General features: G+C 37.0%; 1 protein-coding gene and 1 pseudogene across 2 annotated transcripts; both read left to right on the forward strand.

Moving 5' to 3' along the window:
* Window positions 1-29,879: 29,879 nt before the first annotated feature.
* LOC127798727 (uncharacterized) lies at window positions 29,880-46,732 on the forward strand. Of its 2 annotated transcripts, none has more exons than XM_052332291.1 (7): window positions 29,880-31,672; window positions 32,219-32,274; window positions 33,120-33,392; window positions 33,482-33,718; window positions 34,192-34,311; window positions 34,549-34,677; window positions 45,677-46,197. In XM_052332291.1, the coding sequence occupies exons 1-7, from the start codon at window positions 29,944-29,946 to the stop codon at window positions 45,686-45,688; spliced, it is 2,556 nt and encodes an 851-aa protein (XP_052188251.1). In that variant the 5' UTR covers window positions 29,880-29,943; the 3' UTR covers window positions 45,689-46,197. The 2 variants fall into 2 exon arrangements, with proteins under 2 accessions (XP_052188251.1, XP_052188250.1); XM_052332290.1 differs by lacking the exon at window positions 45,677-46,197 and adding an exon at window positions 46,338-46,732 and having other exon boundaries at window positions 29,881-31,672.
* LOC127799083 (uncharacterized) lies at window positions 42,190-45,647 on the forward strand (annotated as a pseudogene).
* Window positions 46,733-60,948: the final 14,216 nt, after the last annotated feature.

A 60,948-nucleotide genomic window follows, 5' to 3' on the forward strand; every position in this document is an offset into this window, starting at 1 on the left:
CTTTCTTTGGGAATGATGTTAAATCCATTGGGGCTAGGTTCTTAGAAGAGTTGGGCATGGTTTCATGAGAGTCTTAATGAGAAAAGTGTAGTGATCGGTAAAATGTGTATTGAGACAATTTCTATGTTTGAGAAGAGGTGAGAATGAGAATGGTATCATGATGTCTAGGTGGTTGTGTACAGGAAGAGATGTTATGTAATGTTAAGTCTAAAAGATATGAACTTAATGTTGGCTATATGTGACTCAAGGTATGGGGTACAAAGCCATTGTCTGTCGATCGTGGGTCTTGGCAGTCGATAGCTGGATGTATGGGCACCAGTCATCAACTGCTATGATCAGCGATAGACGGGCCAGAAGGGCTAGTACTGCCAGATTCCCACCTTGACTTGTGCGTACCATGATGTGTGTGCTACATGGGGATTGGGTTGCTTCCATTGGAGAGATATGCATATGTGTGTGTGGGTGTGTTGTGTTAGGTTTGAATAGCAAAGGCACCAATACCAAGAGGGGGGTGAATTGGGTTGTTTTAAAATTTTGATTGAACTTGAAAATCGTTTTGATGAAAAATGAGATTTTGGAGCAAGTGAGGATTATTGAAATGCTTGGAATAATAAATGAAAGAAAGAGTACAAGCAAAGTAGATACACAACGATATATAGTGGTTCGGCTTAAACCAAGCCTAATCCACTACTTTAGCTCCTTACTAAGGATTTTTCAATCAATCCACTAAAAACCTCCTATCTCTTTAGATAAGCCCTCTAGCAACAAATTAGGAAAGTACAACCTTTTACTTAGACAAGCAAGCCCTCTAGCAACAAGCTAGGTATTTCAAGCCCTTACTTCAATAAGTAAGTCCTCCAGCACAACAAGCTAAAAATCAAAATCCTCCTACAAGCAATGTAGGCCCTCTAGTAAAACAAGATAGAAAAAATACAAAGAGATACAAGATAAGAGATGATCTAAAAAACAATATTCTCGGTTACAAATTCTCTAAAAAATAAAGACAAGGCTTGATAATGAATTTAACAAAATAAATACAAAGCCTTGGAGAGAAACTAAATATACCAATGAAGTACAATAATGAATTTAGCACTTGGAAGCTTGTAATGTAATCTCTTGGTTAGTTTGAATCATCCATTTGACTTGTATTTATAGTCTCTTGAAAGCCCATTCAAGAATCTTGTCGTTGGTAGTGAAAAAACCACTTTGAGAGAGTGGAAAAAACTAGCCATTACATGCTGTCTGTAAAGAACCGGTCGACAGGTGGATCAAGGCGGTCGACAACTTCTTAACATCGATCGACAGGTCGTGATGCAGAGGCGGTCGACAGCAAACTATAGAGAACATATCAAGAAACCAGTCGACAGCAAGATTAGAACTGTTCGACAGGTTCATATAACTAGTCAACAGGTTAGAACAAACGAATCGACAGTTTTGCTAATGAAAATATTAGTTTGTTTGATGATTCAATCCATAGCATGTATACATCATAACATATTTACAATGTCTACATTTTCTTTTATTTATATTTTACCTTCCATTTACTTTAATGTATAAATGTAAATAAGAAAGTACCCCCCATTTGGATTCAATAAAAATATCCAAACAATCAAAATCCATAATAATAAAAAAGTAGAATTTTGGTTTTAGTATAAACTCGGTATTTGACAATTTTACCACCTCTAAAATACATACCTTCTATTTCTTGAAAAATTCATTAAAAATTATTTTAACAACAATGGATATTAGATATCAAAATATCGGGAGATAGTTTTTCAAAATGAAAATATTTTCAAAAATATGTTTTAGTTAGTCTTTTGCCTTAGAATAATTTTAACTCTATGTTGACCAAGGATTTCAAAACTAATTTTGAAAAACACTTTAGGAGATTCTTTTAAATTTTAATACTTGTTTTTGCAAATCTCCATATGTATAGGAATGAAATTAATTTAGTTTTCATTTGAACAAAATAATACTTGATATTGAAATTGATATATGTTGAAAACCATAAACTTGACTCATGACTTGGGGATCAAAACCAAATGTTATTTTTCATCATCAAAATTAATCACAAGTGTAAAACATCATGTTGCATGGACAAAGTATGGTCTGATGCCTGGCTTATGGGGGTCTTGTATCCCGTTTATGCTTACTACACCCATTTTCTTCTATGTGTATTGCATGGGTCTATTGCGCGCAGCGGATGTGGTCTGCGGGAATATATCCTACCAAGCTCGAGTGGGCCAGGGGTCGAACTCATGGTATATGGTTCAAGCTTGAGTGGTCTTTATACCAGATTCATGGTATATGTTTCAAGCTCGAGTAGGCTTCGTGTCGGACTCATGGTATGTCATGATGATGTATTATGTTATGATGAGTGATAGGAAAAGGCATGGTATGACAGGAAAAGTCAACGGATGAATGACAGGGTAATAACAGGTTATGATTGATGTTATGGCAGCCTATAGCAGGCTACTAACAGGTTTATATGTGGGACTTGGGGCGCCAATATGTGTATTCTATGTGAGCCCTAAGGATCTTTTATGTGCAGTTTACTTTATGTGGGTGTTAGAATTGAGTCATGTGCTGAGAATGACATGATGTGTCGTTGCATTGGCTTAAATTGCAAGGGATATTGGGGAAGAGTACTATCTTTAACTTATAGCCTTTCTTTCTTGAGTTTGTTGAGTCTTGTGATTCACATTTGCTTTCCATCATTCTAGGTAAGAGGATCACCTAAGATATCAGGTACGTTCGACGGAGTTGGGTCCAGATCGTCAAGTCATGATAGCAAGTGTAGAGTGTTCCCGAAACTAAATCCTGGATGTTGTATGATTGATCGGAATAATGTTTTATGTTCTCGAGGTAGGTGTATGTTACGTAAGCCCAGGTGGGCTCATGGTGTGAATGGTTATGTAAGGATGGTTATTAAATGTTATGTGATAAAAAGGTTATGGTTTCAATAAGGATTGTGTATGGGTTCCAGCTCGAGTTATTATTCTATATCATCCAAGTAATGACTCTCTCACGGATTCTCTTTGTGCATAGGGGCTTCGAGAGGTGGGCCGTTACAAAAAGGAATGTAAGGATTTCTCCCGTACAGGCCCTCCGATGCTTAAGTCAATAGATGTCATGGAGAACTAAAGGTGTAATAAGATGTAGTATCGTCAGATGTGTTGCGCGGATGACATCCTCGAGTGCGCTGTGAAGAGTTCTATGGGTAAGTAGTATGAGTGGGATGTGTAAGTAGAGCCTTTGGGTGAATGACACGGAAGGGTGAAGAGAGAAGTTCTGTGGTTGAAATGGCTTGTTTGAAGTTGAGGGGTCTATAGGTATTTATAGAGGTCAGTTGTGACAAGGACACATGATTGACACGTGACACGTAGATGCATGGAACGCATGGCTCCCGTTGCATCTGGTGGTCCTAAGGTTAGGCATGCATGGAGGAACCTAAGTGAGAACCCCCCCCCCCCCCTCCCCTTCAGGGAAAGGTTCCGAGAGGAAGGAAAGCCTTCGGAGGCTGGCCTTATCTCCATGAGGCAACAAGGGGAGAGATCTTGGGGGTCTTTGTTAGATCTTAATTTTATATATATTTTTATCTAATTTTGCGCTTAAATTTGTGCTATTTTTTCTATTTAAGGTGTGAGTTTTTATAGATTTTACATAAATTTAAATATTATTTTGTAGTAATTAAGCAAAGAAAATTAATTCGAAGAATTTGGTATAAAAAGATATTATAAGTTAATTTATAATGTTAATTTTAAATTTAATATTATAATAATATAATTAAAGAGTTAATTTTAATTAAGGAGGAGGAATTATGCCAATCAAAGAATTCAAACTAAAGGAGGAGATCAAGCTGAAGAGAAGAAATCCAAATGAATTTGAGGAGGACTAGGGCGGCATGCGCATATATATTACTATGAAGGTGTAATGGGAATTGGAGGAGTCGCACAACAAGGCCGCACAGAGATGCAATCAGCCGCAACAGCCCCGTGCACGCATAGCAAGCCGCAAGGCGTGGCCCATGGAAGCAGCAGCAAGGCGCGTACGCAAGGCAGGCGCAAGTGGCTAAAGTAGCTGTTGGAACGTGGGCGCAGACTTGGTGCACCCAGATCTATTCCAGATCTGGGCAGGGAGCTTCCTTTTTGTCAGTCAATTTTTATTTTTATTCTTATTTGAGTTATGTCTACCTAAATTCTTTTAACTAGAGTTTAGATAGATTTTAATTTTGTGACTATGTTATTATTTTTTTAATTCGATTCAAAACCTGATTATTATTTGAATGGGAAATTTATATTGTTATATTTAATATTTTAAAAGATTAACCATCTTTTAATGATTTAATGTTTATGCATACCTGACTAAATGATTGTTATAAATTAAATTCATAGGCAATATAAATCACATGTCGGACTATGATATCGAAAGATGATTAACTCATGTGTGGGAATCAAAGAAGCTTAGTGAGTCAAATCTCTTTCCAAAATTAGAGATTTTCAAAGTACTTAATACTTATTTATTCTTTTGACATTCACTTAGAAATTTGACGATAAAATTGAATTAATAAAAGATTAATACAACTTGAAAAAACTTATTAATCAAATTAGGGAAATCCACAATGACATGCAAATAATTTTAAAATATTGTAAAATTATTTTTGTTTTTGAATTAGATTGAATAGATAATTATATGATCTAGATTAAATGAGGCTTCAAGTGACATAGGAGGTCACTAAAGACTTGATCGGATGTTTACGTGGATGCTTGGGAAGGTCATCCACGGGTGCTCGCGAAAAAGGAGCTCGTGGCACAATACGTGCCGTGAGGAGGCACTCTAGTGCGTCGACCAAACGACGTGTAGGCGACATGCACCAGGTGTGTGGCAAGTGGAGCCCATGACGCACAAAAGGCAAGCATGAGGCGCATGGGGTTAAGGCATGTAGGTGGCGCCAAAAATCCCCCACAACAAGGCCGCCTACGCCTATTTATAGGGGAATGCACTCTCTTGCTGCGCTTTGCCCTTCTTTTCCTTTTTCTTTTCTATGTTTCTTTTGGTTTTGACTTTACCTTTGTTGTTAGTTAATTATAATAATTAAATTTATTTATTTTAGGGAATAATTAAATTTATTTGAGGACGGCCAGGCCAGCAGGTGGCCGGTGCTATGTACGGGTAGTGGACGTGCATTATAGGAAGAAGAAGCGGGAGAAAGAAGAAGAAGCGGGAGAAAGAAGATGAAGGGAGGAAGAGGAAAAAAATTAAAAGATAAGAAATTATGAAAAAATAGGAAAAGGTGATAAACTTAATTTCAAATACTTAATTTTATTTAAAAAAATTTAAATAAAAAACACCAAAGTGTAATTTTTTTATACCAAGGTCGGGAACTTTTTTCAATTTTTTTTAATTTTTATTTTTTTTAAATTTAATTTTTAAAGCATTTAATACTTAATTTTTAAGTATTATAAATATCAACAGTATAAGTTTTTAAAATTTTTTAAAATATCATGTAAGTTTTAATATTTAATTTTTATAATTTTTTAAATAGAAAAATACCAACAGTGTAAATTTTAATGTATAAGAATTTGACACTTAGAATTTGACATGGATGGTTCCATTTCAAAAAAAATAAAAATCTCTTTTTTAAATCATTAATGATCAAATGTTATTTTTAGTATAAAATTTTATTCAAATAATGATATCAAAGTAGGAAACTTAATTCAAAATTTAATATTTTTATCTTTAGGTGTTGAATCTTTGATACTTGAAGAAATGTGAAATTGGTTAGTCTATCTTATTGAGTTACTTAAAGATGCAAATATTTAAAAAAAAATTATTTATTTTTTAATTTTATTAATTCTATTTTTTTATTTTAGGCATAATAATTTTTAAAAATTAAAATAATATAAAAATCAAAAAGTTCCCGACCACGCATGGTCGAGGAACCCAAGGTTCAGGAACACAATAGTAATCAACCACTCATGGTCGGGAACCCAAGGTTCTCCAACCCTGACCTGGGGTCCCCCAGTGGTTGATGGCCGTGGCCATGACGGTTGGTATGTATTATTTGATATTTAATTTTTAATTTAATTTGTTCAGATTGTAGAGTATTTATTGATGTGTTTTATTATATAGATTTAGTAATTTTTTTTATTTTTATTATAAAACGTTAACAAATATACAATAACTTTAATTTCTATTTTTTGTTCAATGTTTATAATTTCTTTTTACTTGCTCTTATAATTTAATTTGCTATATTAGTGAACATTATAAATCTTATATGTTTGTTTTTTATTTGAATTTTGTAGAGCATTTAATACAAGTAAAATTATAACAATATAATATGTATAAATTATAATTGTATTTTAATATTAATATTATTTATACCGTGTCTTTAGGCATGGGTATACGCTAGTATATATATACCTCAAAAAGCAAAGATATATGAAAATATATATATATATATATATATATAATAAATGAAGAGGTAGGCTTTTAAATGATTAAATTAATATATATAATAATTCAAAGTTTGATAATATTAAATTAAATAATATATTAATATATTTATAAACGAGATTATTCACGAACTATTTGTGAATTTTTAATCAAAAATATTTAAGAGCTTTTAATTGAGACTATAATTAATATTAATGAATTTCTAATCGAATATATTCAAAAATTTTAACGAGTCGAGTTTTATTAAATTAAATCTTAATAAAATCTCGACTCTTTTACAAATTAAGTTTTAAAATTAGGCTCGAACTCAAGCCAATTCATCGTCCTAAAAAATGATGAAGAGAAAAATTATATATACTCAGTTGTGTTTTTCTTTAATTTTGTATAAAAAAATTATATATATATATATTTGTGTATACATTTTCATATGAAAATTATTCTTCAATACAAAATATTTTATAATAAATTAAAACATAGGCTAAAATGATTCAAAGTATAAATATCTTGGACTTCAACCTATTTTCCAGTTCGTAACGTCGAACTAAGTTTATATTATTTAAAATTTATAATTGAAAATATTCACGTTTTATGCACAATTATTGTTAAAGTGGGCTTGCACAGAGAAAGGCATTGAAAGTTATTGCAAAGAGAAAGGCAATTATTCACGTTTCATGCAATTATTGTTAAAGAAAAAAGAAATTATTATTGTATTATTTTCTATAGAATAATATTATTTTAATAAAAAGTTATTAGAACAGTATTTATTATATTCTTCAAATTATTTATGGGTCCAAGCATCCAGGAAGTGACTGAAGATGTCACCACTCACCCCAAAAATTTCTACGTGGCCATGATGAATTCATAGCCTTAACACCCTATGATTCTTATTTTTCTTCAAATTGATTTTTAATTTTTTTTTAAATGGGAAAACAATTCTTAAATAAGAAATAACATAACATAAATTAAATTAAAAATATTTCTAATATCTATTAAATTAAGTTAAATTTAATATAAATTAAAAATAAAATATAAATCAACTATGATTCTTTTTGAATCCATTGCCAATGGCTAGTGTCCCCTTTTAACTTTGTTGGAACGTATTTTACCAAGTGAAAATAACAATTGGTTGGCTTTATTTTATAATAGTGGGAAAAAGAAGAAAAACAGATGAGTGGACCCCATTTACTGCCTTTATGTCTTAAAGTCTTAAAAGAATGAAGAGGAAAATGTCCCAAAAGAAAAGGGCCATGTCCACCTGTAAAGAGAGAGGGGTTTGTGTTCTACTTCTTTTATCTCATTTTCTTTATAATTTAATAATTTTTGTACAATAATTACTGAAATAGTGACATCTAAGTGAATTTAAAGAAGTTGACGAATTTTTCCAACTTTATCCAGACATCAACATGGAACCATTTTTTTTTTTTTTTTTTTTTAGAGTTAGAGTCGGCTCAAGAATATGAGGGCCCTAAGTAAAAATTAATTTAGGAGCGACGGCCCCTAGCCAATATCAAGAAGGAAGGAAATGGCATGGCAATTTAGCGATCAGAGGCAAGCGAGAGGTAGGTGAGGCGACCCTCCTCTCTCTATCTCTCCGGCTGCCATCTGCGTTAGGGGTGTGCACGGTGCGGTTTGGGCGGTTTGGGAAGGATTTAATAAGCCAAACCGCATGTGCGGTTTGGCATTAAACCAGACCACGCGGTCTGGTTTGGTGTGCACAAACCGCACCAGACCACACCGCATTTGCGGTGCGGTTTGGTGCGGTTTCCGCGGTTTGATGCTTCTTTATTGTTTCATTTGGTGTTTCCTTCACTAACTTATAAATTTTTAATTAAAACATAGAAATCAATGCATAAAATCATAATTTTTAAATTTTTATAGTATCTTGGAGTTTAAAACTAAAATAAGTTACTATCTAATAAAAAATGCAAATTTAAAAGTTTTAAATCTACAACATAACCACATGCTCATAATATAAAAATAACATAAAAATCCACAATATAATTCATGGTCAAGAAAATATATATTTTTAATTTATTTTTTTAATTTTTAAATTATTAGATATTTTTAATTTTTTTATTAATATACTACTTGGCCGGTTTGGTTTTAACCAAACCAAAAAAACCACAAACCGCAAACCGCACGGTTTGAGAATTTCTCAAACCGTGCCAAACCGCACCCCCAAAAAACCGCACGGTTTGGTGCGGTGTGGTTTGGTGCGGGCGGTTTCCGCGGTTTGACGATTTTTTTGCACACCCCTAATCTGCGTCTACATGAACAGTGAATCGACCAGCAATTGTCGTCGTCTCCTTCGTCCCGCCATCTCCTTCAGTCTCTGTCGCCTCCTCCTCCTGAGTGGTTGGCCGCTGGCAGTCACCCGATTCCTAAACCTAGGTTCGAAATGTTTTTGGGGCCCCCATAATTGGTCATGTCTCTGTTGCCGCCGCCGCCTCCTAGGTGGTTGGTCGCCGACAGCCACCTAAACCTAAAATTGGCCAAAAAATTTTGGGGACTCTAGGCATAGATATAGTGGTCTTTGTCTTAAGCCGACCCTGATTGGAGTGACCTCTTAATGTAATTTTTTTTTTCTGTAAGTAACCTCTTAATATTTGTAGAGCAATTAATAAAGAAAATAAAAAAAATCATGTCACTAAATATGTTGAGAAATAGAATCGGATAGAGATTCAGATTTAAATCTTCTATACGTGCTAGATAAGTTAATATAAAAAGAAAAAAAATCATATTAATAGGTAAATATAAAAGAAAAATATTCTAACAATTTTTTTTTATGTACTTAAACCTATGAACACGTCTTGTCTTGATTGTGTAGGATTAAAAGTTGTTTAACCAAAGTTGAGTCAAATTTAAAGAATCACCAATAATTTTCCAACCAGGGTCGAGGTGAGCGTATCTCAGACTGTGCCTATGCCTTAAGTTTCAAAAGGTGAAATTCATCACCTTAAAAGGCCACCGTAAGTCAGTTTCAAAATTTTTACGAGAGTAGTTAATTATGGAATCTAGGGCCAATGATCAAACAGCATATTTACCATTCTCATACTATGCTTGTGCCTTAGGTTCCAAAAGGTGAAATCTCTTACCTTAAGGGGCTCCGCAGCTCAAGATTAAGATTTCTACAGGAAGAGTTAATCATGGAATCCAGGGTCAATGATCAAACACAGGACCACCACTAGCTATATAACAGGTACAGTCTAAGGGATCCTTAGGTTCCAACTCATATTCATCCTCAACCGTTGAGTTATGCCCGTAGGGGCCTTGTGTCTGTGCCTTGCCTGGCCCAATACACTATTTTCGTCTATATGTATGAAAAAAAATTAAATGTTGTTATTTGAAATTTATAATTTAAAATATTCACATTTCATGTACACTTATTTGAAAGAGTATTTGATGGGGTAGCTGGTGATGCATGGGTCTTTGTTCGGGGTTTCATTTTAAGTGCTAGTCGTTAGACTTTTGCTATGGAAGTGGTGTTTTTCCATAGAAGGATATTATTTTAATAAAAAATAATTGGAACAATAGAAAACTTATTGTTCAAATTATTTATTGGTTCATTCCTTTATTATAATTTAAACAATAGAATACTTCCCCCACCCATTTACTCCCCCCAGTTCAAATTAGAATTATAATCGAATTGAGTTAAGGTAAATTTCGTTGAGCTCAGACTCAAGCTTGAGGTCGAGTTCGACTTGAGCCTTTAAAGCTTGGCTCATCTAAGAGCTTGAGCGCCTAGGCTCGGGCAATGAGAAAAATTGTAATAACTTAGAGAGATTAGGAGTTCTGTTATCGGAGAAGTCTGTCGGGAACACTTGCGGACTCAGTTGCCGAAAAAGTTGTCAACGCTGCTTCTCTGGACGCATGCTGCGACCTTTACAGGATGTTGCTGCTTTTCTCACCGATAAAATTGCAGGCCACTTACTCGCTGTCATTTTTGGAGACCTGTTTGCTACTATTTCCTACAAACGAAGAGGAAGATCAAGAAGAAGGATGACAAGCTTCCTTGGGGAAGCTTTCCCTTTTTCTCTTTTGTCAAAGCTTCTTTGAGAAGTTTCCGTCAAAATATATATATATATATATATATTATCAAGTGAAGCAAAGATGTGTAATTATATATATATATATGTGTGTGTGATAAATGAAAAGGTAGGCTTTTAAATAATTAAATAATATATATAATAATTTTAAATATATTTAATTTAATTATATTATTATAATAATTTAAAATTTGATAATATTATGTTAAATAATATATTAATATATTTATAAACAAAAATATTCACGAACTATTTGTGAATTTTTAATTAAAAATGTTTACGATCTTTTAATCAAGTCTATTAGTATTCGAGAGTTTTTAATCGAATATGTTTTAAAATTTTAACAAGCCAAGCTTTATTAAGTTAAAGATCAACCCGTTTATCTTAATAAATGAATTTAAACAAATTTTTATTAAGCCGAACATCGATTCACTTGCAAATCGCTCAACTCATTTGCGACCCTAGCTTGAACCAATTCATGGTCCTAGAGAATAATGAAGAGGAAAATTATATATACTTAGTTCTCTTTTTTCTTAATTTTGTATAAAGTAAAAAAAAAATATACATATATTTTTGTGTGTGCATTTTCATATGAAAATTATTCTTCAATGTAAAATATTTTATTATGAATCAAAACAGAGGCTAAAATGATTTAAAATAACTTCAACCCATTTTCTAGTTCATAAGGTCAAACTAAGTTTTTATGGATGAAGATATTTTAAATGTTGATATTTAAAATTTATAATTTAAAATATTCATATTTCATGCGTTATTATAATTTATATAATGAAAATGAATGTGATGGCCAGAGGTTTTCATTCTTCTTGGCGCAGATATTTTAAATGTTGATATTTAAGTCGATTATGGTATTAGTGGTCATATCGTGATCCAATAGAGGTGATAAATTGGGGAGTTGTGTTGGTGTAGTAAGTCAAGTTGGATACGTAGTAGATTCAGATTTGTGGGAACTGGAAAATGATAATATGGAATATCCTGGAGGTGATGTTGGGTAATATCACGAGAGGTGTGAGCGTATTTTGAGGGCATGAACTGAGCGCGAATTTCGAGGACGAAATTATATTAAGGAGGAGAGAATTGTAATATCCCAAAATTTGAAAATAAATAATAATTAGTCAAATTGGTGTTTGAGGACATTATTAAATATTTGAGAATTTAAGAGGAAGTATGTATTTATGTGGTTTTGAGGAAAATAAGGAATTCATGGTTGATAATTATTAATTATTGTATTTGTGGGTTTAAAGAAAATATTAATTTATTCGTGTATTTGGAGATTTAAGAAAAATGTTTATTTATGTTATTTTGAGAGAAAAAAATTATTTAATTGGGAGTATTTATGGAAATAAGAAAATAAATTAATTTAGTGGATTTTTGGAAATGTCTGGGTGTAAGTGAAAGAAGAAAGAAAAGGAAGTGGGCGAGTGTGCAATTTTCGAAAATGGTGGGGTTTAAATGAGAATTTCAGAAGTGGCAGGCGATCACGTTAAAAATAATTTGGTGAGGCTATATGTTCAAGGTGGCTGCCAGCCCAGCTGGTCGCTTGCGCAAGGGACCAGCCTGGCGAATGCGGGTTCGAGCCTTGGGGGAAGGGAGCTGTGCGCGGTTTTGGAAATGGCAGATTTTTTAATCAGCCTCAGGCGCCAAACGGCGCCGTTTTGTTAAGGAGGTGGGGGCAGCGTGGCAGTCTCAGGCTGCGACACGTGGCGGCCTCTGGGCCGCCCATTTCACCTTGCGTTGAAGCAGCATTTTTGCTGCGATTTTAAGGCCGATTTCGGCCAAATTTGAAGCAGGAACGGAGGAAGAAAAGTGGAAGAAGAAAAGCAGCACGCAGGGCCAATTTTTGGAAAAAATTTGAAGATTAATTGTGGTTTAAATGTGGTTTAATTAATCAGGTAAGTAAATAATTATGTATTAAATATTCTCTACGGTTGGAATTTAATTTTGGGCCCAATTTTATTAATTTTGGGAGTTTAATCTAATTTACAGCGTATATTAATTTAGTGATATTTAAGCATGAAAACGCTGTAATCAGCTTAAGCGAGGCAAGTTCTCCTCTACCCTTACAATCTATTTTCATTTGGTGAACCCCTTGTCATCCCTTAATTCGATTTGATTTTGCGTATTAATTATACGAATTAGGGATGTTTTGGGCATGATTTAATTTAAAAGAAATATAAGATTATTGGGATTTTATTTACGAGGTGCCTATGTGGGATTTAGATGGCTAAATTAATTATATTATACGGTTAAATTTAATTAATGTGAGCCTCGGGTTTTATTAATCGCTATCAAACGTTATTAAACGTTTTACTTCGCAGTGGGAATGCAAGAAATAAAGGAAACGGTCGTGTAAAGGCAAGCTCTTAACCCTCTCTTCCTAATCTTTAATTCCCGTGAAAGACCCCGTGATTTCCTGTATATTATCACCTCCCTTACTTTAATTCAGCACCTAGCCTTATTTGTTGAATTATTATTCATTGGATTTAATTTAAATTAAATCCAAAACTTCTAGAGTTTTATTTGTTGTGAGTTTACGGGGGTTTGTATCGCCCCCATTCCTTAAGGAATGATGCTGAACTAGTTGGGAATTAGGTTTCTAGACGTGCGGGTTTATGTACGATTTTATCGGGTTTATTTACAGTTTTCTAGGATTTATTTATGGTACGGTTAGAGCTATCGAGCAGTAGGGCAGGGGTTGGTTGTTGGTGATGTTGGGGTAGACTATTGTATAGCCCTGAAGTAGACCGTCGGGTGGACACTCCTTATCACTGGCCGTTGACCGATGCTGGGCACTGTTGATTAGCTCTGCCAGTATGTGATTTACTGCACGTTTAGATTTATTATATTGTTGTCCATGATTTGATATGCACATGGGTACGGGTTGCATATTGGGATATTCATTTATTGAGTATGCTTGGACACGGACATTCTAGCTTGGTCAGGTTGCATCTAGCACGGGCATATGCATCGCGTGTGGTTTACTATATGGGCGGAGCATGGCCTGATGCCTGGATGTATGGGCGCCTTGTATCATGTTGATGCTCATTACGCCTTGCATTTCATATGCATTACATGGTTACTGGTAGTTATTAGTTCTCGGACGGGAGTACCGTTCCGAGGGAGCCTATGGCTCGGCTGTTGGGAGTACCGGCAGGGATACGGGTGACGGGAGTACTGCCCCGGGACAGTGCGCACAGGATGCTGGAGGTATTTGTTACCGTCCAGGGCAGCGACAGGTTGGTATGGGACTTGGGTGCCAGGTGTCTTATATGGGCCCCAAGGACCGGTATGTGCTTTTATTATGCTATACTATTGTGTTGTAGCGTCTTATGGCTTGTATGTGCCTGGGGGTTTATTCTGGGGAGAGATTTCTGGCTTTGTGCAGCCTTCAGCCTCTCTTTTCTTATGCTTGCTGAGTCTCTCGACTCACCTTGTTTTTCCATCATTCCAGGTAATGACAGCGTGGGCCATGGCAAGGGAGTCATCTTTTAGCGACAGAGTCGGTGTGGTGTACAGGCAGTCCCGTCAATCCTTGTCAACTCTGATGATTGAGTAGGGTTTACTCTATCATTTTGTACTGTGCCAGGTTTTTTCTCGAATCTCGTGTATGTCAGCACAGGAGTTTGTGTTTATTTATTTATCTTATGACCGCTGTGTTAGCGGGGTACCCGTAGTGCATGCATGTGTTTAACTTCGCTTCCGTTGTTCCTATTTTGAGTATGCATGTCAGGGTGGTTCTTGTCTCGTGGTTCATTCTTTCTCCTCCCGTAGGCGCTCCCGTTCGGGTAGTCCGGGTGGTTGGGGATATCCGGGCGGGAGTGCTTACAGATAAATTATTAATTTTTAAAAAACTCAATTCACCGCCTCTTGGATATTTTTCTGTGTAACAATTACAATTTATTATATTTCATTTGAATACTATTTTGCCAAGGATGACACATAGATCTCATCCAAATAGTGTAGAAAAATGAATTTTCTGCTAATGATACATAACAAAATCCATATCAATGCTGAAACGTTCAGCCCCAACAGTTAATGATTTATTTTGAAAGCCTACAGAATATGGGTTAGAAGTGAGGTCTCAAGAGACGGGGATGTCTACAGCTTTGGGATCTTGCCATTAGAGATGATGACAGGTAAGAGGCCAACTGATGAGTTGATGTTTGAGATAGGTCTCAATCTCCACACCTTTGCCAGTATGGCCATACCCGACCATGTGATGGATATTGTGGATCCAAAACTCATGTGCAATGATGAAGAAGAAGTGGCTGCCTCGACCAGCAACGAGAGGAGGAGGGCAACCACCCGCTCAAGAAATGGCAGTAACAAAAATGATTGCTTGATTCGTATGATCAAGATTGGAGTGACATGTTCCATGGAGTCACCCCAAGATAGGTTGGATGTAAGCAATGTTATTTTTACTAGGAGCGGTTGCATTTGAAATGCAAGTCAAGTGAGATAAACTATGAGCGGTTGATGGAATTAGCAGCCACTGCGGCGCAACAGATAACAATGTTGCAGGTTCAGACAAGAAACACAACTGTAAAGAGACTTTGTAATGCTTGAGAACTTTACTTTGTAATAGTTCTCATTAACTGTAAAGAGAGAGGGGCTTGCCTGCTATTATTTATTACATTCTCTCTTGGATACATACATTGGCATCTTTTACTTATTCACATGACTAGCTATAAATCAAAGTACCATTCCACTTCCAACACAACCCGAATTGTCATTATTTTCTCACTGGATGGACCTTTTGATTAGTTCAAACAAAACAAAAGATGCCAATAACCAATGTCATCTCAAATACATGAAACTCATAGCAAAGAAGATTTAAAAGGTAAATAGCACAAAACAAATAAGAAAAAAAGACTCTTGTATTCATTTAATCTATAATAGATATTTGATGGATGTATTATTAAAATCATATCAGGTTAGCCGCAAGTACTTCTGTTATCAAATGTTATTTTGTCCAAATATAAGACTAGGCAATTGATAGATTAAATATCTATTATTTAATCTATAATAGATATTTGCAGTAGTCCAAACAAGTTAACTACCTCAAAGCAATTGATAGAAAATTGTAAGAATCAACTCAATAACACGCTGAGAATTAGAGTCGAATGAACAATATCACCAATGGAGACCAGGATCAGAATCTTCGAACAACGTAGAAAATGACTTCCCAAATTGAAGAGCTATGAATTCAGATTTGATATTCACCAGTATGACCGAAGACGATAAGGAACCACGGCGCCAAGCCAGCGAAAACGACGTTGCCGCAGAGACAAACAAGCCTGGAGAGCTTAGGCACTGGAGTTCTCTTCCTGACAAAGAAGGGGATAGAAAGAAAGCTTATTTATCTCAATCCCAATCCTTCTAAATTCACTATATTTATTTGAGAGTAAATTACAAACACTAGTTCTAATGTTTGATAAAATTATAAATAAAAAAAAAATCTTCTAAATTCACTCTATTTATTTTAGAGTAAATTACCAACACTAGTCCTAATGTTTGGTAAAATTATAAAAATATTTCTAATATTTGAAAACGAGAAGTAACTTTGAGAAGTGAGAGAAATTATAACAAAAATGAGAAAAAAGTTTTTAAATATAAAAATATTTTGATCAATTTTAAATTTTTAATGGGTTAACAAATGAGAATGAAAATTACAACACAAAAATAAACTTCAAGAGTACTTACTATATCTTTTAAAATACTAAGAGTAATTTTTATAATTATCTTAAACTTAAGATATTATGTGTAATTTTTTCCTTTCTTTATCTATACTTTTATATTATTATAATTAGTTTCTGAAACAATTTTATCTTATTTTGTTTAAAATTTTATTTAAAAAATTAAAATGTAAACTGTTATTGTCAATCCTACTCAGTGAACTTTATTTAAAATTTAATTTTTGTATATGCTTATAGCACGAATTATCCTTCTAATTTTAAATTAGAGGGGAAATCGGGAATTACTAATGTAACATTAGACAAAGAGTTGATAACATAATTGGATGTAATTGAATGGATAAAGTGGTCATTATGTTTATATTTAAATTTAAGAGATAAAAGTTTATGATGATATTATATAAATTTAATAGGGTTATTTGGTAACTCTCGAAATTAAAAAAAATGTAAATATTTTGTCCAAATAATATGAGATATGTGATGTAAAATATATACTTTTTAAAAAAAAATAGAATAGAAGGATATTAATAATTATTTATCAATTATTAATAATTTATCTTTCTTTTATCTATTCTATCATTTAAGGGATCGAAAACCTTAACCTTTTAAGTTTTTTTTTTTGTTTAATGTAAGAAACAGTAGGGGTTCTCGATCAACGCACAATCCTTGGCAATGATCGTCCCATTCTCTTAAAAATCTACAACTGGTAAGACAACTAGGTGAGTCACAAGTTGAAACCCGAACCCTAGCCCCATGGCCATAGATGTACGCAAATTATCAACAGTCGTATGTAGGCAGAATCGATCTCTTGACATTGTGATAACCGAGGCTTGGAGCATGTGCAATGCACTATTTACGCTACTCCAATAGATTAATTTTTAAAGTTGTTCTCTTTTTAATTTTTTTATTTAAAAAATATCTCTATCGATTATTTTATTTATATATAATAACTGTTACAAAATTGGATGAAAAACAAACTACAATCAAACCATCAATCACACACATGAACACAAAATTTTACGTGAAAATCCTAAATGGGGAAAAATCACTGGCAAAAAGAATAAAATATTACTAAACAAATATTGATACAACAAAAGTGATTGCCACACAAATTCTAGTGATTTGAGAACCTATTTATAGATATAAAATCATTTATGGATGTACACATAAAATCATATTCTGATAAGAAAATGATTCATTTGAATATTTTTTCAAATAAGATAAATTTAAGTCAAAATCGAATTTGACAACATCCTAATCATAGTCAAATTCGAAATTATAATTATGGTCAAATTAGAAAATCCAATCACAGATGAATTAGGATTTTGGAGTCATAATTATCATAAAATCTTCAAAGTCGAAATTATAATCATGATCAAATTAAGAAACTCAATCACAGATGAATTAGGATTTTGGAGTCATAATTATCACAAATCTCCACCTTAACTCTAAATCCACGTATGAAATTATCTAGAATTCGTTCTTTTAACAAAATCACGGAGAATTAATCTCTCTGATGAATACCAACTAAATCCACGCAATACTCGAACTTTGCAATAAGCAAGGACTTGGTCAACATATTTGCTGGATTATCATGAGTGCTGATTTTTCTCATAGTAACTTCACCACGAGCAATAATATCTCAAATAAAATGATATCGCACATCAATGTGCTTCGTTCTCTCATGAAACATTTAATCTTTAGTGAGGAAAATAGCACTTTGACTATCACAATAGACTACTATTTTGAAGATTCTCAGTGATTTCACCAATCAACTTTTTTAGCCAAATAACTTCTTTAATGGCCTTAGTAATCATCATATATTCAGTTTCAGTAGTAGATAGGGCAACAGTGGACTGTAAGATAGCCTTCCAACTAATAACACAACCATTAATGGTGAATACATATCCAGTAAGATATTTTCTCTTGTCAAGATCTTTTGTAAAATCTGAATCAATAAAACCTATAGCTCCATCTCTAGAGTTTTCGAACTGTAAACAGGCATTAGCGGTACCACGCAAATATAAAAAAAAAAAAAAAAAAATCCATTGGATTGCCTTCCAATGTTCTTTCTAGGGTTAGCCATATATCTACTAACCATGCTCACAGCATGAGCCAAATCAGAGTGTGTACAAACCATAACATACATGAGACAACCCACTACACTAGAGTATGAAATTCTTGATATCTTGTCAATTTTAGCATCTAATTGAGGAAATGAGCTAGATGAAAGTTTAAAATATGCAGCTAATGGAGTACTTACAGGTTTAGCAACATTCAAAGCATATGCAATGAGATCAACTTCAACTATCTTTGAGGAGGTATAATATTTCTTTTGGGTCTATCCTTAATTTGCAATATAATAATCTAATGGACCGACACTTACTTTCGGACTTGACTTGGGCTTTGACTTAATCTGAGATGACAACGGCTCGGATGTTTGACTCTTGTCGATTTCAAGCTCCATTCGAATATTATAACTCTGGTGACCCGTAGGGTTAGATTCTTTTGTAAACGAACCATGAAACATAGCAATTTAATCAAAAACATCTTTGTTAATTACAACTTTAAATGCTTTTGGATTCCATAACTTATAACTCTTAACACCAAATTTAAAACCAAGGAAGAAACATCATTTAGACCTTGGTTTTAAATTTCTATGATCAACATGAACAAATGTAAGACATCCAAAAATTTTCAAATCAAAATAATTTGCAAAAGTAGCTGACCATAACTCTTCTGGAGTTTTCTTATCAATAGCGAACGAAGGAGACCGATTAACCGAGAAACATTCTAGATAAGCAGTCTCAGCCCAAAAAGACTTAGATATATTGAAATTAAATAACATATATTGTACCTTTTCCATCAAGATTCTATTCATCCACCTGGTTACACCATTTTGTTACAGTGTACCTAGAATTGTTAGATGCCTTAGAATTCCTTCTTTCTTACATAAATTATTAAATTCATATGAACAAAATTCTAAACCATTATTAGTGCGGAGTCATTTAATCTTTCTATCGATTTGTTTCTCAATCATAGTCTTCCACTACTTGAAAGTAGCAAAAATATTAGTATTTTATTTTAAGAAGAATACGCAGACTTTCTTAGAAAAATCATCGATGAATGTCAACATATATCTAACACCACCTTTAGAGGGTACTATAGACGGACTCCAAAGATCGGAATAGACATAGTCTAGTATACTTTTCGTATTGTGAATTTCTTTATTAAATCTAACCTATTTTTGTTTACCGAAGATGCAATGCTCACAAAACTCCAATTTTTTAGTACTCGGCCTTTCAAGAATTCATCTTTTCCTCAATTTAGCCATACCTATTCATTCATATGTCCAAGACGCATATGCCATAACTGAGTGACATTGATATTAGATAAAGAAGAAGTAGAAACAAAAGCATCACCTGTAACGGTAGAACCCTACAGAACGTACTATTGACCATACTCTATTTTACCTTTCATTACAACAAGAGCACCTTTACTGACCTTAATAACTTCGTCTTCACCAATGAACTTGTACCCATTCAAATCAAAAGTACTCAATGAAATAAAATTTCTTTTAAGATCGGGAACATGTCTGACATTAATTAAAATTCGAACGAAACCATCAAACATCTTACTTTTAACTATTTTAATGTCATCAATTTTACAAGAAGATTTATTACCCACCAACACATCACCAGAAGTCAAAGTTTTATATGACGAAAACCAATCCTTATTAGGAGACATACGAAATGTTCATGTTGTGTCGATGATTCAATCTTCACTAGGTTTAGTAATCTCATTAGTAACCACCATAAGTTCCCCATCATTATTGTTATCTTCAATAACTGACAATATTTTTTTTTCTTGTTTACTTTGTTTTAATGGAAGCCCTTGAGTATCAAAAGGTGATGGATCATAAGTTAAGTGTTAATTGACATTTGATTGATGAATTTGTTGATGGGGTTAGAGAGTTTATAGACTTTGCATGCTCTTAAAATCAGTTTCAGAAGTTAGGAAAGTTGAGATGTCCTTGTTTAAAATGCAAATGCAAGAAATATAAATTCATTGATGAGGTGATGAAAGATTTATATAGGAAGGGGTTTATGAAAAATTATTATTATTGAACTAATTGTGGAGAACCAATGCCCCCAATTTAGCCAGTAATAATAGAAAATTCATACTATGGCCATAATGGACAAAGAAAAAAATTCAATGCTTATGAGTAGATGGTTATGAATACTGCAAGACCAAGCATCGATCAATATATTGAGCAATAGGGTTTTGGGTATAACATAATGTGACAAAAGATCCCAATCTGGATGCACAAAAATTTGTTAAAATGTTATTAGTTGCACAAGCTCTATTATGGGATGGATTTGAAAATTATTCAAAGTTACCTATTACAATTGATAGTTTAGTCTCAAGAGTGATTATAATATGCTTATGCATCACACAAGTCACGACTTAGTTATTATATAAGATAAATTTCACAGACCATCCTTGAAGTTTTTCTAAATTCCACTTGTAACAGCCTGCCTCCCAAAACCTTTGCTAGTATAGAGGATCTGTGAGGGTCATTAATAGGATGACATAGAACAATTCTCACCAATCATCTAGCAAAAGAAATTATAGCATACGACATTTCATTGCCTACCTCACGGTTACACAAATTAGGTTCCCATGCAACTACATACATCATATGACATCCTGAGACTATATAACACGTATCGTCCTCAAAAACAAAAGGGTATTAACCTTACAAAACCAAAAACTACACCTAGAACCCTATCTTCAAGTGTGCACATGATACTATGATATGAAGATTAAGTCCCACCACCACTGAGTAAGCTCGCCAACTTAGTCATTGCCCTTACCTGGAATGATGGAAAGTAAGGGTAAGTCACATGACTCAGTAAGTATGTACGAGAAACAAAGGCTTGCAAGGGTTTAGTAGAATAACCCAATACAACCCATGCTAAACCTCCACCTTCTCACCATATAGGTAATGTCTCCAAATTTTCAGTGTAAACACCACAACAACCAATTCCAAATCATGTGTTGGGTAGTTCATTTCGTGTTTTTTCAATTGCCATGAGGCATAGGCATTTACGCAACCATTCTGCATCAACACACATCCCAACCCTGTATGAGAAGCATCACTATATATGGTAAATTTCTCTCCGCTCCTAGGGATAGCTAACACCAGGGTGGTAGTCAGTCTTCATTTTAATTCCTGGAAGCAAGTTTCACACGCCTCATCCCACTCGAACTTCACCCCCTTTCGCGTCAATTTAGTTATAGGAGCAAATAAACGGGCGAAACCCTCTATAAATCTTCGATAATAGCCAGCAAAACCAAGGAAACTACGAATCCCAATCATTATCATAGGCCTCAACCAATCAACCACAACCTTGACCTTCTCGAGGTTGATTAAAATACCCTCTCTAGAGACTACATGACCTAGAAATCCCACTCATGGCTGCAAAAAATCACACTTATTGAGTTTGGCATATAATTGATTTTCCCTAAGTTTTTGCAAGACTAGTCTGAGATGGACCTCATGCTTCTCTAGACTTGGTGAGTAAATCAAAATGTTATTGATGAAAAGAATTACGAAGAAGTCTAGATACTCCTTAAAGACCCAATTTATTAAATCCATGAAAACTGTATGGGCATTAATTAATCTGAATGGCATAACCACGAACTCATAATGCCTGTAGCGGGTTCAAAAAGCTATTTTTTGCACATCTTCCTCTCTAACGCGCACTTGATGATAACTAGACTTCAAATCAATTTTTGAAAATACTGATGCCCCCCGAAGTTGATCTAGTAAATCATCCACACGCGGCAATGGGTATTTATTTTTTACTGTTATTTGATTCAATTGATGGCAATCGATACACAACCTCATCGATCCATCATTTTTTTCGTACAAACAATATCGAAACACCCTATGGTGACGTACTAGGACAAATGAACCCCTTATCAATCAACTCTTGTAGCTGAGTCTTTAACTCTTTCAATTCATTTAAGGAGTTTTCGAAATGGGTTGGGTGCCTGGCATTAAATCAATAGAAAATTCAACCTCTCTTTGAGGTGGCAACCCTGGCAATTCATCTGGGCACACATCAGGGAACTCACAAACTACCAGAAGCTCTGATAATTTTACCTTACTGTCCTCATCAGTAGTCACAAAGGCAAGGTACGCCTCACAACCATGCCGTACCAACATCTCTGCCTTCATTATTGAGATAATTGGAATTGAGCTCATCGACCTTGTGTTACCCAAGAACTTTGGGTTATTATTTTAAAAGAAAAATAGAAATTTGGGAAAAATAGGTATCTGAAAAGCCCAAAAAATTTATCAAATCAGCCGAAGGGAGAACCCTGAAGCTTAAATTCCCAAGGAAATAAGAACTCCTTTAACAAGTATATCGACGCATGATTTTTAAGACCAAAAGAAATCGATCAGAAACCATTTTCGATATAGCTATGGATCGGGCTGAAAAATTGAATTGTCGTAGAAGACTCCCGAGAGGGAAACAGAAGCCTTGGGAAGCTCCGGTTCATCGAGTAGGATAACCCTTCAAAAGTTTCGAGAAGAAACCAAGAGGTTTAAAGCCAAAACGAAAATTCGGGCCTAAGTGTAATTTTTCAAAATTACTGGAATGGGTCAAATGACATTTTTTGAAAGTTTCAAGGGAGAAATGGAAAGATTAGGACTTGAGGGACCTAATGGAAATATTCAAAGTTGAGGGGCTTTAGTGGAAGAGGGCCAAATCAGAAAAAATAAATAAATAAAAATAATAGTGGGGCAAAAGTACAAAAATTAAAAATCTTGGCCATGGAATCCGACCAAGCCATGAGAGGTCACCGAAAGCTGTTGGGTTCACATGGGGGGGTGGTTAGGGATGGCCAAGGAGTGATGATGAGCCGACAATGGCCACCGGAGTGACCGGATTTTCGAAAATTTTGGCCAAGAAAACTGGCCGAAATGTCGAGCCCTGCAACTAGCTTTTTCAGTCAAATATTGATGCTTTTAGGTCAATCTAGGGGCAGTGAAGATGCTTAAGGAAATGGACAAGGCGACCAAGGCCATTTGGAGCTTCAACATTGCCTATAAATAGAGCACATAATGGTCGAAAATTTCAGAGATTGGAAGCTCAAATCGAAGGCATTTTTGAACGAATTGAGAGGTAAGGATAGAGGGATTTTGTTGCCCATAGGTTGGAGAGCATTTCTGGAGTATTTGGTGAGCAACGGAGCAGAAACGAAGGGGATTCGAAGCCTCGCTAGAAACCTAGGCGATCTGCTTGGCCGATACTTCGAGCTTCAAGTTGGCCGGCTTTCGGACCTCCTTTCGAGCCAATTAAGGTACCATCGTGATCGATATAGCATGCAGTTTCATGAGATGCAAAAATCCAAATTTTCTAGTAAGCCGTCGCCGAAGAAGATGACCGGCGCGTGGGCTTCACGTGTTAGTCTCACACGCCTTACCACGCGCTGGTGCGCGCGAGCTTGGTTTTTTCTGCATTTTTTTAAAAAATGCTTAGAAAAATATTTTATGATTTATCATGTAAAAATATTTTGAAAAAAAGTGATATAGGTATTTATTTTAGATTGTTAGAGAAATTAATTAGAGAAAAATAGAGAAAAAGGCAAGAAAATGAGAAAAAATAGTGTTTATTGATTATTTAAATAAATATCTTACCTAGGGTGGTTTTGGACTTGAGGTGAAACAATTGGTGCAATTTTCGAGGTTGGCACGAAAAATGAGGCAAGTAGCACGCTTTTCGAGGTATCTCAATTTTTGTGAAAGGTGAGTGGTTTTATCCCTATAACCTGCAAAAGACATGAATACCTTTTTGTGCATGATATTTATGTATATTATGGTCATCTTCGTTATATTTGTTCATAGTTTATTGCATGAAAAGTTATGATTTTCATATGACACGATATTATTGTCATATTGAAAATCGTGCATGGGATTGGGATGTCGCCCTAAGATTGTAGCCGTAATTTCCCAAGGAAAATTGATAGAACAACTTTAGGATTATCCTACAGAGGTTCGAGATTCTGCCTAGGGTTCCGTATCGGGCTGGTGGGCTAGGGAAGTTACACTAGGGCATCTGTTTATAAATGTACATGCATCATTCATTCATTCATGCTTATCTAACCCTTACTTAGAAGATTTCGTCTTCTAATATTGGACTATATCTCTGGAATATTCCACATTCTAGGCGAGACAAGCGGCCAGAAGGGCAAAAAGGTGATCGAGGCTTGATCGCGACGAAAATTTTGTGGGCCCATGTAAGGCCAGGATCATCTATTACATTCAGTTGTATTGTTTAGATTTTACCAATAATTGTAATATCATGTTGGGTGGATAATATGTATGTACCCAAGTAATATTTTCGAGGTTTCATACAGGTTCTAATCTTGCTTCCGCTTATGTTAAAAATGCATAATTCTTTCATTATGTTTTGGAGTGTTATATATAAAGGTTATGTTGAGGATTTATTATTAATTTATGTTTAAATGGGAAAAAAAAATCCTAGCATATATTTTAATGCCCTGGAAGGTGGGGTGTTACAAGCCTAATACCCCTATACACAATAACTGGTTGCTGGGATAACTCAAAATGAATCACTTTTCTCCGACAATCAACCTTCGCATAGTGTCAAGGTAACCAACCCATACCTAGGATAAAATCAAAGTCCCTGATACCCAACACCACCAAGTCGTCTGGACATTCCTTGTCATACACCTTAATTTCACAATTCTGGAGTATGTCACTACCCATTAACACCATATCCCCAGGTGTAGACATAACTAGGTAATACAACAATATGATTCTAGGAATGGGAACATGACATATAACATGCGGTGCAATAAAGTAATGAGTAGAACCGGTATTAAAAACACACGCACATTGACACCATATAAAGAAAGAATACCTTAAATAATCTCGTTCCCTTCCTCTGCATCTATTGTCATCAAAGCGAACACCTTTCCCTGCACACGGGGTCTATCTATAATAGCAGGGCGTTGCGGCAACGTCATCTGTGGGACTACTCCTTGTGCCCTAGGTGCTGCTAGCCTCTGGTCAGGTTGGGGTCCTTGTTCTCTGAATCTCTGCCCTTCATACTGAGATTGGGCCAGTTGTGGACAATTATTTGCTTGGTGCCCATTCTGACCACATCGAAAGCACTTCACCTTTTCGTTTGTCATTGCCTTATCTTGACTACAAAGACATTCCCTTTGCACATGCCCCGCCTGTCTGCATAAATAAAAAACTCCACTACCAAAATGACAGGGTTCCTTATGTCTCCTACCACAATTACCACATAGCGGAATTCTCTTCTCTTGGTATACCTATTTCTTACTGCACCCTTATCCATTTCTCAATTCAGTCTTGTCTTGCTCAACGGCGTAAGTTCTCTATACCACAGTCGAGTAATCCAGAATCCTTGCTCTGGCTAATGTGTGTCAGATGTCAACTCGTAGACCCTCTGAAATTTTGCTGCTTTTTCTGCTTCAATCGTTACCAATTCTAGAGCAAATCTAGCTAAAGAAATGAACTCAGCTTCATATTGGGCCACTAACTTACTTCCTTGAACCAGTTCTATAAACTCATATGTCTTCTTCTCTTGAATCCAGTTAAAAGAATTCCTCATTGAATGCTTCTTGAAATTCTGTCCATAATATTATGGATCCATGTCAATGTACCTATGTCAGGCTGTTTCCCACCATCTTTTGGCATCCCCTCTTAAAAGGAATGTGGTAAATTGCACTTTCTATGCATCAATGCATCCCATAGTTCGAAGATGTTTTTCCACATATGACATCCAATTTTCCATAGCCAAAACATCTATACCTTCATAGTATTCGGGGGGTCAAAGCGCCATAAAATTCTTTAACAATTGACCTCCTACATTGCCCTCCATCCCTTGAACCACTAGGTTGGAGACTTGACCATTATTATTCTTGTCCTCCTACTATACTTGTTCCTGCCCCTAATCATGCCTCAACTAGTTGGTAGCAAGCATATCAACCTTCCTCCGTATCCCTGCTAAAGCTTCTTACACCTTACTCATCTCTTGTCGTAACCCTCTACTAGACTCCCCTAAAGTCTCAGGCATAGGTGCAAGTGTGGGTGCAGGTTGGCCATGGCCTTGGCTCCGAGTCGGTGGCCTTTCTCGACGAGTACTCATTTTCCTTCACAACTAACATACACATTTATTTGCTAAAAATACCCTTAACTCTACCCAACATTCTTATGTGTACCAAAACTCATCCCAATCTGGCTCTAATACCACAAATGTAATACCCCTAAATTTCCCTCAATTTCTCATTTAAACAAGCCCTGATAATTATAACGTCCCCACCACCGGAGACCCCACATTCGAGGAATCTGAGAAGGGTTTATATGGCACATACGCAAAATCCAAATAGAAGCATCATACATATTCATTGATATTAACAATGGAAGCCATACACATATGTCATTACTCATAGACATATACATATTAAGGCCAACATACCCACCATATCCTATTAGGGGTACAACCTATAACATAAACAAAATGTAACTTAGTATTACAGAAATCAAAACACCCCCCAAGGACATTTTGGTTGAGACAGTTCTGTACATACTTCTACCCCATGGCTCCAACTTCACTTGACTGGCCCACCTTTTTACCCTTACCCTTACCTAGAATGATGCAAACAAATATGAGCCACAAGCCCCAACAAGTATTGAGTTAATATACCATCATGGGTGAGTAGTAGTAGGGAAATCTTTTGTGCGTATGGTTATTTTTGTATGGAAATGTATGTGTTTTAAAGCCTTAGGTTGAGCTATTGAATGGGCCCCAAGAACCGTGTTGGTCTTGGGTTAGGCTAATCTTGAATGGGCCCCAAGAATCTCATGGTGAGTATATGAGTGCATAGCCTTGGGTTGAGCTATTGCATGGGCCCCAAGGACTATGCTAGTCTTGGGTTGAGCTAATCTTGAATGGGCCCCAAGGAGCTCATGGTAAGTATATGAGTGTATAGCCTTGGGTTGAACTATTGAATGGGCCTTAAGGACTGTGCTAGTCTTAGGTTGAGCTAATCTTGAATGGGCTCCAAGGATCTTATGGTAAATATATGAGTGCATAACCGTGGGTTAAGCTATTTAATGAGCCCCAAGGACTGTGTTGGTCTTGGGTTGAGCTAGAAGTAGAATGGACCCAAGTACCATAAGGAGTTTTGTTGAGTGCATAAGCCTTGGGTGGAGCTAAGTTTGATTGGGCCTTAAGGATCGTATGGTTTGTGTGCACCTATGTATGTGTTAATACTCGTTAATGTTCAAAAATGTGATTGTATGCTCATAATTACATGTGTGTGTTGCAATATGAAAGAGTAAGGCATGATATAGTTTATGAAATGTTATAAGTGGTTACTTCCTACTCATTTCTTATTATTCATGCCTTGAGTCATAATGCTTTGATTGCTTTATATTAGACTTGTTGAGCCTTGTGGTTCACATTTGCTTTTGCGTCATTCCAGATAAGGGCAAGGCCATAGTTGAGGGTGAGGTAGGTGGCACCTGAGTCAGGGTTTAGTATGTGTATAGAGACATTCCAGCCAAAAGATACTTGAGGGTCCGAGTTTAGTATGTGTACAGAGACATCCCAGCCAAACAATCCTTCAGGGTTCGTTTTAAGGGCATAAGAAAAAGGGATTTATTTTTTGATTAGATAGTTTTGTTGCCTTTTCATTTTAAAATATATGGGCGATTGAACCCTAAATAGATTAGTTAATGCAATATGGTGCATTTATTTATTTTGCTCTTGTTGTTAATGAGCAAGACTGGAATTATAATCATTTTAAGTCATATCTATATTGATTTTATGGGGACCTCCTTTCAGATTCCTATGCTAGCGGGATATCCAGGAATGGGCCCTTACAATTAATGTCAAACCTAACGACCTAAGATCAACGATCAGTTAAAGAGGGAGAGAGAGAGAGAGTCACTTGAAAAGAATTGTCACCGTAAAGTAGAACCACTGTCATATTCCCTTTTTTGTCATCGTAATGTAGAACCACCTTATTACAAATGGGGTTTAGTTCTAGATATCTTAGTGAGTCTAAGTGTGTGTTAGAGAGAGAGAGAGAGAGGGGGGGGGGGAGGGGAAGAAGAAAAGAAAAAAGAAAAAAAGACAATGGACACTATGGCCAAGTTTATTAGAAAAAAAAGGAAGATAAAGAAAAATGAGAGAAAAATAAAGAGGTATTTTTGTCATATTAATGATTTTAACAATTATAGAAAAAATATAACTAGAATTGTAAAGTAGGAAAAAATCACTATTATTTCTTAAATGTCAAAATTATCTTTTATCTTTGGATAAATTGTAAAGAACACCCTTGAGGTTTGGCAAAATTATAAAAGACCCCCTAATGTTTTTGAAATAACAATAATCACCATAATTGCCCATGTTATTAAATAAAAGGGTTAAATAACCAATTTATCCTTTATTCTCTCTCATTTTTCCTCAAATTGAAAAATAAAAAATAAAATTAAAATTAAAAAATTAATTGACTAGACAAAACCCATTAGGTTCATCATTGGCATCAATAATGAATCCAATAGGTTTCATACAACATGTGATAAACCCATCTAGGTTCATCACAACAAATTGAGATTGCGATGAACCTAGATGGGTCCACCACATGCCATTTGATTGCTAATGTTTGATGAACAAATAGAGAAGGAAAGAGGAAGAATAAAGGTTTGATGGAACCTATATTTAGGTTTTGTTAGACTCAAAACATAGAGAAATGAATAAGTTAAAAAAAAAGGAAATGAAGGTTTGACGGAACCCAAATTTAGCTTCCATCAAACCCAAAACACAAAGAAAAAGAACCCAAGAAGAAAATGAAGAATAACCTAGAAAGAGAAGAAGAATTGCTTGCTCTTTACTCATGTGAGGCTATTAAGGATTTTCCCACCTTATAAGAAAAAGGGTTGTGGCTGCGAGCTTAATTATCTCTTTGGAAAATAACTTAAGAAGGAGATGAAGATGAAGATGAACCTAGAAAAAATAACTTAAAGAAGGAGATGAAGATGAAGATGAACCTAGAAAAAGAAGAAAGAAAGGTTTTGACAAAACACAATCTTGATTGGGTTTTATTTGAACCTAATAAGATGTAAAAGAAGTTGAATATAGAAAAAGAAGAAAAAAATCCAATTTGGGTTCAAAGCAAGATTAGGTTCCGTCCAAACCTAAGAAAAGAAAAAGAGAAAGAGAGAGCATTAGAAGTTAGAAAATGAGAGAGAAAGTTATCCCCTCAAGTTGTTGCTATTACCATTGCCATTATAGTTGACTATTTGAAAAAAAAAGGGAGAGAGAAATATAAAAAAAAATATCGAGAAAAGTGTTCAAATGTAAAAGTATTTTATTTTTTTTTAATATCTAACAAGATTAATTAACAATAAGAGAGAAATTATAATATTAAATTAAATCTAAAAAATATTCTTTATATTTTCTCAAATCTCAAAAATATTTTTACAATTACTCCAAACCTCACATTTACCATATAAAAATTTGCCTTCATTTTTTATCCGACCTCGTGGTACATATTATAATTTAACCCCTTTTTATAAAAAAAAATCAGTAAAATGGGGTTACCGAGTAAACAGCGGCCCCGGAGGCTGTAGAGATAGAAAGCAGAAGGCGGACATGGAATTGCCGGAGCCGCCGGAGTGTCCGGTGTGCCTCCAACCCTACGACGGCACGTCCACAACCCCTCGCGTCCTTTCATGCGGCCATTCGGCGTGCGACAACTGTCTCCTCCGCCTCCCCCAACCCTTCCCTCACACCGTTCGCTGCCCCGCCTGTACCCAACTCGTTAAGTTCCAAGGACCCTCTTCTCTTCCCAAGAACATCGACCTCCTCCGCCTCGCCTATTCCTTCCTGAAACCAGATGGTAAAGATCGCCCAAAACCTGCGTATTTGGACGCAAAGCCATCAACTCCGGTCACTGATCGTCATTTAATACCGAATTTATGGCCTCATGAGTTTTATCTGGCATGGAAGAACTGGGTTGTTCCGGAGGAGGCTGTGCTGGTTGAATTTAGACATGAAGATGGTTTATGTTCTATGTTCCGTGGGAAGATTTTAGATTCTTCGGATTCATGGGAGTTGCCTACCAGGTGTTTGATGAAAGGGCATGAATCGGTGAGTCTTGTTAGAGCCGGTGGTTCTTTATGTGATGATGATTCTAAGTTAAAGTACAGCTATGTTGCGAAAGTTCTGAAAATTTTGTACGGGATGGCAGATGAGGAAAGAGCCGAATTGGGTTTGATTTTGAGGGCATCTTCTCTAAAAGAGAGTCAAATTTGTAAGTGCTACGGTCTTTGGTATAATACGGCTGATCATAATCTATACATGGTCCGTGACAGGTATTCTGGGAGTTTTTCTGAAAAGTTCAGCGATTGGAGAAGTGGTTTTATTAGTGAAAATGGAAATGGTGGTTTGTTTAGTGCCACAAATTTTGCCATGATCGGTATGGAGTTATGTGAAGCAGTGAGTGCTCTACATTCTGAAGGGTTATTCATTGGTTATTTGTCTATAACATGCTTTGATATCGACCATTTTGGCCACATTCATATTGACTTGAATGAAGCCTTGGTGATGAGTCGGAGAGCTCGAAAAATGATTTTGGAGGCTATTCAGGATGTAGGAAAAGTTAAAGACATGGAAGTGAGTTTAAGCGATTCTGCTCTAGAAACCCTTGCATTTATTAATCCAGAGCTATTGTTTGAGTTACTGCGGAGGGAAAACATCAACTTGAAATTTGGACCAAAATTTGAGGTTGGCTATTCATCAGATGTCTGGTCCTTAGCTTGTACACTACTTTGGCTTCTTATCGGAGAACCATTCACTGACTTGATCTGCAATTTATTACAATGTCTTGTACCTCTATCTAGTGATGTGAAGGGTTCTGATTATACAGGGTTTTATATGAGTTGGATGGAAAAAGTTAGGAATTTGTTAGAAACCAATTTGGTTTCAGAATTTGTTCCTCTGCAGGAGATTCTATATGAAGGTTTAAATATTGATCCAGCAAGCCGACCATCTGTGTTTGACATGTGGAAAAGCATTAGGCAAATGATTATTAAACCAAAGTTTGATGTTATGGCCAATTTACCTCAACCAGTTGAAAAGACCATAGGCCGTTGTTTGTTTCTTGGAAAACTGTGCCATTTACAAACGGATAGTGATAAAATATTGGAAATACAGTTAGTAAATGGCCTGCAGGAGAAAGGCGATAATGGTGCAGCAGATGGTGATCAAATTGAGGCGGTGATGGTTGACAGGGATCTTGTTGAAGGCCTCACAGGGGGTCATATCAAATGTGTTGATTTGAAGGGCCATCTGGATTGTGTTACAGGATTAACTGTTGGAGGTATAAATTTGAGATGGTGCTTTCTTATGCCATTTTTGGTGGCCTGTTAACGAGCCTTCACTTTTGCATGATTGTCTGGTGCTAGCCATATGAGCCAAATATAATATGGTTCACATTGTTTTGGTTTTCAATGCATCATGTGCTAACCCAGTATGGAGTGGCTCTCTTTCATTTGGTCTGAAAAATGCAGGGGAAGCATATGTCACAAACAGTTATTTTGGTGGAAACAGTCTTAGTAGGTTGTTCAAGTGAAAAGAATTGTAACTAGCCCGCAGTTAGATTCTTAAAGGATTACAAATTCAGATTCTATTCCAGTCAGCTTCCATAAAATCTGATTTTGAATTGTTAAGTTGCAACATTAGTCCGTTTTCATTCTCTTATTTTGTGTCACCTCTCAGCTTTTGTAGATTAAACATCTTTGCTTTTTTCCATGGAAACTTAAAACTTCTCATCATCACTATTATGTACTTTAGCAACATTCAAGTTCTAATTTCCTGCCACTGAGACCATGCAGTTTGAGCACATTCTGTCTCTCTCTTCTTGTAGGTGGCTTCCTTTTCAGCTCCTCATTTGATAAAACAGTCCAAGTATGGTCTCTGCAGGTACATGCCTTAAAGTGAAAACTCTTTGAGGTTTGTCGGGTCATCCAATTAATTTGAAATTATTGGTTATCTTTAGTACTTTCTAGCAATTAGCTTGCATTGCAATGGTGATTGATGGAGACTGAAGTATGCTGTGTATGGTCCAGTCCTGGTGAAATAATTTACCATGCAGAAAGATTAATAGTTGAGAGACATATCTATGGGAATGTGCTGCAATCTACTAACAAGTACTAAATATTCAGAGAACATTGCTGCTCATTTGCTAGTTAACCCTTTTTGAGGTGTTCCATTTCCATCAATGGGAATAAGAAAATTTCTGGAAGAATGGAGCAAAAGCTTCCTTGAAGCTCCTTAATTGTATGAGACTGATTGATAAGTGATAAGCAAACGAAGAGCATTGGGTCTCCCTTTGCTCATGGTAGTGCCCTTATTTATGCTTATGAGCTCAACATCTATTGTCCTGTTACAGGTCTCCCATTGCGAGCATTTGTATAGGCTTACTTTATGTATAAGATAGGTTAATTAGTTTCAAGCACCTCAGATAAGGTCCAGAATGTTGAATGCATGCATGGAGGTTCTCTTACAAAATATTTGGAAGAGTTCGATGTCTAAGTTAAAAACAAAAATAAAATAAGATCCTGCTTAGGTTGGTAGGTAGATAGTGAGAAGCTTAATTATAAACATGACTAAGTCTCTTAATATAAATAGTTCTGGGTTCCTCTTTCATGAGTGAACTCTTGCAATCATTATTAAAATATGAATTTTAATGGAATTAGTAGATTATTTGTGATCTTTTAATTTCCTAATAATATGCCTTTGAGATTTACCAAATCTACCCTTTGCAGGATTTTACTCTTGTACATACATTTAGGGGTCATGAATACAAGGTAATGGCTGTAGTTTTTGTAGATGAAGCACAGCCATTATGCATAAGTGGTGATAGTGGAGGTGGCATTTACATTTGGGGTATTAGCAATCCATTTGGTCAAGAACCAATAAAGAAACTATTTGAACAAAAGGATTGGCGCTATAGTGGTATTCATGCCCTTGCTATTTCTGGAACTGGATACCTGTATACTGGGAGTGGAGATAAGTTGATAAAGGCATGGTCTTTGAAGGTAATGACTTTATCTATAATCACTTCTGCGATGGTAACTTCAACTTTATTGCTATAAACCTGAAAGGTCATGATCTGTTTTGTCCTCAGGATTATTCTGTGTCACATGTTATGAATGGTCATAAATCAGTTGTCTCTACATTAGCGGTTTGTAATGGGGTTCTATACAGTGGAAGTTGGGATGGAACTGTGCGGTTATGGAGTCTTAGTGATCACAGTCCTTTGGCTGTGCTGGGGGAAGATGCACCTGGAAATGTGACATCTGTTTTGTCTCTTGCCGCATGTGGGGATGCTCTTGTTGTGGCTCATGAGAATGGGTGTATGAAGGTAATTTATTTTCCTAAATCCTAATGACTTAAGTGAGATTGTCTATGGTGGTTATTATATGCACTTGGAAACTCCAATTGAATATAATGATGCAACTTCAGTGTCCATGTTAGATAGTCTGCACAAACAACCAATAGCAATTATGTCATGAAGCATCTAACATAGACAGTCTAAGAATGTATTCTGCTTGCAATATAGCGTAGAATTTTTCAGTCTTGAAATGGCTTCTTTGCAAAAAAGTAAGTAAAGGATACGCGCAAATACAACCTTCCCCGAACCTTGCAACGGGAGGAGCCTTGTGCATTGAGACATAAAGTGAAGATTTTGGGACCAAACTCTAATAAATTGGTTAACTAAGCCCATCAATGGGTTGGCAATATGCCAATGTGAGAAAAAATAGCAAATAAAATTATATGAATCACAAAATAAGTTTAGTTCCAAGCAATCATTTGTTTTCTTTTTGCTCCTTTCAGATTTGGAGGAATGATGTGCTTCAGAAATCAATCCAAGTTCACAATAGAGCCATTCTTTCGGTTGGCATGGAGGGGAAATGGGTTTTTACTGGGGGTTGGGACAAGGTTATTAATGTGCAGGTAAGTACTGTGGTATATTGTATGTATTCTATGTCAACCATTCCTGCATTGCCCTGATCTTTGAGCTGATTGGTTTGCTGATATTAAACTAATGCATAAAATTTTATATTGAATTTGAAATGATTTAATGAACTGGTACAAGATTCTCTGGATTTTCCAATGTTTAATTTAGATTATTCAGAATTTAACTCCAGTCTATTTCATTAGAGATTCATGAACTTGTCTACTGATTTTCAGGAACTAGCAGGAGATGAGTTTCAAATAGATCCCATACCACTTGGATCTATTACCTGTGATTCTGTTGTAACAGCTCTTCTGTACTGGGAAGGAAAGCTTTTTGTTGGACAAGCTGATAGATTAACCAAGGTAAGACAAACTCTATTCATTTTGATTTTTCTTCCTGGCAGCATCTCCTTATGCTTACTTGGCCAGTACAGTAGAAATTCTGTTGCCTTCAGTGATCAAAAGAACACTGGAAATTGCATTGAGTGATTAAAGGGCCCATAGTTTTTTTTTTTTTTTTTTTCTCTCAAGGGCCTATAGGTTTTTGTGTATTTTGATTGAAGCTTCTGAAGGAGGCATCAATTTTGTCTCAAATATTCATCCTGATAACTTGTTAATAGTTTGACATGCTGTTCTTCTTTGTGAAAGCCTAAACCACAAACTTAGCAAAAAAGAAAAAAGCCTAAACCACAAAATTTACTTTCCTCTCTTTATGCCTGTAATTTGGTTTCATGAAATGTAGTCCAGGTCTTGCAATATTTACATAACAAGGTCCCATCCCCTTCTAACAAGTTAGTGTTAGACTGTCAGTTAGAAGTTTTGGCAATCTCTGGTACAATTTTGTATGTTTCTTATGCTCATTATTATATCAGTTTGTTGGACAGTAGAGGGCAAGTAGACTGTAGTGATGCTTAGGGAGTAAATTTATGGGAATGAATCACACTTAAAGATGAGTGTGGCAAACTCTTCTTTTATTTTGGAAGAGGAGACTATCTAGTCACCTTTGTGTCACAACCCAAGGAGAATTAGAGGGTCAATACTGTAATTAGTTACCATTGTTTGTTAGGAGATACTATTAGTTCTGTTGTAACGCACATGGGTGTTGTTTCTAAATTTTTCTTTCAGTTGAATAGCCTATTATCAAATCTTAAGAGATCTGATCGGTTTATCCCTAGAATTCTTCAGAAGTCTAGAGAGTGAGAGAAACACAGAGAAAGAAAGGGAAGAATAGGGAACGCGGAAGTGATTCAAAGAGAGAGAGAGAATTGAGAAGGAGTTGTAAGAAGAAATTTCAATTCAATATTCTAGATGCTTTCAAATGTGGGCGGGGCGTAAATTTATACCCTCACTCCCGCTTACAGTAGTTCCTGCTCAACAGAGCACATGCCTAACTAATTTCTGTTTTATTCCCTTCCTAACACTTCTCCACTTGCATTCTACATTTACGCAATCACCCTTCTAAGTATTGTTGGTACATAACAATACTCTCCCCTTGAGATATTTCTTATCCTCAAGAAATGGTTAAGAGGCTGGCTACTCTTGGAAACTGCGTTAGAAGGTCCGAAAGATACTCCCAAGTGCTATCATCCTTATGTTTGTTGGATCACTACACCAGAACTTGTGGGATAGGTGCTCCATGCCGGTAGATCACTTGTTTTTCTAAAATGGCAGCTGGTTCAGGTGCTGCATTGGGCTCTCCTACGTCCAGAGGTAGTTGAGGGTTCACCTGCTGCCCCTTTATAGCTTTCTTCAAGAGTGAAACATGGAAAACCAGGTGTATCTGTGTATCCTCAAGTAGCTGGAGTTTGTAGGCCACTGCCAATCTTGTTGAGAATAGGAAAGGGGCCGAAATACCTTGGGCTCAGTTTGGAGATGGGTCCTTTAACTAGGGATTTTAAATGGGGGCCTTTCAATTTCAAGTAGACTTCGTCTCCTACTTCAAATTCCCTGTCACTCCTTCCTCAGTCGACCAGCTGCTTCACGCGGTTTTGGGCCATGGCGAGGTCTTTTTTTATCTGTTATAGGACCTGCTGTCTCTGTTATACATGTTCATCCACTGCTGTTATGTTGGTAGAGTCCGGTAGTGCTGGTAATAAGGGTGGCCGATAGCCAAAAAGAGCCTCAAAAGGGGACATTTTGATGGTGCTGTAGTGGTTGGAGTTATACCACCATTATGCCATCGAAAGCCATTTGTGCCAGCTTCTTGGATTCACAGAACACAAACATCTAAGATAGGTCTCCAAACATTGGTTGACCCTTTCCGTTTGCCCATCTGTTTGAGGATGATAGGCAATGGAGAGGTTCAACTTGGCCCCTAAGGATTTCCACAAGGTCTGGCATAGAAGGCTAGTAAATATCTTATCCCGACCAGAGATTATAGTCTTTGGAACTCCATACAATTTCACCACCCGGTCTAATAAGATTTGGGCCACTTCTTGGGCAGTGTAGGGATGAGTGAGACTGAGGAAGTGGCCAAATTTTGTGAACCTGTCCACCACCACAAGGATGCAGTCTTTACCTTCCGACTTGGGCAACCCTTCTATAAAATCCATTGATATACTCTCCCAAGCTTGGTTGGGTATGGGAAGTGGTTGTAATAATCTTGGATAGGCTACCGTCTCATGTTTGCATTTCTTACACACATCATATGCCAAAACAAACTTCATTACTTCCTCTTTGAGTTTAGGCCAACAAAATAATTGTTTTACCTTGTGATAGGTATTCTGTACTCCCGAGTGTCCCCCCATGGGAGATTCATGCAAAGCCTGGAATATCCTCTTCTTCAACACGTCATTGTCCCCTATTATAAGTCGGCCTTTATACCTGATCACCCCATTCTCGTAGGTATCAGTTGCTCTAGGAGGCCCCTGAGCCGAGCATCCCCTTTATAACTCCTCGTGATTTCCTCACACCAATTAGGTATTACCGCAGTAATAGAGGTTGCCCAACCCTCCTCCATGCATCGGGACAACGCATCTGCTGCGATATTTTCCTTGCCCTTTCGATATTGAATGACATAGTCTAGCCCCATAAGCTTGGTCATCCCTTTCTTTTGTAGATGGGTGTGAAGTTTTTGCTGTAATAGAAATTTCAAGCTTTCGTGGTCTATTTTAATGATGGACCTCTTCCCTTCCAGGTAATGCCTCCACTTATCCATCGCGAATAGCACTGCCAGCAACTCCTTTTCGTAAATGCTGAGGCCTACATGCCTGGGGGCCAGGGACTGACTTATAAAAGCAATAGGCCTCCCTTCCTGCATAAGGACAGCCCCTATTCCCACTCCACTCGTGTCAGTTTCCACCACGAAGGTTTTGTCAAAATTAGGGCCTCCCTTCCAGCATAAGGTGCTTCACTCATTAACTTCTTCAGCATCTCAAACGCCTCCTCAGCCTCCTGACTCCATACAAAACTGTCTTTTTTAAGTAAATCTGTCAAAGGTTTGTTGATTCCTCCATACCCTTTTACAAATCTTCGGTAGTAGCCCGTTAGACCTAGAAATCCCCTCAAGGCCTTAAGGGAAGTAGGTCTGGGCCAATTATTCATTGCTGCCACTTTGTTAGGGTCGGTACTCACCCCCTACCCGGATATGATATAACCCAGATATTCCACCTGATTTTGGGCAAAGGCACACTTTGACCTCTTAATATACAACTCATTGAATTTGAGAATCCCAAGGTAATCCTTAGGTGTTTTAGGTGAAGGTCAAAGGTGGGGCTATACACCAAAATGTCATAAAAGAAAACGAGTATAAAATTCCTTAGGTGGGGTTCAAAAATTTGGTTCATAAGTGATTGGAAGGTGGCTGGGGCATTTGTTAGTCCGAATGGCATTACAAGAAATTTGTAGTGGCCATGGTAGGTTCGAAAGGCGGTCTTATGTATATCAAGGGGGTTCATTCGGATTTGATGGTAGCCGGATCTTAGGTCAAGCTTAGTGAAGATGGTGGCATGCTTTAATTCATCTAGCAAGTCTTCAATGAGGGGAATTGGGAACTTGTCTTTGATGGTAGCTTCAATTAATTGGCAGTAGTCAATGCCAAACCGCCAGGTACCATCCTTTTTTTTTACAAGTAATACGGGTGAAGCAAATGGGCTATGGCTCGATCTTATGAAGGATTTTTGAAGCATTTCTCTAACCAGATCTTCTATTACTGTTTTTTAGTTAGGGGGATATCGGTAGGCACGTATATTAATTGGTTCGGTGTGGGGTTTTAGGTGGATGGTGTGGTCTATAGGTCGAGTTGGAGGTAGGCATTTCGGTTCTACAAATAGATTCTCAAACTCAGTGAGTAGTATATTAAGAAGGTTAATTTGGTGTACCTTTAGCTTAGTTTGAGGAAAGGTACTAACCGTCAGCATGAACTCTCCCTCTGCCTCCAGTCCTTCAGTCGTCTTGTCAGTAGCTTGGATTGAAAATAGCTGGGCTACTTGATTCATCTTTTGTTTTAACATCTTCTATAGTCTTCCTGTTATCATTTTGCAAACTCCCCATTCTTTGCTGCTCGTGAGTGTCATTGGTTTCCCTTCCCTCTCAAACTTCGCCTCCATCTTGTTGAAATCGAAGCAAATTGGGTTAACCTGCTTCATCCAATCCATCCCTAATACTACATCGCAACCTCCCAGTTTAAGAAGCCTCAAATTAGCTTCAAACTCTTCTCCTTGCATCTCCCAACAGAATCCAGCACATGCTGATTTGCTGATGACCTTACTGCCATTCGCTACAGTCACTGATAATGGTTAAGTCTGGATCGAGGGGCACTTCAGCTTTTTGGCTGTTCCTTCATCCAAGAAACTATGGGTGGTCCCACTGTCGATGAGGATCATCAACCCACTGTCTTCTACTGTTCCCTCCACCTTTATAATTTTGCTATTTGTCAGCCCCTTCAGGGTATGCAGGGAGATCTCTTCGCTCCCCTCCTCCTCTTCTCCTTGTGGTTGAGGTTCTTCCTCCTTTACTTCTGCCATTTCCCTTTCTTCCCCTTCCAGTAGCAGGAGCTGCTTTCGACATTGGTGACTTGGGAAATATCTCTCTCCACACTTGAAATAGAGGTTGGCATGTCTCCTCTGCTCCATAGTCTTTTCATATTGGTTAGTAGGAGCAGGTAGAGCCACATTCTTTCCCCCTAGTGATCCTCTCCCGACCTTCCTGCCATAGTTCCTTCCGGAAGGTTGGTTTCCCTGAGCCACTCCTCTTGCCACACTCCGTTGTTTCCTCATTAGCGCCTCCACTGTCTACTCCTGGAGCCTAGCGCTATCAGCTGCATGTTTCAGGGTTCTGGGGCGAAGCACCTTCACCATTGGCCTTAGCTCCTCATTCAAGCCGCTTAAGAAGCTTGAAACGAAGTAAGCTTCCGTCAGGTAGGGGTTGTGGTTGAGCATTAAGGCCTTGAGTTCCTCAAACCGTAGTTGGTAGTCCAGCACCGTCCCTAGCTGTCTAAGTTTGTTGAATTCCTCTACCACATTAGATAAGCCTCGATCCCCAAATCTCTCGCACAACTCCTCTGCGAATTCCTCCCACCGACACTCTTCTTTGACTTTAAAACATCCTTGGTACCATGCGTCTCCAGCATCATTATGATACGCTGTCGCCACCGTTACCTTCTGCCTCTCAGCCACCCCATACCACTCAAACGCTCGTTCACATCTTCTGATCCACCAATGCGGACTGAGCCCATCGAACAACAGAATTTCCAACCGAGGCAGGGGCATACTTGTTTGGTTATGACTAGCCTGATTCTCAAGTCGCCTTCTCCACCCAAATTTTGTACTACCCTCATCTCCTTCAGAGATTTCTAGTGGCTTATGATTCGTGCCCCGTCCCTACGCCATCGGCTCTACTCGCCCGGGCAGTATGGGCTCCATTCTCTCTCTTGGAGGGAACTCAGGTGAGAGATTCATCTGGTTCTGCCTCGCGAACATCACCACAAACGTCTGCATTTGTTCCCTTAGCTGGACTCCCAAGTCATCACGGATCTATGCGACTGCTGCCTCTAATTTCCGATCAACCGCTAGAGTGGCCTCATGATTTCGGTTAGATCCCAATTCCAGTTGATCCACTTGGCCCTGGAGATCGTTTATTGTGGATCCAAACTGTTGTACTTGCGTTTCCAGACTCTTCATTCTGGTACCATCCGCCATTACCACCGTAGCCCAAGAGGTGCTCTAATACCAATTTGTCAGATCTTAAGAGATTTGATCGGTTTATCCCTAGAATTCTAGAATTCTAGAGAATGAGAAAAACACAGAGAAAGAAAGGGAAGAATAGGGAACGCGAAAGTGATTTCGAGAGAGAGAGAAAAAGAGAGAATTGAGAGGGAGTTGTAAGAAGAAATTTCAATTCAATATTCTAGATGCTTTCAAATGTGGGCGGGGCGTAAATTTATACCCTCACTCCCGCTTATAGTAGTTCCTGCTCAACAGAGCACATGCTTAACTAATTTTTGTTTTATTCCCTTCCTAACACTTATCCACTTGCATTCTACATTTACGCAATCACCCTTCTAAGTATTGCCGGTAGGTAACACCTATAAATAGGCTCTAGTATGTAGAGAAGAGTAGGTTGGAATGATATAGTGAATTCATATTTCCCTCATTTCTCTCTCGTTCTCCCTTGTTTTCCCTCCTTTCTCTTGATTTTTACTCTATCTCTCCCTCCAATTCTTCTATGTTCTCTCTCGAATTCTTCCAATTTCCTTCCTAGACCCTAGTTAAACCCTAGGGTCATGACATTTGGTATCAAAGCCATCGTTCCTCGACGGCTCTCTCTGTTAAGCAATTTCAACGGCTCTCGGTTGTGATCCGGAAGCTTTAGCAATTAGTCAAGGCAAATTCCGAGTGATCAAGATCAAGCAATCGGCTCGGAATTGAGGTTTGTCGAACCCTAGCAGGTGATGAATTGTAGGCGAAGCAGAATCGTATTCGACCAGGCAATTTCCAGAATCGGTGGATTCGTAGTTGAGCGATCTTGTCCAAAGTGATTTCTGCAAGCAATGATTAAGTTCATAACAACAGATTGTTAGCATTTGCAGCGAAGCTTGACGTGAATCTATCAATGGTGAATCTATCAATTCCGACTGGATAGAGGCTAGTGGAATTTCGGTGAATTGCAGCCAGGCAGATTAGGTTTTGTAATCTGATCCGACTTGAATTTGGAGGCGACGTTCCTCAGAGAGGAATCTAACGCACCCGACCTTGATCCTAGTTGTAATTTGGATGCGGAGTTCTACGATTTTGAGCCAAGGCAGAGATAAGGAATTCTAGTGGTTACAGAGCTTTGGTTGATGATTGGGTAAGCAGGGACGCAGGCCTAGGGGCGAATTGAAGCAAAGCTGATCAGTATGTGGCTGTCGTGATTTTGAAGGTGAAATAGACGAGCAATTTCAATTGTGTGATTCCAGGTCTAATTGTTGCATGTGCAATGGGTTTGACGGAGGAAGGCGAATCAAATCTTGGGGAATTTCGAGCCACTAGATTAGGCGATTATTGGAGGCGATGTTTGAGTGACTCTCGACTGATAAAATTTGACGAAGAGTACAAGAAACGATTGCAGCAAGTAACTCGAGAAGTGCTATTCAAGTCAATTCCTCAAGGGACTACAAAGGAGCAGCTCCATGACTTTCGACCTCTCTTGTCCCAATCGTACAAGGTTTTGAATTGAAGGAGAAGGCCAGGTCTATCACCTAACAATTCATTTCGATCATAAATTGTAGGCAGGTGGCTGGCTAGTGTGGTGAGTTTTGGCAGTAATCAAGGCTGAGCTATTCAAGCGATCCAAGGAGATGACTTAGATTAGAGGCGCTGAGATTCAGATTTAGGTGCGCTGCTATGGCTGTTGCTTCTTAGAGGTGAACCTAATTGGGCAACCTGGTAATTAGCCATGGCAAATGAAATGGGGATGAAACGATTGGAAACTAGGACAAACAATCGGGTAATTGGTGGCAAGCAACTCCAAGTGGAGGCAAGTTGCTGTTGAGCAGAGTATGAGGCCAAGTTGGATCGAGCTGTTAGCGGGCTCCAGGAGCAATTTGCTAGATTAAGCTAGCAAATCAGCCAGCAGTTGAATGTTGCCTTGAGCACATTTGCTCGGCAACCTAATGCTAGCCTTCTGACGAATTTCCCTCCCAGGGGGTCATCGGCGCCAAGATATAGGCAATGGCCTAATGATCCGATGGCAGTAAGGGAGAGGATAGAGGTAGAGGAAGATAATTAGACCCAAGGCATGGGCGGTAATCACTCCATTCTTCCAAGGCCACGATTGGACATTCCCTCATTCAAAAGAGATAGACCTCAATGGTGGATCCGACGATGTGAACAGGTGTTCTACCAATACCGAGTAGCTTAAAGGGAGAAAGTGAACATGGTTGTAGCTCATTTGGATGGCGTTGCAGACTCTTGGTTTCAAAATTGGAGCCGAGGAATGGTGGAATGGAATTGGCCGAAGTTCGTAAATGATCTCTGCAACTGGTTTAGGGAGAAGACAAGGATAGATGTCATTAAGGGATTCAATAAGCTGAAACAGAAGGGAACAGTGGAGGAATATTAGGGGAAACGAGGCATTAAGAAACAGCCTTTTCAACTTCCCAATTTCGTGGCAGCTATAGGGATTGAGAAAATCAAATAGGCTTATATTGAAAAAGATGATAGATGGATATTGATTATCAGGTTCCCCATAATGCATTTTTCAAATATCAAACTAAGCCTAAGCTGACAACACACGGTGATCTGTGTTTTGAAGGAAAAGAGTTGAAGGAAAAGTTAAGGGAGATGAAGCCTAGGATGCTGTCACATGAACTAAAAGAAGCTCTTTGGATGCCTAAAGGTGCTCCTTCCCCATGTCTCATCAACATTCAGAGATATGGTCCACCCCTTTCTTATCCGCATTTGAAAATTCCGGGGTTGAATGCTCCTATTTCTCTTGGAGCTAGTTTTGGTGATCATCTTGGTGGTTGGGGCAAACCTCTTGTTGATGAATATGACCGTCTGCTCTATGGTGATGTTTTTGGGGTCTTGCAACAAGATCAACCCAACTATGAGGAAGAACTAGTTAATAAAACCAAACATTGGGGTGGTCTGGAGGAAGAAGAGGAGGTGGAAGAAGAGATCGAGGAAGAGGAATAGGAGGATGGCATTCAAACAGTTGACAGCCTCTCAAGCACACTCCCACTGGTGTTCAGACTCCTGATGCTATTGATCTCCGGAAGCAGCAAAGAAAATAGCCTAAAAAGCCTCTTTATCAAGTACTTGAGGAGAAGGAAGAAATGATTGCACGGAGCACCTTGCTTGGGACATCTCATACCTATGTCATGGGCACGGGCACACAAGACAAGACAACAGCTGTCAAAAGGGTTGATTTGCTTAAAGGTCAGAAATCAGATAGAGTTGATGTGACATTGCAGCCAAAAGAGTTGGAAGTAATGGACAATGTTTGGCCTGCAGAGAAGTTTGAATTTCTTTCTATGATTGAAAATGATATGGTTACAAAAATGACAACTTAATTGGAACCATTTTCAATGGCAATAGAGAAGAGGTGGATGGCTAGACTTGGTGCCGTAGCAAATCATAATACTGTTACAGTTGAGGAAAAAGAAAGGAGAAAGCAAAAGAAAAGGGAAATACGAGAAAAGAACAAGAAAAGGTAAAGCAGAAATCAGATTGTGAAGACTGGAATCAGATGAAGAACAAGGTTAGCAGCTGTAAGTTTCTTAGGGACAAGAAACCTTTCAATGAGGGGGGATTATCATGACCCAAGGAGAATTAGAGGGTCAATACTGTAATTAGTTACCATTGTTTGTTAGGAGATGTTGTTAGTTCTGTTGTAGTGCACATGGGTGTCGTTACTAGATTTTTCTTTCAGTTGAATAGCCTATAAATAGGCTCTAGTATGTAGAGAAAAGTAGGTTGGAATGATATAGTGAATTTATATTTCCCTCCCTACTTTCTCTCTCTTATTCTCCCTTGTTTTCCCTCTTTTCTCTTGATTTTTGCTGTCTCCCTCCAATTCTTCTCTGTTCTCTCCCAAATTCTTCCAATTTTCTTCCTAGACCCTAGCTAAACCGTAGGGCACGACACTGCCAAAAGGAATCTGCAAGTGCAGGATTAGGTAGTGTTTTAAAAAGTGCACTTTAAGTGCAAAGCACAAAGTGCAGCATGCTTAGGCCTTTTTTTTGTGTGAAGCTCAACGACTTTAGTTGAGCGCAATTAAAGCACGCTTCAAAAATACACTTGTTTTTTTTTTTATTTTTTATATCAAACCATGAATGGTTGGATTTGTTTAAATTTTTGCAATGATGTGGCTGCTTGAATGGAAACCTTACCCATAAAAAGCTGTTTAAGAGCTGATAAAATTATATATTCATTTAAACAAAAAAAAGTAGACTATATTTACCAAGGAAGCAATTATTGATGGAAACATTTAAGTAGGTGTAAATTAGGGAGTTGATGATTAATTCCTAATTGCTATAAATTATGTTGATTAATTGTAAATTAGGGTTTGATTGTTTGGGAGTTGCTGTAAATTACAGGTTGATTGATTGGGGATAGGTGTAAATTAGGGATGAATTTTTTTTCCCTTGCGCATTTTTTGACTGTAGGAGCTTGTAAACATGTATAAAATATAAATAAAAAATGGTATTTCATCATTTGTTAAATTTGCAGCCTTCATTCTTAGTTTTTTTTATAGTTTATATTTTTTATGCTTATAAAAGTTTGTACTCTTTATTTATGTACACTTCACTTCACTTAAGTGTGCGCTTCGCTTTGTGTTTAAGCTCTGTAAGCCTTCTGCACTTAAGTGCACTTATCGCTTTTGAAAACACTAGGATTAGGTAGTTGACTCTATGTTTACCTTCATCTGATTGTTTCTATGACTGTCCCATTAATGGTGAGCAACGAACTGGCTGGCTTGGAATCCTTCCAGGGTTGAAACTTTTGCTGTTTGGTTTCTCTTTTGAGTTTTGTTGCATGAGCTGGATAAGTCTTTCCCTTGGAAAAGGAATTTTGAAGACTAAAGCCCGTCTGGTAGTGTCTTTCTTTTTCTGGATATCATCCTAGGAGCTTATGCTCACATTAGACAGACTAAGGATAACTTTGGATGAGTCTTATACAGTAAATTTCTCCTTTCCCTGAAAAGGGATTCAGAAGACTGAAGCCCCTTCAATGGTGTCTTCTGTTGTCTGGGTAACATCTTTGGAACTTATTCTCATGGCAAATAACCAAAGAAAAATAAGGAAGATAATTTTCGATTGATGTTACATACACAATATAAGTTCATAACTAGTCTTATCTCCTTTTGACATTTCTGGTGGTTAGGGAAATTGGGTCTGTTATATTCTCTTTGAATGATTGGAATTGGAATCCTTTTTCAGTTGCAGACTTGAGGCCTTGTTGGGGATTTACTGTATAAGACTCATCCAAAGTTATCCTTGTTGGGGATGCATCTTCCCTTGCAAAGAGATGGCCGGGGCTGGTGGTAGTTCCTATGTGTTTGATGGTGCATTGGAAAGAAAAAGATTTATGGCTGTTGGAGGTGTAGAGCCCCCATACGCTTTGAAGGGCATTGGAAAGAAAAAGATTTATGCCTGTTGGAGGTGTAGAGCCCCCATACGCTTTGAAGGGAAATATTCTCGTTCATGTTTTCTATTCTTTTTTTTTTTTTCCTTCAGGAACTATGTGGGTGCTGTAATAAAATGTGCCATTCTAATCCTTGCTGTACATGGCTCGTTCACTTCAGTTTTGGTTTTTAGTTATACAAGTTTGTTCAATCATCCATAAGCCAAAAATGATTGCATAGACGTCGCTTTATGCAAGTTTCGTGCCTGAAAGGAAGTGTGTAAAACTTGAATTTATTGATCAAAGAATGAAGTTTAACTCTTTACAGTTGATGGTATTTGAATCATGGACTCCAACTTGTTTTTCTTTGCCTCGTCCATAGGAGGGAAAGTGATTTACTGGGTATAATATAACTCCATGGAACAAGATATTGGATAGAAGCTGATTGATTGATAGTTTTATGTTTGTGCTCTCCAGGTATACTATTATGGATCAAATTGAAGGCTGCTTGTTGACACATGCAACTGGACTGGATAAGAAGAATTCTGTCTGGTATCCATCCATGGAACAATGCTCAAAACTGAATATGACATGGCTGGACAAGTCATCACACGTTTGTTTCTTCATATGACAATGAAATATATTGTAAATAGCCGTCGGTGTTTGTGTCTGTAACATAGTGTGGTACTTGATCAAAATAAACTTGGAAAGGGTAGGGTAAGGTAAAGGTAAAGGTAAAGGATGGGTGATGCTTGGGAAGTCTTCCTATTGCACCAAACTTACAGAAAAAAGATAAAGGTAAGGGAAAATGTAAGGGTAATTTGTATGTATGGCTTTCACCGTGAAATATATTTTTACTGTTCTTTTCTTTCCTTATCCTGTCTTTGTGCTTGGATGGAGGGATTTCAAATAAACTTGGGTTTTTGTTAAATAACTTTGGGGGTTTTTTTTTTTTTTTAATCTATAACTTATAATATATAATATTATATCAAAGGTATGGTACCCGTATTTTTTGATGTCTAAACCTTTCTCATTAAAGAGAATTTTGACAAATGCCCATATCTAGTTGGAGATGATTATCTTTTAGATCTTCTATAATACCTTGGCTAGCTTATATCCATTCCAATTAGAGATATTTATCATTTGGTGAAACCATTACCTTTTGAGATATTTAAGTATTGCTTGTTTGAAAGGATTGTTATATTTTTTAGGGTAAATTGGAAAGAACACTCTTGAGATTTGATGAAATTACAATAAATTTCTTGATGTTTGAGAAATGGCAATGACCACCTCTTGGTGTTAAATAAAAGGATAAAATAACTAATTTATTCTTTCTCTTATTTTTTTTTTCAAACTAAAAAATTAAAAAAAATAACCTAGTTGGAATGTATTGGGTTTATTGTCAACATGTGGTGATAGAACTTAGATTTTGGTTGAAGAAAAAGAAAAATAAGTTGGTAATGAACCTAGATCTAGGTTCATCACTATTAAGTTCAAGAGAGAAGAAAAAGATGATGACAACAATAATGTTGATGATGTTGGTGATAAACTTAAATTTAATTTCATCACTACTAGATTCGAGAAGAGAGAGAAGATGAACAGAAAAATAAGAAAAAGAGGTTGGCGATGGATTTGGATTAATAGCCATCGTGTGGCAATGAGCCCAAATTTGGGTTGAAGAAGAAAAAAGAAAAAGGAAGAGAGAAAAAGAAGGAAAAGCCCACAATGAATTTGGATTCATCGTTATCATATGGCGATGAACCTAGATTTGGGTTGAATAAGAATAACCCAAATTTGGGTTCGAGAAAGAGAGAGAAGATAATAGAAGAAGAAGACAGAAATAAACCTTGATCTGGGTTCATTGTCGCCATATGGCAATGAACACTGCTCAGGTTAACCTGCTTAATTGAATAGAAAGTAACAGCTCTTAAGATACTCAATGTATCTTAAGAAGCCTAAAACACCTCTTTATATAATTCCAAGCACTCCAATTTATCTTATTAAAACATTCTTTAGTTGTTTTTGGTTGGTTGATATAGTAGTATAGCAATGGCACCACGATCCAAGAGGGAGTGAATTGAGTTATTTTAAAAAAATTGATTAAACTTGAAAACCTTTTGCTGAAAACTAAGATTTTAATACAAATGAAGATGAATGAGGGATTGCTTAGCACAATAAATGTAACAAGGAATAAAAGCAACAGAGGGACACAAACAATTTATAGTGGTTCAACTAAATCCAGCGTAATCCACTCCCGTAGCTTCCCACTAAGAATCTTAAACAATTCACTAAAACTTCCTACTTCACAAAATAGGACCTCTAGCATTAATCGCTAGAAAATACAAACCTCTTGCTTAGACAAGTAAGCCTTCTAGCTACACAAACTAGGCAATTACAAGAGAAGACCTGAGAGTAGAAACTCTCAATTATAATGATCTCTCAAATATAAACACCAAGGTTTGAACAAATGATTTACAAATCCTTTTGAGAGAAAATGTTAAAGCACAAAATGTGAATACAAATATAAGCTCGTTAACCTTCTCAAGAGCATCATTTTGTTATATTTATAGGCATCCCAAAAGCTTTGAAACCAACTGGCAGTTTGTGACCATTAGACCCTGCAAAACTAGTTGTTAGAGAGACATGAGACAAAAATGGTCATCAAGTTCAAAAGTTGGCCGGTTAGATTAGTGTTGTTGCCAAAAATAAAACAATTAGATTTTATGACGTGGGACCAATTGTTGTAAGTACTTGATCTTGGTGTCTAGTGAAATAGGGTTGCCACGAGAGTGAGATTGTCTTAAGGATGTTGCTGCAAGGATGTTCCCCCAAGAAGAGTTGTTGTGAGAGAAGTTGCCTCAAGGATGTTCGCCACAAGGGATGTTCTCGCAAGGATGTTCACCACAAGAGATGTTACCTCAAAGATCTTATAGCAAGGATCTTCGCCACAAGGGACCTTGCTACAAGAGAAGTTGCCTCAAGGATGTTTTCCACAAGATAAGTTGCCTCAAGGATGTTCGCAAGGATGTTGCCATAAGGATCTTGCCGTAAGGATGTTCGCCTCAAGGATCTTGCCGTAAGGATCTTCGCCTCAAGGATTTTCGCCACAAGGATGTTCACCTTGAGGATTTTTCCAAAAGGATGTTTGCCACAAAGATCTTGCCATAAGGATATTCGTGTGACACCCCGCCCCACTCATAGGTGTCACCGTAACCCAAGGTTACACCAAAGGTCTTCGTCGTAGGACGACTATGCCCTCTCAACAAGGAAATGAAAATAATGTGAGTGCCCTGGGTGGGGTCTAGGCTTCGCCGCCTCCAGCCATTGAGAACTCGAGGTCTGAGACACACAAGCAACGAAAGGACACTCAAGTCTCGCATCTGGTTAGGTCTTATGGGTGAAACCAATGAGCTACTATTTAAATGTATTTATCGGCCAACATGCAAAACTTTAATTACCATAAATAGTCCTAACTGACAACACAAATTTAACATAAACATTGGTTGACCCCATCTAATTAGCTCACAACAGGATGTCATAATAATTACAAGTCCACTCAACCCACACTCTATGATGTGTTGTCACCCATTTTAACTAGATGGTCGTCGACACACACCGCATTCCCCTTACCGGACCTCGCGCCATCTATGTTATTAGTGGGGATAAAAGGGTGAGTTATAAGACTCAGTAAAGGTAATATGAAATGCAGTAAATTAATAAACATGACAAACACAGATAATGTAAAATGAATCATGCATGCAGGCCCGTCCATCACACCTTCCAGGGTCTTGGTGGCCCCTAGTGGTTCCTTCTAAGACCCCATCTTGAGACTCACACAGTAAAAAATTAGTCAATGTATCAAAATTTTATCGAATCAAGAAGTTCTTTTTAGTGTCTTATAGCTAGGTATTTATAACACACAATTCCCAAGGATGCTAGGTGTTGACACGTGTTAGTTGTTAAGTGGGGATCTTGGTCTCGCCAAGACGAGGCTCTTGCAGCTAGGTCAATGGCATTGCAAGGATAACTGGCCAGGACAAGGCCCTTGCCGTGAGGACTGCCATGTCGCAAGGCGCTTGGCTGCAAGGCTATGTTGCCACAAGCCACCATGCAATGCCTCAGCCCTTGCGGCAAGCCCCTTTGCTACGAGCCACCTTACAACCCCTCAACCCTTGCTGCAAGCCCCTCAACCTTAAGCCATAGGGCCTTCTTTTGGTGTGCATTAGAGCACACTACAGCAAGCCTTCTTTGCTGGGGAATTAATATTCTTAAAGGACACTACCGTAAACTTCAATATCATTATTACTTTAAAAAATCCTCCCTTTTCTTTGTATAATTTTCTTACGGTACAACAATTGCCCCCCACTCTTCTTTTTTCCCTTTAGGTAAAATGGAAGAGTAGGAAAATTTCAAAATTTACTGCCGAATGGTGTTAAGGCACACTGTCGCAAGGTCGGCTATTACCCTTAGGTTAATTTTTTTGTTGTCCATTGGCCTTTTGACATACTCTTATAAATTCCACTTACCTCAGTTATTTCCTGTGCTTTTATCTTAGACATACAATCTCTCTACCGCAAGGAAACTTCTAAGTAATTTTCTTTGGAGTAGTCCTTCTACCACAAGACTTTACTTTTCGTGTTGCCAGAAGGCTTTTACTCCTTGTTCTTGCCGCGAGAGTTCCCTTTCTTTCTTCTTGTCATTAGGATATTTCTTAACATCGACATCTTGCTGCGAGGATCCTAGCTTTTGCCACAAGAATCCTAGAGTTCACCGTAAGGATCCATATCTTGTCACAAGGACTTTCTCGTTTTTGGCCTTAGATCGATATCTTGCAAGGATCCAGATTCGTATCCTTTCGTTGGTGACTTTTCCTCTGTGAGGGTATTGCCACAAGCCTCCTTACTGTGAGCTTGCTTGCCGCAAGCTTCCTTGCCTCGAGCTCTTTGTCACGAGCCTCCTTGCCTCGAGCTTTCTTACCATGTGCCTCCATGCCGCAAGCCTCCTTGCCACGGTCTTCTATCGCTAGCATCTACATTTTTTCTATCCCCCTACTTCCAAGAGGTTTTCTATCCTCTTTCTTTTTTGTCTTTCTTCTTTAGGGAAATGTGTCCCTTTGGTGCCAAACTCTTGCGATTATCTTTTCTTCTTCTAAGCCTTATACCTTCTGATTTTGGGTTTCTTCTTGCCTTCCGGTAGCATGGCATCTAGAGGTGTATATTTTTGTACTCAGGATCTCGAGGGACGCACTTGCTAATTCCTTATAGGCAGGCATTCTTTCCTGATAGTCAATGAGGTTGCTCAATTGGTGGACAACTATTGTATTCCCCCTTTTATCATGCCAGATTATGATGCAAAAATAGACAACAAATAACCAAGAGCTTGCATAAAAACAATCGACATGCTTAAAAACGGTAGACATTATAAGAGAAAATAGTCAACCATTTTTCAATTGTTGACTCATTGGCCTTAGATATTAAAACATGGCTTTGACAACAAATAGTTACAAAAAGAGTTTTTTCATCGAAAAATATTTTGACACCTCTTAACACATTTGATTTCAACCAAATATCCAAAATTCATGTCAAAATGAATATTTTTCATCTCCAAAAATAAACTTTAATTCATTTTCAAATGGTAAGAAAATTGTTGGGACGAGCAATGGGCTCAGACAACTCTAACACTTAGACCCAAACAAATCTGAAAAATATTCGAAGGCTAGAAGCACACACATACACATACACGAAAAACAATAAGCAAAAAATAAAATGAACACAACAAGATTTTTACCGTGGTTCACCCTCAAAAGTAGGGTTACATCCACATTAAGCTCTAGTGAGAAGAGCTCACTGCACTAGTCGAAAATGGTTACACCCTCCATATACAAAGCTTACACCCTTACCGTACACTCACTAGTCCTCTAACAAAAACACCCAAAGATCACATACAAATCAGAAGACATACATAAGGAACCAGAGTAAATAAAGAAAAAGAACATGTATAGAGAGAAAATGAGAAAAAAAAAACTAGGCAAAAAATAACCCGACTCTGTCACGAATCCCAAGAAATAGTGGGATTTAAATAGGTAGGGTATAAGGCAAAGCAATGGCAGAGATAAGCCCTGATGATCAGATCAACAACATCCACGGTAGCAAGCAACACGACAAAATACAATGGGCAAATCAAACATGCCAATAAATAGAATGACAAGGGAGGTTGTTGTTTTGGCAGTCCAAGCACATGGGCTCTAAAACGGTAGTGTTTTAGAGCAACCAGTGTGTGGTTGCTATCTGGCCTTCCATTACCCTAGTTCCAAAACGACATCATTTGTGTTGTTGCTTCACAACACTCAACAATCTCCACCTTAAAGTTGCAACACTTTGAAGTCTCACTTTCCAACAATAGTGTAGCATGTTTCAATCCTCGCCATCATCACTCTTGTTGGTCTACCCTTTATCAAACTTCAACATGCAGCAAGTCTAAATAATGTTTGAACTTGAATGCAATCGCTATTTTTGTTCCTATGTCAGATGTATTGTCTTCAATAGGCACTTTTCAAATCCTCACAACATCATTTGCCACTCACATAATGGTATCTAATATCCACATGCTTGGTTCTTTCATGATACACTGGGTTCTTGCATAAATGAATAGCACTCTAGCTATCTGAAAACACCACAACTTTGCTTTGCAGCAAATGGATCTCCTTCAATAGGCCTTGAAGCCATATAGCCTCTTTAAATGCATCTGTCACTGCTATATATTATGTCTCAATGGAAGATAATGCAACCAGAAGCTACAACTGTGACTTCAAACTAATGCAATTACCACCTAAAGTGAAGAAGAAAGCAGCAGTAGATTTTCTAGTCCTGATCCCCTGCAAAGTCAGAATCTACAAAACCCACAAGATCAAGTGAATCACACCTTTTCTTATAACTCAAGCCAACATTTACAGAACCACTAATATATCTCAACAAATATTTCAAAGCATCCCAATGAGGTTTCCCAAGATTAGACATAAACCTACTAAAGTAAAGAAATTGAATATGCAAGGTTTGGCCTGATACTAATCCTTGAGTACATGATAGTTCCAATCACATTTGCATATGGATGTTTTCCTTCTTAATAAGCTTAGAATCAAATGAAGGACATTGTGACTTTGATAAAATAAAATGACCAGCCAAAGGAACACTTACAAGTTTACATTCAAACATGCCAAATTTATATATTATTTTCAATAAATAGTCATGCTGATGTATTTTTAAACAAAATTTACTTCTATCTCTCTCAATCACCATTCCCAAAATTTTCTTAACAGCTCTTAAGTCTTTTGTGTCAAAATTTGTATTTAACAAAGATTTTAATTCATAGATTTTAGACTTGGGCTTACTAATTAGTAAAATATCATCTACTTATAAAAACAAATAAACAGGAATATCAAAGAGCATGAAGTAAAAATAATTATCATATTTACTTCTAATAAAACCAATCCCTATAGCAAAATTATCAAAAATTTTATATTATTGCCTAGGGGATTGTTTTAAGCCATACAAAGATTTTTTAAGCTGACAAACATGTTCAGGATGAAGAGAATTAAGATACCCAGCAGGTTGTACCATATATATGTACTTATCAAGATCACCATGTAGAAAAGCAATTTTGACATCTAATTGTTCCAATCTAAGTCAAATTGCACAACTATGTCAAGCATCATACGAATAGTTTTAAACTTAACTACAGGTGAGAAAATTTCATTATAATCTATGCGCTCTCTTTGGTTAAATCCCTTTGCTACTAGTCTAACTTTATATCTAATGGGGTCAAAGGGAGTCATACCTTCCTTAAGCTTAAATAACCACTTACATTGAACTAGCTTTTTCTTCTCTAGTTTTGGAACCAATTTCCAGATTCTATTTGTAACACCCCCTCTCCTAGAACTAACCGAGAAGAGGTGCTACTGGGGATAATAAAATAAACTGGCTGATAAACTGAAATCTGATACCATAACTGAACATCTCAATCAACTGGAATAAAACCTCTGAGTCAATACAGACTGGAAACCATAAACTCTGTCTAAGGGACAATCTTTCAACTGAAATATAAAATAGATCTAAATTGAGGAAATACTATAAAACTCAACGGACTCCCAGACATCTTTTATCTTGAGTGGCTTCACGTATACACACTACTAAATATTGCTGCTAGGCCCCACATCTGATACTCCCCTGCTAGAACCTGGAGGGGTGAAGAGTACAAGGTGAGCTACAAAAGCTCAGCAAGTAATAAGCTAGAAAGAATACTGAAGCTGAATCGAAGAATATCGATATTGATAAATAACTCACTGAACTTGTACTGTATAATCATTGTCTGTTTGCATTAATAAAAATGTAATGCACATAAACTATAAATTAAATGCAGGTATGCAACTTTGGCTCATAGGCCCACATAATCTGATAATACATACATGTCTGATCTGAAACATGCATACATAAAAACTGTAAGCACATACTGTGGGCAAAGCCCCTAGCCCCCTGGTTGCCACCAGGCGAGCAACTTATAAACTGAGCTGAAACTGAAACTGATGGGATCCCCGCGGACTAAGCCGCCTAGCGCGCATAATGCAATGCAATGCTCACATAAATGCTGGCACACGATATGTAGTGCTCCATATAAAGTCATGCTCAATGCTTATACCAAAATGTATGCACACAATCTCACAAAATAATGCTAATCATGTTATAATAATGCTGAACATGATATGATCTTCATCTATATGTTAGAATACAAAGATTCAATGAACTATGATTTAGGGTATGGGTATGATTAATTTGTCATGTTCTGGCTTATGAATTCAATGTTGGAAGGTATTGAATACATTAATTGAATTAAACTTGAATTGGGACTCCCTGGAAGCTAAATTGGATTTCTAGAAAAGTCATCCGATATCAAGAAGGATATCCGAATATGAAGAAGGCTCATTCGGATACACTAACATTCAAAGCAGAAGCTATTCGAATATGATGGGAAGTATTCGGAAATGAACTAGGACATTCGAATATCTCACTGATGCATTCGGATATAACTAGGGACTATTCGAATAAAAAATTCAACTTTTGAGGGAGGCATCCGGATATCAGGCGAGACATCCGGATATTATCTTGACCTTTTCGGATGTATAAACAAACCATCCGGATATCATACTCGAAGAACTTTAGATACATCCGGATACGATACAAGGTATCCGGATATTAGAACTTAGAGTAATAGATATTGCAATCCAAAATGGATAAGGATTAATAGAACTTGAAATCCAAAATGGATGAGGATTAATGGAACTTGCAATCCAAAATGGATAAGGATTAATAGAACTTGCAATCCAAAATGGATGAGGATTAATCAAACTTGCTCATAACTTCACTGTTATACGTATATATATATATATACGTCTCTGCTTACTGATATAAATCTGAAAACTACAACAAAGAACTGAAATAATCTGAAATCAAAATTGATATGAACCTGTAATGGAAGGGATTATAGGAAGAATACTTGCCTGATAGAACTCTTTGATCGAACCCTGGAGCGATTCTGAAGACTCTAGCAAGCCTCTGCTATCTCTTGACCTCTTGGTTCTTCACATGGCGTCAAGAAAAGCTAACCTAATGGGCTCTATATATAGACATAAAGCCCTAGATCACACTTCTTCTACAACTTGGATTCCTTCTCCAAATCTAACTAGGAGACTCTCAATCCAAATCCATCTCATACATGGATTCTCATTCTCCTTTAAATACATAATCTCACTTAATTAATAATAATACAAAAATTATTATTAAAACTCTCAAATAATAATAAAAACTCCAAAATTACCTTCATGCCCTTGCATTTAATCCATAAAATAAATGCCATTTAAATGCTATTTAAATACTATTCTCTCAATTAAAAATCACTAGTTTGCCACCTTAGCAAATTCTTTAACTCCAAAATTAAAAAGAAATAAATGCTATTCTTTTCCTTCAAAATCTCTAAATTGCCACATTAAATAATTAATTGGCAAAATCTCTTAATCAATACTTCAATAATTAATTAACTAATTCCTGAATAAATACTGGGCTCTCTAATGGGTCGTTACACCATTGGTCATTAGAAAAGCCATATCCTCATCCATAGCATGTTGCCACTTGGTGCAATCATGGGAGTTGACAGCTTTCTTATAACTAGATGGCTTACTACTCCTCATTTCCATTCTTGCAACGAAGGCACAAAAAACTAAATCTGCATAGGCATATCTTGCAAGAGGTTTATAGCCCTTCTATTTCTATCCCAGGCTAGTTGATAGTCCCGAGAGCTTGCTGAGAGGAGTCATGCTGCTCCATCTCAATCTCAAGGTCATCATCATGGTCCTCATGATCAATTTTATGATCAGAGGTTTGATTCGGGTTGGCTACTAGTAAGGGATCATCTCATGTGTCAGGTTTTTGAGAGGCATGAGCAACTGGAAGGTCATCAACTATTGCCAGTTGTTCCACCTCAATTTGAGTACCACTTGTTATGACATAATCATCTAGGGTTCTGGGTTTGGTACCTGCATCCATATTTGTTAATTTGCAAGGAAATACACCCTTATTAAATAAATCATCCCTACTTATAATTATCTTGACTCCACCTAAATGCCTATCCCATATCCTATAGCCCTTAGTCCCTTCTTGATAGCCAACAAACACACATTTCATGGACATAGGCTCTAGCTTTCCCTCAAATTGGTGTGCATAGGCTTCACAACCAAACACTTTAAGGTAGTTTATGTTCAGCTTCCTACCTGTCCATTTTTTCTCAGGGCATCTAAGGTTTAAGACTATTGAAAGGCTTTTATTTACTAAGTGTGCAGTAGTTGAGAGAGCCTCTCCCCAAAAAGATTTTGGCATACTAGAGATAAACAGTAAGTACCTAACATTTTCTAACAGTGTTCTATTCATTCTCTCAACCACCATATTTTGCTAGGGTGTGTTCCTTACTATTTTATGCCTAAGTATACCATGAGAATTACAAAACTCATCAAACTCCCCCTATTGTAAAATTCTAATCCATTGTCAGTTCTTAAAATTTTAATTTTCTTATCAGTTTGGTTTTCTACTAAGGTTTTCCAAATTTTAAATCTTTCTAAAGTTTGATCCTTAGTTTTAAACAAAAACACCCAAACTTTCCTTGTAAAATCATTAACAATGGATACAAAATACATGTTACCACCATGAGTAGGCATTTGTGAAGGACCCCACATATTTGCATGCAAGTATTCCAAGAATGTCTTCACTAGGTGAGGTCCTTTGTGGAAGCTTAACTTGTGTTGCTTACCTAGAACACAAAGCTCACAGAAATCCAAAGGGTCTACAGACACTAGACTAAGGTAACCTTGGTTTGACGGAGCCTGTAAACCTTTATGGCTCATATGGCCTAGTCTCAAATGCTATAGTTCTGTATTATTAGATTTAACCACACAAGCAAAAGATATATTAACAGGAAATTGACAACAACCATTCAAGACATACAATCAATGCTTCTTAGTACTACTAAGAATCAGATCATCATTTATAAAACACATACATAAGACCATTTTTTTATAAGATAAGCTTAATTCATCCAAAGTACCAAGAGAAATCAAATTCCTTTTTAAACCAGGCATATGTCTCACACCAGTAAGCATTCTAATTTTATTATCATGTAATTTAAGAGAGATATCACCCATGCCTTGAACACTACAAAAATGATTGTTTCCATATACACAGTACTAGTTTCTTTATCACTAAAGTTTTGAAACCATTCAATATTTAGACACATGTGAAAAGAACATCCAGAATCCATTATCCATTCACTAGTGATAGAGGAACTAGATACAGTAAGTACTTCATCCAAGCTATTGGAACTACCAGCAACTATAGTCACATTCCCCTTTATTTCTATTTTCTTATGAAATCATAGTAATATTTCTTTATATGTCCCTCCTTCCCACAGTGATAACATTTTCACGTAGTTTGTTTTTGTTTTCCTTTCTTATCTTTCTTTTTACCCTTAGACCCTAAACCACCAGATTGATCAATGTTCCCAACATTATTCTTATTATCATATTTTCCTTTCACGAACAAATTACTGCTAGGTTTCTTAGAGGTATTTAGTTCTAATTCCCTAGCCTTAATACTGAAAATGACAAGCTCTAACATAGGGACAATACCAATGTATTGTAAAGCATGCTTAACAATATTATAATCTTCAGGCAAAGAATTCAATAATATCATAGCTTCACTAGTATCACCTAGGGCTTGATTAATACCTCTTAACAGTAAAGTAAGTCTGGTGAATTCATCAATATTCTTATCCATAGACTTAGAAGCATCTATTTTAAAATTAAACAACATACCTTTAAGATAAACCAGATTAGGAGTAGTCATAACAGCATATAAGGATTGGAGTTTATTCTAGAGATCAATAGGGTTATCCATACCATATACCTTACATATTACACTATCACCCAAATGGAGGAATATGAGCTTAAAGGCCTCCTCTTTGATCTCAGTTGTCCTTGCAATCTGCTCCATGGTCTATTTCCTGTCATCAAGCTCTAGTGCTATAAGCACCTTGTGATGAGAGAGCAAGACTCTCATCTTTTTCCTCTAACATCCAAAATTGCCTTTACCATTTTTTAAATCGGGTTGACTCTATCTTCGCCTTATAAGAAGATAACCTAACTCTCTAGACACCGATCAAGGTTCACATAGTAAAACACCCAACTGACCGAGGCTCACAGTAAACCCTAGAGAACCAAATCGACACGGACAACATAAGGAAACCCTAGATTTGAACAACCCAGATTTAGATTGGACCTAACCCTAAGACATGAACACCAAAACCTGGCTCTGATACCATTGTTGGGACGAGCAATGGTCTCAGCTACCTCTAACACTTTGATCCAGATGAATTTGGAAAATATTCAAAGGCTGGAAGCACACATACACATACACAAAAAACAATAAGCAAAACATAAAATGAACACAATAAGATTTTTACCGTGGTTCACCCTAAAAAATAGGGCTACATCCACGTTGAGCTCTGGCAAGAAGAGCTCATTGCACTAGTTGAAAATGGTTACACCCTCCATGTACAAAGCTTACACCCTCACTGTACACTCACTGGTCCTCTAACAAAAATGCCCAAAAATCACATACAAATTAGAAGGAATACCCCTAAGGAATCAGAGAAAATGAAGAAGAAAAACATGTAAAGAGAGAAAACGATAAAGAAACCCTAGCTAAAAAACAACCCGACTGTGTCACGGATCCCAAGGAATAGTGGGATTTAAATAGGTAGGGAATGAGGCAAAGCAATGGCAAAGATAAGCCCTAATGATCAGATTAATGATATCCACAGTAGCAAGCAACATGACAAAATGCAATGGGCAAATCAAATGTGCCAATAAACGAACGACAAAGGAGGTTGTAGTTTTGGTCATCCAAGCACACGGGCTCCAAACGGCAGGGTTTTAAAGTAGGCAATGTGTGGTTGCCATCTGGCCTTTCATCACCCTAGTTCCAAAATGACACCGTTTGTGTTGATGTTTCACAATACTAAACAATAATAAAGATTTTCATCATCAAAACATTTACACAGGCAAAACATCAAGTGCCTTTCCTTCCAAATATTCCAATAGTACTTTTGACCTCATACGATGCGAGAAGCCCTTCCCCATAGGTATAACCTACTACTATGAGGTAATATTTACCTTCACGTAAAAAAAAAAAAAAAAACATTTACTATATAGGGCTAATAGCCTGGCTTATCCTGAACATAGGGCCATTTTGTAATTTTATCCCATTTTTTAGCTTTGTTTCAATTTGGTCATTGAACTTTAACATTTATGTCAATTTTATTCTCAAACGACTTGGCATGCAACCTATCTGACATGGTGTCAATTTTACTTATGTGTCCAATAATTGACACATCAGTAAAATGAGTAAATTGGGTAAGATCTAGGTTGGATCTATGGGTAAATTAGGTTGAGTCAGGGCCAGATCTAGGAAAGATCTAGGTGTGCTTGGAATGACTGCTTCAATGGAAAATAGAGGCAGGGATGGATAGTGACGAGGAAGTTGAAGTAATGCCAGTGGCGAGGGAGATTTGCGATGATGCGAGTAGGTCAATATGTGGTTGTAAATAGGAGGAAGACACCAATCACAGTTGTAACGCCCCGCTTTCTTGGGCGCGTTATAAATTGGGACAATTCCGGGAAAATAATTTTTTTCTTTCAAACACTAAAGTTAAACCACATCGTTCCTCGAATTCGTCCCAGAATTTTCATACATTTTATCTTGAAAAATAATTACTATACACATCAAATGCGGAAGCAAAGATCGAAACCTGATATCTTAACGTTGATCATAAATCAAATCTTATATCTTTATGAACCACAAGGATATACATCAACATTCCTCAAAACATTCAGAATTCAAAGCAGTAGAACTTAAATACATGGGCTACATAACATACATTTCACTCTTTATGCACTCTGCTAAGTGCCATGTCATGCCTCATTTATCCTTATATCTGCTACAATCTCCATCTGGAATGTTTGAATATTCCAGGGGTAAAGCCCAAGTTAGATGATGAATCATCTAAGTAACGGTACAGAAAACATATTTCGTGCATGAATGCAATGTCTTTCCTCGTAGGTGTCAACTGCACCTCTCATGCTACCTACCATTTTTGCGGCCACTCTTTCGAAGCCGAGGTGTATGGGTGCACCCTGATATTCTACCCTTGTGTTTAGTTTTGATGATGAAAAATAATATCGTGTTTTATCCCCAAGTCATGAGTCAAGTCTATGGTTTTCAACAAAAATCAATTTCAAGTGCTTTGTTAAAATGAAAACTAAAAAGATTTGTGATTTTCTATATTAGTTGGAGATTTGCAAAGTCGAGTATTTAGTCTTAAAAGAATCTCCTAAAATGATTTTCAAATTAGCTTTGAAGTCGTTGGTCAACATAGAGCTAAAATTGTTCTAAGGCAAAAGACCATCTTTAACATATATGTGTTTGATGAAAAT

This window comes from Diospyros lotus, chromosome 4 (genome assembly GCF_014633365.1).
Source record: "Diospyros lotus cultivar Yz01 chromosome 4, ASM1463336v1, whole genome shotgun sequence".
NCBI classification, from domain to species: domain Eukaryota; kingdom Viridiplantae; phylum Streptophyta; class Magnoliopsida; order Ericales; family Ebenaceae; genus Diospyros; species Diospyros lotus.

Excerpts from the sequence above, each read along its gene's own strand:
- LOC127798727 (XM_052332290.1), top strand. The coding sequence starts at position 29,944 with ATGGAATTGCCGGAGCCGCCGGAGTGTCCGGTGTGCCTCCAACCCTAC. Across the intron at positions 31,673-32,218 it reads TACAGGATTAACTGTTGGAG|GTGGCTTCCTTTTCAGCTCC; the intron begins GTATAAATTTGA and ends CTCTTCTTGTAG. Across the intron at positions 34,312-34,548 it reads ACAAGGTTATTAATGTGCAG|GAACTAGCAGGAGATGAGTT; the intron begins GTAAGTACTGTG and ends ACTGATTTTCAG.